Source organism: Papio anubis, chromosome 6 (assembly GCF_008728515.1).
Source record: "Papio anubis isolate 15944 chromosome 6, Panubis1.0, whole genome shotgun sequence".
Taxonomy (NCBI): domain Eukaryota; kingdom Metazoa; phylum Chordata; class Mammalia; order Primates; family Cercopithecidae; genus Papio; species Papio anubis.
Window position 1 is genome coordinate 156,865,236 of NC_044981.1, and position 72,089 is coordinate 156,937,324.

Below are 72,089 nucleotides of genomic sequence, written 5' to 3' on the forward strand. Positions count from 1 at the left end.
CAGCATAATGCCCTTGAGATCCATTCTACTTGTGTGTGCATTGTTTTTCTTGATAAGTAGTATTGCTTGTCATGGATATACAACACTGTGTTAAACCATTCACCTATAGAGGGACATTTTGGTTGTTTTTAACTATTACAAATAAAGCTGTTGTGAACAATTGTGTATAGGATTTTGTGTGGACATTTGTTTTCACTACTGGGATAAATGCTCAGGAGTGCAACTGGTGGGTCATATGATAAGTGCATATTTAGTTTTTTAATGAAACTACCGAATTATTTTCCAGAGTTAATAATTTATGTTTTAAAGTGACTTGAACATATGGCATGAACAAGCACATGAAAGCATAAAAATGCAAGAATTACAGGAAAATCTAAAATGTCTCCTTGCCCACTGCCCAGTCCCAGATGCCCTCTTCATAGGCCATCGGTGAGAGTTCATCCTCTTTCCCATACTGTTGTTCTAAAACCTGGATTTGCCCTTCATCTTGGAGGTCTTTCGATGGAGCATTTATAAGGCTTTTTCATTCCTCTTTAACTGAGGAGTGGATATAACCACTATGTAAGCATTCCTCATATTTATGAACTTTGGTTATTTCTAATTTTGCTGTCATCAATAAAGGATGCAATGAATATCTCTGACATGCCTCGGTATGTACTATTGTGTTTTTCTAAGATAGATAGGAGTAAAATTGTTGGGTCACAGACATGCCCATTTGTAATATTGATGGACACTGCCAAATTGCCTTCTTAAAGGAATGTATCAATCAATACTCCTACCAGCAATTAGGAAAGTTTACTTACACCCTTGTCCACACCCAATATTTTCAATTTTATTAATTTCAAAAATTAATCTGATGAATGAAAACTATTTCATTGTTATTTTAATTTGTATTTTTCTGATTAGCAATGAGGATACAGATCTTTTTCATAACTTAATTGGCCATTTTATGTTACCTGCTCTAAATATTTGTATTCTTGGATCTTTTTTTCCTTTACTGTCTTTTTCTTATTGATTTTTAGTAGCCCCTTATTTCTATTAGACAGAAGTCCTTCGGGTATTTTTTATATGCTGAAAATGTTTTTCCAAATCTGTCACTCATCTATTAAATTTGTTTTTGGTCTGTATGATGGTGCGTGTATGTTACTCATGTAGCTTCACTTAACTGTCTTATTTTGTGTAGCCAAATGGATCAATCTTTTTTTTTAAGTCTCCTGGATTTTGTTCTTACCTAAGAAGCCCTTCCTCATTATAAATTATGAAAACCTTCCCTTACATCTTTTCTAAAGTTGTTGGTCTGCAAATTACTGGAACTAGTGACCAATGGTTCAGCTAGCACATTAAATCTAGAATCTTGCATTAGGGAACTCATATTGAGAAATTTGACTTGCTCCAACGTTACATTCACCCTCCTGGGTCTAGCATCATTGCAATTTATTTCTAAATATCCCCCCTGACTTCTGCCAATGTAAGTTAAAAAATCTTGAAATTCTTTTCATATTTAAGCTATATCTTTCCTAGACTGGAGTCTTTTGACTTCTCTTGAGATGTACATGGGAATCTACTCTAGACATATCTAGGGGCAATAATGGGTGGAGGAGGTCTTAAGGAGTACTGGCATTCCCTCTTAAGGCAGCTACCTCAGATGAGATGATTACAAGTGTTCAAGCAAGGGAAGTTTATTTTTCTCAAAAAGGAAAAGAGAGGTTGCATCTTTTGGCAAAAGAGGTTCAGGGGATTTGGGGTGTATTAGTCTGTTCTCACACTGCTAAAAAGACGTGTCTGAGACTGGGTAATTTATAAAGGAAATAGGTTTAATATACTCACAGCTCTACATGGCTGGGGAGGCCTCATAATCATGGTGGAAGGAAAGGAAGAGCAAAGGCACATCTTACATGGCAGTAGGCAAGAGAGATTGTGCACAGGAACTCTCATTTATAAAGCCATCAGATTTCATGAGACTTACTCATTACCAAGAGAACAGTGTGGGGGAAACTGCTCCCATGATTCAATTATCTCCACCTGGCCCCACCCTTGACACATGGGGATTATTACAATTCGAGGTGAGATTTGGCAGGGTACACCAGGCCAAACCATGTGATTCCACCTTTGGTCCCTCCCAAATCTCATGTCCTCACATTTCAAAACCAATCATGCTTTCCCAATAGTCCCCCAAAGTCTTAACTCATTGCAGCATTAACTCAAAAGTCCACAATCCAAAGTCTCATCTGAGACAAGGCAAGTACCTTCCTTCTATGAGCCTGTAAAATCAAAAGCAAGTTAGTTACTTCCTAGATACAAGGGGGTACAGGCATTGAGTAAATACACCCATTCCAAATGAGATAAATTGGCCAAAACAAAGGGATACAGGCCCCATGCAAGTCCAAAATCCAATGCAGCAGTCAAGTCTTGAAGCACTGAAATAATTTCCTTTGACTCCATGTCACACTTTCAGGTCATGCTGATACAAGGGGTGGGCTCCCACGGCCTTGAGCAGCTCCACCCCTGTGGCTTTGCGGGTTACAGCTCCCCCCACTCACTGCTGCTTTCACAGTCTGGTGTTGAGTGTCTGCAGCTTTCCAGGCACACAGTGCAAGCTGTTGGTGGATCTACTATTCTGGAGTCTGGAAGACAGTGACCCTCTTCTCACAGCTCCACTAGGCAGTGCCCCCATGGGTACTCTGTGTGGTGGCTCCAACTCCACATTCCCTTCCGCACTGCCCTAGCACAGATTCTCCATGAGGGTTCATCCCTATAGCAACTTCTGCCTGGAAATTCAGGCATTTCCATACACCCTCTGAAATCTAGGTGGAGGTTCCCAAACCTCAATTCTTGACTTCTGGGCATCTGCAGGCTCAACACCAAATGGAAGCTGCCAAGGATTGGGGCTTGCACCCTCTGAAGCCACACCCTGAGTTGTATCTTGGCCTCTTTAACCACAGCTGGAGTGGCTGGCATGCAAGCCAAAAAGTCCCTAGGTTGCACAGAGTGGGGGGCCCTGGGGCTGACCCATGAAACCATTTTTTCCTCCTACTTCTCCAGGCATTTGATGGGAGGGGCTGCCACAAAGTTCTCTGACATGCCCTAGAGACATTGTCCCCATTGTCTTGGGGATTAACATTTGGCCCCTAGCTACTTATGCAAATTTCCCCAGTGGCTTGGATTTCTCCTCAGAAAGGAAGTTTTTCTTTTCTATTGCATCATCAGGCTGCAAATTTTCCTAACTTTTATGCTCTCCTTCCCTTTTAAACCTAAGTTCCAATTCCAAGCCACATCTTTGTGAATAAATAAAACTGAATGCTTTTAGCAGCACCCAAGTCACCTCTTGAATGCTTTGCTGCTTAGAAATTTCTTCCACCTGATGCCCTGAATCTTCTCTCTCAAGCTCAAAATTCCACAAATCTGTATGGCAGGGGCAAAATGCCATCAACCTCTTTGCTAAAGCATAACAAGGGTCACCTCTGCTCCAGTTCTCAACAAGTTCCTCATCTCCATCTGAGACCACCTAAGCCTGGACTTCATTGTCCATGTCACTATCAGCCATTCAATAAGTATCTAGGAAGTTCCAAACTGTCCCACATCTTCCTGTTTTCTTCTGAGCCCTCCAAACTGTTCCAACCTCTGCCTGTCACCTAGTTACAAAGTCACTTCCACATTTTCAGGTATCTCTACAGCAGCACACCACTACCTGGTGAGGACTAAACTCTAATTTTTATTTTATCTTGACCAAATTCCTATCTAAGGGGCCAGGGGAGTCATGCCCTACAAATTATAAATTTTCATCAGATAGGCTTTATTTAACCCTGTATATCATGACTTACTTTCCAACCTGACTCTGGCATAACATTACAAGACAAGGAAGAAAATAAAAATATTTTACCCCAAAGCATGTTTCTTTGCCATATTTTGAAATGGTCCTGTAAAGCTGTTCTTTGTGGGGAAAAATTTGCATCTGTAAAGAATCTATTGACATAGCTAGATCTTTGTCTTCCAGACTGTCCCAATCCTAAAGAGATTAACTAAGATCTGAATAGGAAACATTTGTCATCTGTTGTCTCTAAGGGCAGCCACTGTAAGACTTCAAAATAACTTTGGTCTCTACAATCTTTATTTATTTATTTATTTTATTATACTTTAAGTTCTAGGGTACATGTGCACAATGTGCAGGTTTGATACACAGGTACACAGTGCCATATTGGTTTGCTGCACCCATTAACTCATCATTTACATTGGGTATTTCTCCTAATGGCATCCCTCCCTCAGCCCCTCACCCCACAACAGGCCCCAGTGTATGATGTTTCCTCTCTGTGCCTAAGTGTTCTCATTGTTCAATTCCCACCTATGAGTGAGAACATGCAGTATTTGGTTTTCTGTCCTTGTGACAGTTTGCTCAGAATGATGGTTTCCAGCTTCTTCCATGTCCCTGCAAAGGACATGAACTCATCCGTTTTTATGGCTGCATAGTTTCCATGGTGTATATGTACCACATTTTCTTATTCCAGTCTATCATTGATGGACATTTGGGTTGGTTCCAAGTCTTTGCTATTGTGAATAGTGCTGCAATAAACATACATGTGCATGTGTCTTTACAGTAGCAGGATATATAATCCTTTGGGTATATACCCAGTAATGGGATCGCTGGGTCAAATGGTATTTCTAGTTCTAGATCATGGAGGAATCGCCACACTGTCTTCATAATGGTTGAACTAATTTACACTCCCACCAACAGCACCAACACTCCCACCAAAAGCATTCCTATTTCTCCACATCCTCTTCAGCATCTGTTGTTTCCTGACATTTTAATGATTGCCATTCTAATTTGTGTGAGATGGTATGTCACTGTGGTTTTGATTTGCATTTCTCTGATGACCAGTGTTGATAAGCATTTTTTCATTTGTCTGTTGGCTGCATAAATGTCTTTTTTGAGAATTGTCTGTCCATATCCTTTGCCCAATTTTTGATGGGGTTGTTTGTTTTTTTCTTATAAATTTGTTTGATTTCTTTGTAGATTCTGGATATTAGCCCTTTGTCAGATGGGTAGATTGCAAAAGTTTTCTCTCATTCTGTAGGTTTCCTGTTCACTCTGATGGTAGTTTCTTTTGCTGTGTGGAAGCTCTTTAATTAGATCCAATTTATCTATTTTGGCTTTTGTTGCTATTGCTTTTAGTGTTTTAGTCATGAAGTCCTTGCCCATGCCTATGTCCTGAATGGTATTGCCTAGATTTTCTTTTAGGGTTTTTATGGTTTCAGGTCTAACATTTAAGTCTTTAATCCACCTTGAATTAATTTTTGTGTGAGGTGTAAGGAAGGGATCCAATTTCAGCTTTCTACATATGGCTAGCCAGTTTTCCCAGCACCATTTATTAAATAGGAAATCCTTTCCCTATTTCTTGTTTTTGTCAGGTTTGTCAAAGATCACATGGTTGTAGATGTGTGGTGTTATTTCTGAGGCCTCTGTTCTGTTACATTGGTCTATGTATCTGTTTTGGTACCAGTACCATGCTGATTTGGTTACTGTAGCCTTGTAGCATAGTTTGAAGTCAGGTAGTGTGATGCCTCCAGCTTTGTTCTTTTTGCTTAGGATTGTTTTGGCAATGCGAGTGCTTTTTTGGTTCTATATGAACTTTAAAGTATTTTTTTCCAATTCTGTGAAGAAAGTCATCAGTAGCTTGATGGGGATGGCATTGAATCTATAAATTACCTTGGGCAGTATGGCCATTTTCACGATATTGATTCTTCTTATCCATGAGCTTGGAATGTTCTTCCATTTGTTTCTGTCCTCTTTTATTTTGTTGAGCAGTGGTTTGTAGTTCTCCTTGAAGAGGTCTTTCACATTGCTTGTAAGTTGGATTCCTAGGTATTTTATTCTCTTTGTAGCAATTGTGAATGGGAGTTCACTCATGATTTGGCTCTTTGTTTGTCTGTTAATGGTATATAGGAATGCTTGTGATTTTTGCTCATTGATTTTGTATCCTGAAACTTTGCTGAAGTTGCTTGTCAGCTTAAGGAGATTTTGGACTGAGACAATGGGGTTTCCTAAATATACAGTCATGTCATCTGCAAACAGGGACAATTTGACTTCCTCTTTTTCTAAGTGAATACACTTTCTTTCTTTCTCTTGCCTGATTGCCCCAGCCAGAACTTTCAACACTATGTTGAATGGGAGTGATGAGAGAGGGCATCCCTGTCTTGTGCCAGTTTTCAAAGAGAATGCTTCCAGTTTTTGCCCATTCAGTATGATATTGGCTGTGGGTTTGTGATAAGTAGCTCTTATTATTTTGAGATACATTCCATCGATACCTAGTTTATTGGGAGTTTTTAGCATGAAGGGCTGTTGAATTTTGTTAAAGGGCTTTTCTGCATCTATTGACATAATCATGTGGTTTTTGTCTTTGGTTCTGTTTATGTGATGAATCATGCTTATTGATTTGTGTATGTTGAACCAGTCTTGCATCCCAGGGATGAAGCTGACTTGATTGAGTTGGTAACATTTTTGATGTGCTGCTGGATTCGGTTTGCCAGTATTTTATTGAGGATTTTTACATCGATGTTCATCAGGGACACTGGTCTAAAATTCTCTTTTTTTTGTTGTGTCTCTGACAGGCTTTGGTATCAGGATGATGCTGGCCTCATAAAATGAGTTAGGGAGGATTCCCTCTTTTTCTATTGATCAGAATAGTTTCAGAAGGAATGGTACCAGCTCCTCTTTGTACCTCTGGTAGAATTCGGCTGTAAATCTGCCTGGTCCTGGACTTTTTTTTGGTTGATAGGCTATTAATTATTGCCTCCATTTCAGAGCCTGTTATTGGTCTATTCAGAGATTCCACTTCTTCCTGGTTTAGTCTTGGGAAGGTATATGTGTCCAGGAATTCATCCATTTCTTCTAGATTTTCTAGTGTATTTGCATAGAGGAGTTTATAGTATTCTCTGATGGTAGTTTGTATTTCTGTGGGATCGGTGGTGATATCCCCTTTATCATTTTTTATTGCATCTATTTGATTCTTCTCTCTTTTCTTCTTCATTAGTCTTGCTAGGAGTCTATCAATTTTGTTGATCTTTTCAAAAAACCAGCTCCGGGATCCATTGATTTTTTAAAGGATTTTTTTTGTGTCTTTATCTCCTTCAGTTCTGCTCTGATTTTAGTTATTTCTTGCCTTCTGCTAGCTTTTGAATTTGTTTGCTCTTGCTTCTCTCATTCTTTTAATTGTGACGTTAGGGTGTCAATTTTAGATCTTTCCAGCTTTCTCTCATGGGCATTTAGTGCTATAAATTTCCCTCTACACACTGCTTTAAATGTGTCCCAGAGATTCCGGTACATTGTGTCTTTGTTCTCATTGGTTTCAAAAAACATCTTTATTTCTGTCTTCATTTCGTTGTTTACCCAGTAGTCATTCAGGAGCAGGTTGTCCAGTTTCCATGTAGCTGTGTGGTTTTGAGTGAGTTTCTTAATCCTGAGTTCTAATTTGATTGCATTGTGGTCTAAGAGACAGTTTGTTGTGATTTCTGTTCTTTTACATTTGCTGAGGAGTGCTTTACTTCCAACTATGTGGTCAATTTTGGAATAAGTGCAATGTGGTGCTGAGAAGAATGTATATTCTGTTGATTTGGGGTGGAGAGTTCTGTAGATGTCTACTAGGTCCGCTTGGTGCAGAGCTGAATTCAAGTCCTGGATATCCTTGTTAAACTTCTGTCTCATTTATCTAACATTGACAGTGGGGTGTTAAAGTCTCTCATTATTATTGTGTGGGAGTCTAAGTCTCTTTATAGGTCTCTTAGGACTTGCTTTATGAATCTAGTTGCCCCTGTACTGGGTGTATATATATTTAGGATAGTCAGCTTTTTTTTTTTTTTGAATTGATCCCTTTACCATTATGTAATGGCCTTCTTTGTTTCTTTTGATCTTTGCTGGTTTAAGGTCTGTTTTATCAGAGACTAGAATTGCAACTCCTGCTTTTTTTTTTTTTTTTTTTTTTTTCTGTTTTCCATTTGCTTGGTAGATCTTCCTCCATCCTTTTATTTTGAGCCTATGTGAGTCTTTGCATGTGAAATGGGTCTCCTGAATACAGCACACAGATGGGTCTTGACTCTTTATCCAATTTGCCAGTCTGTGTCTTTTAATGGGGCATTTAGCCCATTTACATTTAAGGTTAATATTGTTATGTGTGAATTTGATCCTGTCGTTATGATGTTAGCTGATTATTTTGCCCGTTAATTCATGCAGTTTCTTCCTAGCATCAATGGTCTTTACAATTTGGCATGTTTTTGCAGTGGCTGGTACCAGTTTTTTCTTTCTATGTTTAGTGCTTCCTTCAGGAGCTCTTGTAAGGCAGGCCTGGTGGTGACAAAATCTCTCAGCATTTGCTTGTCTGTAAAGGATATTATTTCTCCTTCACTTATGAAGCTTAGTTTGGCTGGATATGAAATTTTGGGTTCAAAATTCTTTTCTTTAAGAATGTTGAATATTGGCCCCCACTCTCTTCTGGCTCATAGAGTTTCTGCCAAGAGATTTGCTGTTAGTCTGATGGGCTTCCCTTTGTGGGTAACCTGACCTTTCTCACTGGCTGCCCTTAACATTTTTTCCTTCATTTCAACCTTGATGAATCTGACAGTTATGTTTCTTGCGGTTGCTCTTCTCAAGGAGTATCTTTGTGGTGTTCTCTGTATTTCCTGAATTTGAATGTTGGCCTGTTTTGCTAGGTTGGGGAAGTTCTCCTGAATAATACCCTGAAGAGGATTTTTCAACTTGGTTTCATTCTCCCTGTCACGTTCAGGTACACCAATCAATCATAGAATTGGTCTTTTCACATAGCCCCATATTTCTTGGCGGCTTTGTTCATTTCTTTTTACTCTTTTTTCTCTAAACTTCTCTTCTTGCTTTATTTCATTAATTTGATATTCAGTCACTGATACCCTTTCTTCCACTTGATCAAATCAGCTACTGAAGCTTGTGTATGTGTCATGTAGTTCTTGTGCCATAGTTTTCAGCTCCATTAAGTCATTTAAGGTCTTCTCTACACTGTTTTTTCTAGTTAGCCATTTGTCTAATCTTTTTTCAAGGTTTTTAACTTCCTTGCAATGGGTTCAAACATCTTCCTTTAGCTCAGAGAAGTTTGTTACTACTGACCTTCTGAAGCCTACTTCTGTCAACTCGTTAAAGTCTTTCTCCATCCAGCTTTGTTCCATTGCTGATGAGGAGCTGTGATCCTTTGGAGGGAAGAAGTGCTCTGGCTTTTAAAATTTTTGGCTTTTCTGCTCTGGTTTTCCCCCATCTTTGTGGTTTTATCTACCTTTGGTCTTTGATGTTGGTGACCTACAGATGGGGTTTTGGTGTGGATGTCCTTTTTGTTGATGTTGGTGCTATTCCTTTGTTTGTTAGTTTTCCTTCTAACAGTCAGGTCCCTCAGCTGCAGGTCTGTTGGAGTTTGTTGGAGGTCCTCTCCAGACCCTGTTTGCCTGGGTATCACCAGCAGAGGCTGCAGAACAGTAAATACTGCTGCCTGATCCTTTCTCTGGAAGCTTTGTCCCAGAGGGGCACCCGCCTGTATGAGGTGTCAGTCAGCCTCTACTGGGAGGTGTCTCAGTAGAGACACCTTGAGAAGTCTTGAGGTGGCAGTCTGTCCATTCTCAGAGCTCAAAAACTGTGCTGGGAGAACCACTGCTCTCTTTAGAGCTGTCAGACAGGGACATTTATGTCCACAGAAGTTTCTGCTGCCTTTTGTTCAGCTATGCTCTGTCCCCAGAGGTGGAGTCTATAGAGGCAGCAAGCCTTGCATCACTGCAGTGGGCTCTGCTGCATTTGAGATTTCTGGCAGCTTTGTTTAGCTACTCAAGCCTTAGCAATGGTGGACACCCCTCCCCCTGCCGGGCTGCTGCCCTGTAGGTCGATCTCAGACTGCTACGCTAGCAGTGAGCAAGGCTCTGTGGGTATGGAACCCACCAAGCCAGGTGCAGGATATAATCTCCTGTTGCGCCATTTGCTAAGACTGTTGGAAAAGTGCAGTATTTTAGCAGGAATGTACCATTTTTCCAGGTACAGTCTGTCATGGCTTCCTTTGGCTAAGAAAGGGAAATCCCCCAACCTCTTGTGCTTCCTGGGTGAGGCAACACCCCACCCTGCTTCAGCTCACCCTCTGTGGGCTGCACCAACTGTCCAACAAGACCCAATGAGGTGAACCAGGTACCTCAGTTGGAAATACAGAAATCACCGTCTTCTGCATTGATCATGCTGGGAGCTGCAGACTGGGGCTGTTCCTATTTGGCCATTTTGGAACGGACCTCCACAATCTTTGTCTTAACCTAACATTCCCTTTCTATCAATTCCAGATCTTTAGACAAACTCAACCAATTGTCAACCAGAAAATATTTAACTTCACCTATAGTCTGGAAGCTGCTGCCATGCCCTCCTCAGTTTGAGTTGTCCTGCCTTTCTGGACCAATTCAATGTATTTCTTAAATGCATTTGATTGATGCCTCATGCTTCTCTAAAATGTATAAAACCAAGCTGTGCCCTGACCACCTTGGGCACATGTTCTCAGGACCTCCTGAGGGCTGTGTCACAAGCCATGGTCACTCACATTTGGCTCAGAATAAATCTCTTTAAATATTTTATAGAGTTCAACACTTTTATTTGACACTGGTACCAATTTATCATATTATTCTGTTCTCATGATACTAATAAAGACATACCCCAGAATGAGTAATTTATAAAGTTGTAAAAGGTTTGACTCACAGTTCCATGTGGCTGGGGAGGCCTCACAATTGTGGTGGAAGGCAAAGGAGGAGCAAAGGCACATCTTACACGACAGCAGGCAAGAGGAGTCCTGGCATGTGAAGGAGAATTCCCTGTTATGAAACTGTCAGATGTCATGAGACTTATTCACTATCACAAGAACAGCACAGGAAAAACCTGCCCCCATGATTCAATTACGTTGCATTCAGTACCTCCAATGACACATGGGAATTATTACAATTCAAGGTGAGGTTTGGGTGAGGACACAGAGCCAAACTATATCATGGGGGTTCAAGATCTTCAGATCACTCAGTGTCTCCATTCCAATTCTGAGATTCCCTCCTTCCTACCCATTTTGTAACTTTTGTTTAAGAGATCTGATGAGGGTATGAATTCAGCCTATGGGGCAATTCTACAGCCTATAATATCAACGTTTCTCTTCTTTCTTGCTCCTTCCTTCCCATCTCTGGCAGTGTGACCCACTGGTAGAGCCTTATAGGAAGCCAGGTGGTGAAGGCTCTGAGAAATGTCATTTTCAGGTTTCAACATTTGATGCCACAGAAGAGACTGTGGGAGGACAGGCATGCCTGCTTTCTCAGGAAGCTCCTGGAAGTTATGCTTCTTTAAAATGTGACAAAAATCAAGAAGGAGATGGCATCCAGGAGACAGGAGACAAAAGGAACACCCAGGAAGATGGGGAGAGAGAGCCCAGGGCAACAGTCCTGCTGCAGACCTAGAGATTCACCAGGCCACAGTGGAGCAGGATGGCTGGGGGCTCCAGGTGGGAGGTCTCTCAGAACAAAAGAAAAGAGAAACCAATGTGTGATGTATTTGAAAACATTGAGGGGAGAACTATTATTCTGTCAGAGAGCTTAGAGGAAAATTAATGATGAATATGTAGAAAACAAAGCAATAATAAAAAAAAAAAAACCAGTGTTCAGGAAAAGTGACATACTATAAAAGAAAGGAAGCATAATCATAGTACACTAAGTGACTCAGTGTTAATAGCCACAATGACATGAAAGTTCAGTATTTGATTTAATAAAAATGTGTGTTAAATAAAAGTTTAAAGGGAACAGAAAAGCTGTGTGTTGGGATGAAGGGAGAGATGAAGACAGCTACATTTTTATCTTTTATATTGAAAAGTAAATAGATAATATTTAAACCAAAAAATCAAGAAATGTCAAAATAAAGAAGTTATTTAGATGTATGGAGATGAATCTCAGGGGGAAAGTTCACCTAAAATAGTTGAAAATTTTCTCTAAGAAATTAGTAGAGGTGAAATAGGGTGAGGAAATTTTGTTTCTCATTATAAGCCTCATAATATTTAGCTTTTAAAATGTATTTATATTACTTTTATAAAATATTAACATATATTTTAATATCCACAAATTTTGAGACATTTTTACCAGACTAAAAAATTATCAATGGTTTTATAATGCTAACATTTTTATTGAACTCTTCTCAAGATCTTTTGTAGAAAATACACGTTCATGCTTACCCAGTCTAAATATGGAAGGACCTCATGATTACTTAAGTTGTATTCCTGATTCTTTTATTTGAGATTCACTTTAAGTCTAACCTAGATAATAATCAATGTATTTTCAAAAATATCTTCACCTATGTTATTGAAAGGCCTATCTAAAGTTCTTGACATACATTCTGGACAATTTTATATTGTTTTGGGTGTTTTATTTCTTTAAGAAAATAGATGCTCCTCTCCCAACTTTTCTGTTTTTCAGACTTTTTTCTACTTTGTTTCCCTGGCCCACAGTTCCCCTGTGTATTCTGGTTAGATGGCATTGTAGAGAAAATAATCAAATTTTAAAAACACAAAGATTGGAAAAAACCCTCCAGAAAACCAATGTCCAATGTCCTAGGAATGCTGAGAATAAAGTGAACTGGAAGAACTTGGCAGGATCTGTTCCCATAGATATTTTTCCACAGTGTACAATAGACTCCACTGGCTGTAGACATAGGTTGATAGGGCTCAGGGGTAAGTTTGGTTGAGTTGTACGGCTTTGTGATGAGTGCAGGAATTTCTGCTTTTGGTCTTGCTGCCATCAAAGCTAGGTCATGACAGGAGCAATTGTCTCTCTTCTTAGTTCAATGGAATGTCTAGTTTCTGAACTTGGAGGTAAATCATCTTTTCTTTATTTTTTCTTGGTCTGCAATAAGAAATAAAAATGGAGAGGGGAGAAAGAAATTATGAGGAGGCTGAAAACCAAAATAAAGTGGGTAATAAATAAGAGGAACAACAAATGATTATAAACTTTGTTCATGATTAGTCTTGCAATGTATTCTGAATGGTGGGTCTCACAAAGAAAATGGACAGAACTTGTTGATAACTCATGTTGACAGAGTTATTCCTAAAATTCTCTTATTGAATTGGTACTGGCCTAAATAAGTTCCTTTTTTATTTAGGGTGTTCACCTTTCTTTGTAATAGAGAATGTGGGTAAAGGCTAAACTTAATCTTATATCAGTTAATGATAAAGATTGCAAAATCTAGACATTGTTATCATTAGTTAAGCAAATAGAATTTGAAAAATTATTTTTTCAAAGTGTATTTACTTTTCAACAGCTTGATAAATGAAGAATGCAATCAAAACATTTGTTCAAATTGCAAGGTTTCTCAATCATCTTGTCTTCGTGAATGCCAGGACATTGCTGATATTCATCGTATAAATGCTGCTTTCTTCATTTTATTGTTACCAGCCATGCCTTTTGGACCTGTTTCTGTTTATAGCAATATTGAATCAGGTGTGGGCTGCTCCCAGCCACCCAGCATCTCACAGAATTTCCCCAACCTGGAGTTGGTTAGTTTTGTCTCAATTTCTGGACAAATCCAATCTGAGACGAGGGATGGCAGAAGCTTACCCAAATAACCCTATGGTTTTGGAATTCTCTAAAGCTCCAGATGGGGAGGTACACTCAAGTCAGTTGAGCTCCTCTGGTCTCTGTGCCAACAACAATAACAACAACTGCAGCAGCAGAAATAACAGTAGCAATAGAAGCAGCAGCAGGAACAACAAAAGCAACAACAGCAGCAATACTAGTAACAGCAGCAACAACAGTAATAACAGTAGTAACTGCAGTAACAACAGCAGAAACATCAGCAACAACAGCAGCAGTAACAACAACAAAAGCAACAGTAGCAACAATAGTAATAACAACAGCAACAGTAACAGTAGCAGCAACAGATATGGCAACAGTAATACCATCAGCAGCAACAGCTATAGCAACAATAGCAGCCTCAGTAGTAACAGCAATAGCAACAGTAACAACATGAGCAACAGCAGCAGCAACAATAGTATTAGCAATAGCAATAGCAACAGTAACAACAGGAGCAGCAGCAGCAATAACAGCAGCAGTAGCAACAATAACAAAAGCAACAGCAATAGTAACAACAAAAGCAACAATAGCAACAACAGCAGCAATAATTTTAGCAATAGTAGCAACGATAGCAACAGAATCAACAGCATCACAATTAAGAGCAACAACAGTAGCAACAATAGCCACAGAAATAGCAAGAGCAGCAGTAGCAACAACAGGAGTAGAAGCAATAACAGCAGCAGCAGCAACAACAGAAGTAGTAGTAGTAATAGCAGTAACAGCAGCAGCAGCAATCATTACCATAGTAGCAACAACAGTAGCAGCAGCACCAGCAGCAGTAGTAGCAGCAACAGCAATAGCAACAGTAGCAGCATCAGCAACAACAGCAGCAACAATAATAGCAGCAGCAGCAACAGCAACAGTCGCAGCAGCAGCAACAGCAACAATAACAAAAGCAACAATAGCAACAGTATCAGCAACAGCAATAGCAACAGAAGCATCACCAACAGCAATAGCATCACAGTTAACAACAGCAACAATAGCCATAGCAACAGCAACAGTAGCAGTAGCAACAGAAATAGCAGTAATAACAGCAGCAGCAGCAGCAGCAATAATTACAACAATAGCAGCAATAGCAGCAACAACAGCAGCAAGAGCAGCAACAACAATAAAAGCAACAATAACAACAGCAATAGCAGCAGCAATCATAACAGCAATAGCAGTAACAATAGCAGCAATGACAACATCAGCAACAATAGCAGCAACAACAGCATCAGCAATGGTAGCAGCAGTGACAGCAATAGCAACAGCATCATACTCAACAATGGCAATAACAACAGAAGCAGCAGCAACAACAAAAGCAACAGTAGCAACAATAGTAGCAGCAACCACAACAGTAACAACAGCAGCAACATCAGCAGTAGCAACGACAGCAGCTGCAGTGGCAATAGTGGCAACAACAGCAGCAGCAGCCATAGTAGTAGCAATGACACAGAATAATAAATGAATGAAGAATAATGAAATAAAGAAAAGAAAATAAATAGAATCAACAACAGTAAATAGAAATAGTAAATAATAGTAGTAGTAGTAAATAGCATATAAATTGTTAAATAAAAGACCATTAACTCAACAACAATAATAATAGAAAATAGGCAACAATAGCAGTGAGTATAGTGAACAACATAGCAGCAATAGAATAAACAAAGAATGGTAGAAAATAAATAATAATAAATGGAATAGTGAAGGAATGGAAGGAAGGAATGGAAAATAGAAGAAAAGAAAGAGGAATAAATAACACACAGGAATGAAATGGAACACAGCAAAGCATCAACAACAGGCAAGAGTTTTTGCAGCAACAACAGTAGCTTTAACAATAACAAAGCAAACAAATTTGTTAAGCAACAGTAGTGACAAAAACAACAGCAGCAATAGTCACAGCAGCAACAGTAACAGTAGCAGAATAACAGCCACAAATGACCCGAACAGAGCAATAACAGTAATTGTTAAGCAGGCAGTAGTAGCAACAACAGCAGCAGCGATAACAATGGAAGCATCAGTAACAACAATAGCATCACAATCAACAACAGCAAAAGCAGCAGCAACAATAGCCACAGCAACAGCAACAGAAGCAATAACAAAAGCAGCAACAACAGCAGTAGGAATACCAGCAGTAACAACAGCAGCAGTAACATCAGCAACAACAGCAGCAACAACAGTAGCAGCAGTAGCAACAGCAGCAATAATTATAACAGCAGCAGCAACAACAGTAGAAACAAGTACAATAGCAATAACAACAGTAATAGCAATAACAACAGTAATAGCAACAGCAAAAACAATAGCAGCAGTACCAATAACAACAGCAGCAACAACAGCAACAATAAAAATGGCAATAGCAGCAGCAACAACGGCAGCAGCAGCCGCAACAACATCAGTCACCAGTGAGTGACTACTAATTAAATACCAAGCACTGTGATGGGTGCTTCATTGCATTGTCCCATTCATGAGCCCAACCCTCTGATGGTGAGACAAGTTCATGGGCCACAAAATCTAGCTGCCAGGATTGAAAGTTCAGCTTTGTCACTTATTGGCTGTGTGGTTTTGAACAAGTCCTTTACTTTCTCCGGCCTGTTTTTATATTCCAGTTGTCAGTGGGGTTAATAATAACACCTATTTCATAGGGTTGCTGCAAGGATTCAATGAGGGAATACAGGCATACCTCAGAGATATTGGGGATTCAGTTCCAGACCACCACAATAAAGTAAATTTTACCATAAAGTGAGTAATACATTTTTGTTGGTTTTCCAGTTCATATAAAAGTTATGGTTACACTATACTGTAGTCTATTAAATGTGCAATATTATGTCTAAGAAAACAATGTAATTTAAAAATACTTTTTAAAAAAATGCTAACAATCATCTGAGCCTTCAATTAGTCGTAATCTTGCTGGTGGAGGCTCTTGCCTCTATGTTGATGGCTGCTGACAGATCAAGATAGTGGTTGCTGAAGGTTGAAGTGGCTGTTGAAACTTCTTAAAACAAGAATATGAAGTTTTCAATGTTGATAGACTCTTCCCTTCATGAAAGATTTCTCTATAGCATGCAATGCTGTTTCATAGTACTTTACCCACAGTAGAACTTCTTTAAAAATTGGAGTCAATCCTCTCAAACCCTGATGCTGCTTTGTCAACTAAGTTTATGTAATATTCTAAATTCTTTGTTGTCATTTCAACAATGTTCACAGGATCTCCACCAGCAGTAGATTCCATCTCAAGAAACCACTTTCTAAGCTCATCTCTAAAAAGCAACTCCTCATCTGTTCAAGTTTTATCATGAGGTTGAAGCAATTCAAGTCACATCTTCGGGCTCTACTTCTAATTCTAGTTCTCTTGCTATTTCTATCATATCTGCAGATACTTTTTATGCTGAATTCTTGACCTCTTCAAAGTTATCCATGAGGGTTGTAATCAACTTCTTCAAAACTCCCATTAGTGTTCATATTTTGACCTCCAATCATTCACAAATGTTCTTAGTGGCATCTACAATGGTGAAACTTTTCCAGAAGGTTTTCAAGGTACTTTGCCTAGAACAATTACAGGAATTACCATCTATGGTAGCTATAGCCTTATAAAGTATATTTCTTAAATAATAATACTTGAATGTCAAAACTACTCCTTGATCCATGGGCTGTAGAATGGATGCTGTGTTAGCAGGCATTAAAACAACATTAATCTTTAGGTACATCTCCATCAGAGCTCTTGGGTGACCAGGTGTATGTATTGTCAATGAGCAGTAATCTTTTGAAAGCAATCTTCTTTCCTAAGCAGTAGGTCTAAACAGCAGGCTTAAAATATTCAATAAACCATACTGTAAACAGGTATACTGTTATCTGTACACAGGCTTTGTTATTCCATGACCACACGCAGAGTAGATGTAGCATAATTCTTAGGGACTCTAGGGTTTTAATGGTAAATGAACATTGGCTTCACCTTCTAGTCACCAGCTGCAAGAGAGTCAACCTGTCCTTTGAGCTTTGAAACCAGGCATTGATTTTTTTTCCCTGTCACCTTGAAAGTACTAAATGGCATCTTCTTCCAATAGAAGGCTGTTGTGTCTATATTGAAAATCTGTTGTTTAGTGTGACCACCTTCATCAACGATCTTTGTTAAATCTGGAGAACTTGCTGCAGTTTCTACACCAGCACTTGCTGCTTCACCTTGCACTTTTATGTTACGGAGACGGCTTCTTTCCATAAGCCTTAAGAACCAACCTTACTAACTTCAAATTTTTCTTCTGCTGCTTCTTCACCTGTCTCAGCCTTCATATAATCAAAGAGAGTTAAGGCCTTGCTCTGGATTAGGCTTTGGCTTAAGGGAATGTTGTGACCGGTTTGATCTTCTATCCAGACCACTCAAGCTTTCTCCATATCAGCAATAAAGCTGTTTCATTTTCTCATTTGTGTGTTCACTGGAGTAGCATTTTTAAACTTCCTTCAAGAACTTTTCCTGTGCATTCTCGACTTGGCTAACTGGTGCAAGAGGCCTTGCTTTTAGCTTATGCTGGCTTTCAACATGACGTCCTCACTGAGCTCAATCATTTCTGCCTTTTGCTTTGAAGTTGAGACTTGCAACTGAATTTAACACCAAGAGGGCATTGTAGAGCTATTAATTGGCCTAATTTTTATATGGTTGTGTCTTAGGCAAGAGGAAGGCCCAAGGAAAGGAAGAGAGATGGGGGAACGGTCAGTGTGTGGAACAGTCAGAGCACACACATTTTATTAATTAAGCTTGCTGTTTTACACAGACATGGTTTGTGGTGCCCTAAAACAATTACAATAGTAGTACCAAAGATTACCGATCTCAGGTCACCATCACAGATATGATAATAATGGAAAAGTTTGAAATATTGTGAGAATTACCAACACATGCCACAGTGACATACAGTGAGCGCTTGCTGTTGGAAAAATGCTGCAAATAAACTTGCTTAATGTAGGGCTGCTGTATACCTTCAATCTGTTAAAAAATGCAATATCTGCAAAACGCAATAAAATGAAGTGCAATAAAAGAAGGTGCACGGGAAGGGCATGGAAAGCACGGGCAGAGCTCTTAGTAAATGTTAGCTATTGTTATCCTCATTTTACAGAAGGGAAACCAGCTTAAGAAGTGAGATAAGGGGCCAGGCGTGGTGCCTCACACTTGTAATCCCAGCAATTTGGGAGGCCAAGGTGGGTGGATAACTTGAGCTCTAGAGTTTGAGACCATCCTGGGCAACATGGTGAAACCTGTCTCTACTAAAAAAATACAAAAAAATTAGCTGGGCGTGGTGGCACATGCCTGTAGTCCCAGCTGCTTGGGAGGCTGAGGTGGGAGAATGACCTGGGCCCAGGAGGTTGAAGCTGCAGTGAGCTGAGATTGAGCCACTGTACTCCAGCCAAGGTAACCGGTGGGAGACTGTCTAAAGATAGAGAGATAAAAAAAGCGAGAAGTGAGATAAAGAATAGGGTAAAAGTCCATGCAGGCTACATTTGTAACTAGGACAGGTTTAGTGCCCTTAGGAACCAAATGACTTGGTTGGTGAGGAAGAGACTCTTGCCCGGCCCTGTTTCTGCTGGCTCTCAGTGCATGTGACACTGTTCTTGGGGTCAGTTTTCAGTGCCGGCTGTGGTCTGCCCTCCTGCTCCCAGACATCCTTGCCTCCTGCAGGCCACACCTCCCACCCCTCCCTCTGTAGGCGCACTGTTCTCTGGCTCTGTCTCAGCCCTCACCACTCCCACTCTTCTGCAATTCCCCAAGTCTTACACATATCTCTCAGTGCATGGTGAACTGGGTTATATAATACAGAAACAAGAACAGTATGAATCTTCATAGCAGTATCTGTAGATCATACAAATGGGAAGAATATAAAATAACAACAGGAATGATCTTTTGAAATATCTCTTTAGCCTGCTTTGAACCAGCCTGGTGAAAATGAACAACTCTGACAAGCATAGGAATGTGTGTGTCACTGAGTTACACTTCTCCATCTTACAACAACTCGGAATGTATTTTAAAATTTGATTTCCAATAAATAGTCTAGGCATATATTTTCCTGTTTTATAGAACAGCTACAAAAGCTTCTGTGAATAATAGCAGGGGCTTGTAGACATTAATTAATTAGTGTCAGGCAGTTTATTGACACTTGGTGAGTGTCAATTGGAAAGCACTGGGTGAGAGCACTTAGTAAATGTTAGCTATTGTTATCCTCATTTTACAGAAAGGAAAACAGGTTTAAGAAGCAAGATAAGGTATTGGGTATAAGTCCCCAGGTTATATTTGTAACTAGGACAAGTTTAGTGCCTTTAGGAACCATAACAACTTAATTAGGAACCAGGTGACACTTAATTAGTGTCAGGCACTTTACACATATTTTCTTCTTTAATCCAGTGAGTAGGTACTGTTGTCCCCATTTACAGATGAGGAAACTGAGGCTTTGAGGCATTCAGGCAATAAAGCCACACACATGGGAAATGTGATGGCAGGGCTTCAGGTTCCACAGGTCGTGCTCTTCACTACACATATTACTGCCTGCCTGGCACTGGCGCCGGCTAGGGAAAGAAACTTCAATTAGGGATGCTGTAGAAAGAACTTCAGCATTTATTCCACAAATAATTGGTAAGCTCCTGCTCTGTATATGCCAGCCACCGTGCTGGGTTCCAGCGATACCACAGGAAACAGGATTTAGACCGTCTTTGATGGGAGGTGCCCATGTGTGTGGGAAGCTGCATAGGGAGAGGGGTATGGGGTTGGAGACAGTTGGTTTAGATGAAAGGTCTCCAACTCAAATGTCTGCATGCACCAGGTAGATCATACAATGTACCAAAGACAATAGGAAACAGTGGGGACTGTGGCCTCCTGCACAGGGCAAACCCTTCAGAAAACCAAGCTATCATTCAGCTCCTACACATTGACAACAAGAGGAAATATCTTCTCAGTGTTACCAAATCTTCTGCTTTTTTAAAACAGATCCTGAAAATCCAGTTTATGTGGAATTTCCCACTTTAAAAAAAAAATACTGTGTAGGCCAAAGAAAGCACTGGAGAACTTGGTGGCCTGCAGGCTGTGAGTATGTGACCTCTGTGCAGATTCAAAAGCCTTTTCCAACTCTAAGACTCAAGTTCTAGGAAAAGCCTCAGACCAATGTGATTTACCAGCATTTTGTCCATTTGGTAAAATGAATAAAAATCAGTCGTTCGTGGTATCAGCAGGCCAAAAATGGAGTCAGAAGAAAATAAATAAAAATATCTAAACATACTGTATAAACAAATTTGTGGGGAGAGTGTCAGACAGGTTTGTCTTTCATTTTTTTAATGTACTGTTTGAATGGGTTCATATGGTCCAAAATTCAAAATTACCAAAGGTAAGCATTGCAGTCTCCCTTCTACCTGTATCCCACAGCCACTCAATTCCATAGACAACCAATGTTATGGTTCTTGTACATTTTTGAGACACAAGTATTTATATATATGTCTTTCCCTATTTTTACACAAATGATAGGCTATCTACTTTTCTATGTTTTGCTTTTTCCCCCATTAGCAATATGTCTTGGAGAACTTTCCTTGTCAGTGTACGTGAAGTGGCCTCATTCTTTTTAATGACTGAATAATTTTACAGAATGGCATATCATTTATTTAACTGGTGTTCTAATTCATGATCATTTAGGTTGTTTCCAAACTCTTGTTATAAAAAAATGCCTTAATGACTAGTCCTGTACACATGTCACTTTGTACATGTAAACTTCTAGCAGTGTAGAGTTACTAGCTTAAAGGATATACATGTTCGTAATTTTAATTTAATTAATTTTTTTTTTTTTTTAGACGGAGTTTTGCTTTGTCATCCAGGCTGGAGTGCAGTGGCGCTATCTCAGCTCACTACAACTTCTGCCTCCCGGGTTCAAGTGATTCTCCTGCCTCAGCCTCCCCAGTGGCTGGGATTACAGGTGTGTACCACCACACGCAGCTAAATTTTTTGTATTTTTTTAGTAGAGATGGAGTTTCACTGTGTTAGCCAGGATGATCTCAATCTCCTGACCTTGTGATCGGCCACCTCGGCCTCCCAAAGTGCTGAGATTAGAGGTGTGGGCCACCGTGCCTGGCCCATGTTTATAATTTTTATCCTACTATTACACTGTCCATTATAGAGGTATCTAACTCCTACCAGCAACACGGGAGACTGCGTTTCTCCCCATTCTTCCCCAACATAGTGTGTTACCAAGTAATTTTATTTTTGACAATCCAAGTAGTTATTAGCGCAGTGTTAATTTGAACTTTTCTTACTATGAAGGAGGTTGAGCATATTTTCACATATTTAAGAGCTGTTTTTATTTCCTTTTCATTGAATTATTTGCTCACATATGTTGCCTATTTTTTTTTTTCTATTGGGTGGTTGCTCTTACAGATTTGTTGGGAAAATTAGCCCAGTGTAGAGTAGTAAATATTTTCTTCAAGTTTATAATTTTATTTTTAGCCTATGGTAGTTGTTTAATGCAGAATCTTTTATTTTAATGAAAGCAAACATATTGACCTTCCTTCTATGGATTCTGAATTTTTTGGGTCATATTTAGAAAGACTTTCTCCACATGAAAGTTTAAAGAAATTCTCGTATAGTGTCTTTGTAATTTTACTGATTTTTTAAATGCTTGCAAGTCTTTGATTTAGTTTGAATTTATCTCAGTGTATGGTGTGAAGTATGAAGTCAATCTAATTCTTTCCAAACAGCTACAGGGTTGTCCTAAAACCTTCATGGAACCGTTCATTTTGAACTTTCAACTGCCTACCTCTGCATATTTTCGGCTTCCTCGATGGTCTCAGGCAAAGCCTTCCCTTTAGTTTCTGGTAGCAACAGCACCAGACCTCCAGCAACCAAGCCAACCACAGCTGAAAGCCAAACAGATGAAAATCACATTAAGAACTGAAAAACTCAAGGTCTATAATTAGCGTTTCCCTTATTTTTGTTTAAAACTTTTTTTGGTGTTTTTCTATACTTATTTACAGATTCCTTTGCCATCTCTGACTGCTGTATTTTCCATTATAAATATTATACCAGTTCCAAACTCCATTGAATTACTATTCCTAATAGGGAAATGAAATACTTAACATTTTGAGTCAAGGTTATTCTAGGGTAGAGGACATTGCCACCATATTAAGATACTTTGGAGTTAGAAAATAACTCTGCAAAAAATGAACTGTTTGAAAAGGAGGACCATAACGCTGCCAGTACAAATCACTTAGTAAGGAAAATAAGTCAGAAACTTGGGTCATTTCTAGCAAATAAAAGTAATGAATTAGTATTTATTACGATGTAAGAGCACTAAAAAGTATAGCCAGGATTTTAGTTTAAATTCAGGTGTTCATTAAATTCTCATTATTCCTTTTTTTGTCTCTAGCTATAATCTTTAATAATAAACCTTACATGTTTTTGTTTCTTTAGATTCCGATAAAAGTTTTGATCTTTTAAAGTTGTATTTCTATGTGTTTCACAATAATAGAATACAGAAAATAAGATGTGGATTCTTTACTAGTTTTGAGGTCTCAGGACACTGCATGCCAGTCTCCATTTTTACACCCTCAGAAAATGGCTGAAATAGAAGCTGCAGGGCACAGAACCCAAGCTCTGAGGGCCTGGGCTCCAGCTCTGGCCCCTTGCATACTGGTCTCACGGCCTTGGGAAGTTCTGTAATCTTCCTGGTGCTCCAGACATTCCTATATAAATTGGGATAACATACTGTCAAATCGAGTTTAGCCTATAGCTGCCTCCTCACATGTTTTAAGTTTGGCCTGAAGGTTTATCTGTACATTGTGAACTATAACCTAGATGGAATGGCAAGCACACTGTAGCCTACTCTTGTGCCAGTTAAAACCACCTTTGCAAAATTATGACTGAGACAGTGAAAGAGATCTAACTTAATCGACTTCCTCTTGCTTCTACCCTCCAAGCTGTCCTTGTCATTCTTGGGTATAGGCTGACCTAACTTTGGGAGAAACTTAGTTCGTAGATTAAAACAAAGATGACAACAGCCAAAGCAGAACTCTTTGTTGCCTAGGAACTAGGTTGCCTTTGTAGGACTAACATTAGCCACAAGATAAGAAATTATGGTTTAGGAGTCATGCAGCTGGAGCCTACAAGATTCTGACCCTTTCTAAACTGCTGCTAAAATCAGTGCTTGAGATATTTTGCAGACCCTGCACTTGATGGATCAGCTGGCACCACCCAAATTGATAAACTGGCTTATCTGATCTTGTGGCCCCCACCAAGAACTGACTCAGTGCAAGAAGACAGCTTTGACTCCCCGTGATTTCATCCCCTACCAATCAGTACCCCCGCCTCACTGGCTTCCCCCACCCACCAAGTTATCCTTAAAAACTTAGATCCCTGAATGCTCCGGAGACTGATTTGAGTAATAATGAAACTCCAGTCTCCCACACAGTCAGCTCTGTGTGAATTACTCATTCTCTATCGCAATTCCCCTCTCTTGAGAAATTGGCTCTGTCTAGGCACCAGGCAAGGTGAACCCCTTGGGCGGTTACAAAATCACCAAGTTTTAGCCAGTCAAATGTGGCCAACTGTTCAAACCAGGTTTGAATAAGGCAAACACCAAGCTGTAACCAATCCAGTTATTTCTGTACCTCACTTCCGATTTCTGTACATGGCTTTCCTTTTTCTGTCTATAAATCTTCTTTCACCATGTGGCTGTGTTGGAATCTCGGGAGGCTGCCTGATTCACGAATCATTCTTTGCTTAATTAAACTCTTATAAATTTAATTCAGCAGAAGTTTTTCTTTAACAATATCACCTCACAAATGTAAACCAAAAACAAAATTCGAAGATCCCCAACTGATTGAAATGAACTGAAAAACTTCAAGATTTTTCACTCCCACCCCTTCCCATTCAAGCCCTGATGGAAAGGGGTGGGGGTCAGACATGTCTCATTATACCCTCTCCCTTTTGGAGTTCAAGCACAAGTCACCAGTGTTAACATTAAAACACATCTTAAGACTGACATAACAGACTCTTTGTAGCAATAAGATAGCAAATTCCAACCTGACCACAGAATAATATCACATGACAGACAAAAAAAAAAAAAATTAAAATATTTTACCCCAAAATATATTTCTTTGACCTAGTTTGAAATGGCCTGGCAAAGCCATCTTTTGTGGAGAGAATTCGCATCTGTAAAGAATCTCTATTAACATAACTAGATCTTTCCCTTTCCAGACCCTCCCAATCCTGAAGAGATTAACTAAGAGACTAGCACCTTTTAAAGGTCTGAATAAGAAACACTTGCCATTGATTGTCTCTAAAGGCAGCACCTATGAGACTTCATCTACATAATAAGAGCCTTGGTTTCCATAACCACTTATCTTAACTCAGGCACTCTTTTCTATGGATTCTGGATCTTTAGATAATAATTTAACTCTTTCAAGCAATTGCCAATCAGAAAATCTTTGAATCCACCTATGACCCGGAAGTCCCTGCTTTGAGTTGTCTTGCTTTTCTGGACCAAATCAATGGATACCTCACATGTATTGATGGATGTCTTTTGTCTGCTTAATACGTATAAAACCAAGCTGTAATCCAACTACCTTGGACACATGTTCCCAGGACCTCTTGAGACTGTGCCTCAGGCAAGTCACTCAAATTTGGTCAGAATATGGTCATTCATATTTGGCTCAGAATAAACTCTTTAAATATTTTACAGAATTTAGCCTTTTTCCTCGACATGTCAGAGGCATTTGAAACACAACAACTTTATCTTGAATAGGGACTGGGTAAAATAAGGCTGAGACTTACAGGGCTGCATTCCCAGACAGGCATTCTAAGTTACAGGATGAGTTAGGAGATCGGCACAAGATACAGCTCACAAAGACCTTGCTGATCAAACAGGCTGCAGTAAAGCCGTCTACAACCCACCAAAACCAAGATGGCAATGGGAGTGACCTCTGGTCGTCTTCACTGCTACACTCCCACCAGTGCCATGACAGTTTACAAATGCCATGGCAACATCAGGAAGTTACCCAATATGGTCAAAAAAGGGGAAACTCATTAATAACCCACCTTTTGTTTAGCATACAATCAAGAAATAACCATAAAAATGGGCAACTAGGAGCCCTCAGGGCTGCTCTGCCTGTGGAGTAGCCATTCTTTATTCCTTGACTTCTTTAATAAAGTTGCTTTCACACTACTCTATGAACTTGCCCTGAATTCCTTCCTGTGTGAGATCCAAGAACCTTCTCTTGGGGTCTGGATCAGGACCCCTTTCCAATAACATCCTTCTGGTGAACCCTGAAGGGGGGATACTGAGGAGCCCTCCCCCCACCAGCCCGAAGGAAACAGATTGCAGCACTGATTAATCAACTTTGGGTAAGTGCTGGCATACCTGGGTAAAGGACGTGATTGAATTAGAGGCCCAATTTAGGGGAATTAGAGTCTCTTCTAAGACAGAGAGGGTTAAAAGTCCCTCTTAATAAAAGGCAAAGACACTTGACTGAACTTGGGTTTGAGGCCTAGCTTAGGAAGGTTAGAGTCCCTCCTAAGATTGAGGGGGGTAGAAGTCCCTCTCAGTAAAGTCCCTCTCAGCTAAGAATGAGTTTGGCACTATGGAATGTTAACTGCTATTTTCTTTGAATTAATTTCCCTTGCACTCTGCTGATGTCTGTGGGTGACAGGATTAGGCATATAAAGCATCTTGGAACATGGATAGTTATTGTCAGGCCTCTGAGCCCAAACTAAGCCATCATATCCCCTGTGACCTGCACATATACATCCAGATGGCCTAAAGCAACTGAAGAATCACAAAAGAAGTGAAAATGGCCTGTCCCTGCCTTAACTGATGACATTACCTTGTGAAATTCCTTCTTCTGGCTCATCCTGGCTCACAACCTCCCCCACTGAGCACCTTGTGTCCCCCACCCCTGCCCGCCAGAGAACAACCCCCTTTGACTGTAATTTTCCTTTACCTACCCAAATCCTATAAAACAGCCCCACCCCTATCTCCCTTCACTGACTCTTTTCATACTCAGCCCACCTGCACCCCGGTGAAATAAACAGCCTTGTTGCTCACATAAAGCCTGTTTGGTGGTCTCTTCACATGGACGCGAGTGAAATTTGGTGCCGTGACTCAGATCGGGGACCTCTCTTGGGAGATCAATCCCCTGTCTTCCTGCTCTTTGCTCCATGAGAAAGATTCACCTATGACCTCTGGCCCTCAGACTAACCAACCCAAGGAACATCTCACCAATTTTAAATCCGGTAAGTGGCCTCTTTTTACTCTCTTCTCTGACCTCTCTCACTATCCCTCAACATCTTTCTCCTTTCAATCTTGGTGCCATCTTTCAATCTCTCCCTTCTCTTAATTTCAGTTCCTTTCCCTTTTCTGGTAGAGACAAAGGAGACGCGTTTTATCCGTGGACCCAAAACTCCAGCACTGGTCACGGACTTGGGAAGACAGTGTTCCTTTCATGTTTAATCACGCGGGGATGCCTGCCGAATTATTCACCCACATTTTAGAGGTGTCTGATCACCACAGGGACACCTGCCTTGGTCATTCACCCACATTCCCTTGGTGGCAAGTCAATTGCAGGGATGCCTGCTTTGGCTGCTCACCCACATTGCAGGCCAGGGCTGCTCACCCAACCCCTTCTCTCCGTGTCCCCACCTCTTCTCCACTTTCCTGGGGGGCAAGCACCTCCCATCCCTTCTCTCCATGTCTCTACCCCTTTTCCACTTTCCTGGGGGGCAAGCATCCCCCACCCCTTCTCTCTGTGTATCTACTCTCTCTTTTCTCTGGGCTTGCCTCCTTCACTATGGGCAACCTTCCACCCTCCATTCCTCCCTCTTCTCCCTTAGCCTGCGTTCTCAAAAATTTAAAACCTCTTCAACTCTCACCTGATCTAAAATCTAAGCGTCTTGTTTTCTTCTGCAACACCGCTTGGCCCCAATACAAACTTGACAGTGGTTCCAAATAGCCAGAAAACAGCACTTTCGATTTTTCCATCCTACAACATCTAGATAATTCTTGTCATAAAACGGGCAAACGGTCTGAGGTGCCTCATGTCCAGGCAGTCTTTTACAAATCGGTCTCTCCCTAGTCTCTGTTCCCAATGCAACTCGTCCCAAACCTTGCTTCTTTCCCTCCCGCCTGTCCCCTCAGTCCCAACCCCAAGCGTTGCTGAGTCTTTCCTATCTTCCTTTTCTACAGACCCATCTGACCTCTCCCCTTCTCCCCAGGCTGCTCCTCGCCAGGCCGAGCTAGGTCCCAATTCTTCCTCAGCCTCCGCTCCCCAACCGTATAATCTTTTTATCACCTCCCCTCCTCACACCAGGTCCAGCTTACAGTTTCATTCCGCGACTGGCCCTCCCCCACCTGCCCAGCAATTTCCTCTTAAAAAGGTGGCTGGAGCTACAGGCATAATCAAGGTTAACGCTCCTTTTTCTTTGTCCAACCTCTCCCAAATCAGTTAGCATTTAGGCTCTTTTTCATCAAATATAAAAACTCAGCCTAGTCCGTGGCTCATTTGGCAGCAACCCTTAGAATTTTTACAGCCCTAGACCCTGAAGGGTCAGAAGGCTGTCTTATTCTAAATATGCATTTTATCACCCAGTCAGCTCCTGACATTAGAATAAAGCTCCAAAAATTAAATCCCAGCCCTCAAACCCCACAACAAGACTTAATTAACCTCACCTTCAAGGTGTACAATAGTAGAGTAGAGGCAGCCAAGCAGCAATGTATTTCTGCGTTGCAATTCCTCGCCTCCACTGTGAGACAAACCCCAGCCACATCTCCAGCACACAGGAACTCCAAACACCTGAACTGCAGCTGCCAGGGGTTCCTGGAGAACCTCCTCCCCTAGGAGCTTGCTACAAGTGCTGGAAATCTGGCCACTGGGCCAAGGAATGCCCACAGCCAGGGATTTCTCCTAAGCCATGTCCCATCTGTGCAGGACCCCACTGGAAATTGGACTGTCCAACTCGCCGGCAGCCACTCCTAGAGCCCCTAAAGCTCTAGCCCAAGGCTGTCTGGCTGACTCCTTCCCAGATCCGCTTGGCTTAGCAGCTGAAGACTGATGCTGCCCGGTTGCCTTGGAAGCCCCCTGGACCATCACGGATGCTGAGCTTTGGGTAATTCTTACAGTGGAGGGTAAGTCTGTTTCCTTCTTAATCAATACAGAGGCTACCCACTCCACATTACCTTCTTTCCAAGGCCTGTTTCTCTTGCCTCCATAATTGTTGTGGATATTGACGCCAAGCTTCAAAACCCCTTAAAACTCCCCCACTCTGGTGCCAACTTGGACAACATTCTTTTAAGCACTGTTTTATAGTTATCCCCACCTGCCCAGTTCCCTTGTTAGGCAAAGACATTTTAACCAAATTATCTGCTTCCCTGACTATTCCTGGACTACAGCCACATCTCACTGCCACCCTTCTTCCCAACCCAAAGCCTCCTTTGCGTCTTCCTCCTGTATCCCCTGACCTTAACCCACAAATATGGGACACCTCTACTCCCTCCCTGGCAACCAATCACATGCCCATTACCATCCCTTTAAAACCTAATCACCCTTACCCCGTTCAACGCCAATATCCCATCCCACAGCACACTTTAAAAGGATTAAAGGCTGTTATCACTCACCTGCTACAGCATGGGCTTCTAAAACCTATAAACTCTGTTTACAATTCCCCCATTTTACCTGTCCTAAAACTGGACAAGCCTTACAGGTTAGTTCAGGATCTGCGCCTTATCAACCAAATTGTTTTGTCTATCCATCCCGTGGTGCCAAACCCATATCCTCTCCTATCCTCAATACTTCCCTCCACAACTCATTATTTTATTCTAGATAAACCTAGCTGACCCTATAAATCCTAAATCCTTTCCCCACTCTCCTTTTAATTCCTTAAAAAATAGCCCTAAAAGCTGCTCCCATGTAGGCTCTAACTCATCACTCCCTTCTCATTACATACAGCTGAAGTGCAGGGCTGTGCAGTCAGAATTCTTACACAAGGACCGGGACCATGCCCTGTAGCCTTTTTATCCAAACAACTTGACCTTACTGTTTTAGCCTAGCCCTCATTTCTGCGTGCAGTGGCTGCCACTGCGTTAATACTTTTAGAGGACCTCAAAATCACAAACTATGCTCAACTCTCTACAGTTCTCAAAACTTCCAAAATCTATTTTCTTCCTCCCACCTGGCTCCTCCAGCTATACTCACTCTTAGTTGAGTCTCCCACAATCACCATTGTTCCTGGCCCGGACTTCAATCTGACCTCCCACATTATTTCAGATACCACACCTGACCTCCATGACTGTATCTCTCTAATCCACCTGACATTCATCCCATGTCCCCATATTTCCTTCTTTCGTGTTCCTCACGCTGATCACATTTGGTTTACTGATGGCAGTTCCACCAGGCCTAATCGCCACTCACCAGCAAAGGCAGGCTATGCTATAGTATCTTCCATATCTATCATTGAGGCTACTGCTCTGCCCCACTCCACTACCTCTCAACAAGCTGAACTCATTGCCTTAACTCAGGCCCTCATTCTTGCAAAGGGACTATGCATCAATATTTATACTGACTCTAAATATGCCTTCTATATGCTGCACCACCATGCTGTTATATGGGCAGAAGGAAATTTCCTCACTATGCAAGGGTCCTCCATCATTAAGCCTCTTTTAAAAAAAATGCTTCTCAAAGCCGCTTTACTTCCAAAGGAAGCTGGAGTCATTCACTGCAAAGGCCATCAAAAGGTATCAGATCCCATTGTTCAGGACAATGCTTATGCTGATAAGGTAGCTTAAAAAAGCAGCTAGCGTTCCAACTTCTATCCCTCACAGCAGTTTTTCTCCTTCTTATCTGGCTACTCCCACCTACTCCCCCACTGAAACTTCCACCTATCAATCTCTTCCCACACTAGGCAAATGGTTCTTGGATCAAGGATCTCCTTCCAGCCTCACAGGCCCATTCTATTCTGTCATCATTTCATAGCCTCTTCCATGTAGGTTACAAACCGCTAGCCCATCTCTTAGAACCTCTCATTTCCTTTCTATCATGGAAATCTATCCTCAAAGAAATCACTTCTCAGTGTTCCATCTGCTATTCTACTACTCCTCAGGAATTTCTCAGGCCCTCTCCCTTCCCTACATATCAAGCTCAGGGATTTGCCCCTGCTCAGGACTGGCAAATTAGCTTTACTCACATGCCCTTAGGAAGCTAAAATACCTCTTGGCCTGGGTAGACACTGCAGTCATTTCTTCCCTTCTGTCAGACATAATTCCTCGTTTTGGCCATCCCACCTCTATACAGTCCGATAATGGACCGGCCTTTATTAGTCAAATTACCCAAGCAGTTTCTCAGGCTCTTGGTATTCAGTGGAACCTTCATACCACTCACCGTCCTCAATCTTCAGGAAAAGTAGAACTGGCTAATGGTCTTTTAAAAACACACCTCACCAAGCTCAGCCTCCAACTTAATAAAAGGACTCTGTCAAGAATAGAGTCCAAAAACTCACCAACCAAACAAGTAATTACACAGAACCCCCTTGGACACTCTCTAATTGTACATCCTGGGTCCTCCCAGTTCTTAGTCCTTTAATACCTATTTTTTTCCTTCTTTTATTCAGACCTTGTGTCTTCCATTTAGTTTCTCAATTCATACAAAACCACATCCAGGCCATCACCAATCATTCTATATGACAAATGCTCCTTCTAACAACCTTACCACAAAATCTTCCTTCAGCTGAATCTCTCCCACTCTAGGTTCCCACGCCACCCCTAATCCTGCTCAAAGCAGCCCCGAGAAATATTGGTCATTATCTCTCCATGCCACCCCCCAAAATTTTCACCACCCTGACATTTTACCACTATTTCATTTTTTTCTTATTTTTCTTATTAATATAGGAAGACAGGAATGTCAGGCCTCTGAGCCCAAGCTAAGCCATCATGTCCCCTGTGACCTGCACATGCACATCCAGATGGCCTGAAGTAACTGAAGAATCACCAAAGAAGTGAAAATGGCCTGTTCCTGCCTTAACTGATGACATTGCCTTGTGAAATTCCTTCTCCTGGCTCATCCTGGCTCAAAAGCTCCCCCACTGAGCACCTTGTGACCCTCGCCCCTGCCTGCCAGAGAACAACCCCCTTTGAATGTAATTTTCCTTTACCTACCCAAATACAATAAAATGGCCCCACCCCTATCTCCCTTCACTGACTCTCTTTTTTGACTCAGCCCGCCTGCACCCAGGTGAAATCAACAGCCTTGTTGCTCTCACAAAGTCTGTTTGGTGGTTCCTTCACACAGATGCAAGTGAGTTATTTCTTCCTAAGAGGGACACTTGAGAGCTGATAGGACTGCTGGAAAAGATCCCTTAGCTACTGACAAGTGGTCACCTAAACAATGTTGACCCACAGGGTGGGTCTTTCTCTGGCCTCCCTGAGCACCTCTCCTTCCCCACCCTGCCGCAGGAGGAGCTGCCCCTGCCACCCCACCAGGCAATGCTTTTCTCCCTTTCTCTCCTTTCTCTTCTATTTTTTCTGTTACTCAGGGCAACTGTCTGCTCTTTCATCTTGCCCAGAGACCACATGTTGAAAAATGTCCTTGGGAGCTTGAACTTGTAATCACGAGGCAGTTCATTCTCTTGGTTTCCACCATCCAACAGATAGGAATTTGGGGGTTCATGTCATACTTATCCCTAAAAATTATCTTGAGCAGTTAAAAGGCTTTGCAAGCTCAGAATTGGCTGCTTTGAAGTCCTTCTGGGAAGAACAATGGAAACCAACCAATGCTGTAGCTCAATAGCTAAGGCTTCACTCTTTTACAATGGTGGCCCAGGGTTCAATACTGATTTAGGGAATGAATCCTTTCTGGTTTAAAATCTGTTTAACCTTTACCACTGGTTAATTCTCTTCCTCTCCACAAACCATCTTGAAATTTCCTTTCTCTGAGAACAAAACTATTGGCTGTTTGACATGGCTAAAGTTGGGTAATAAGAGATTTAAAAGGATTTGAGTGCTATGGTTAAAAGTCAGTTTATTCAAGCGCTAATAGCCTGGAACTCCTTGGGAAAAACAGAGGAGACGTCATAGACCCCCTTTTGAAAAAACCTTTGTTTTCCTCATAAAACCCCAGGAATTAAAGTGGATAGACCCCTCTCAAAATCTAAGGCTCTGTTCTGTTTTTCATTGCATTATCTGATGTTTTTGACTTGGAGGGTATCAGAAATTACTACACATTATGAGAGAGCTTTGATGTGTGACTAGGTAGGAAATATAGTTTTGGGGATAGCTAATGGCAGTTATGGGGAGATCTTCAGCTCTTTGCAAGTTTAGATCAGAAAAGCATGCTCTTGGCCACCTAGAAGTTATGAAAATGCCCCCATTCCTCACTGAGAGATAAGATTCCCATGACAAATGGGCAGATTTCCTCTTTTTGGGATACAGGATATGGTATAAAAATGAGACCGTTAATTTTGGGAAACCTGTTTCAGCTGTGGCTGCTTAATAGGCCCTGAAGCTGCACACTTTGAAGAGAAACTTAAAGTAGCAAATGAAAAATCTTACAAGTACTGACTCTTCTGTCTGTGAATTTATATATGTTGTGTGTATGATAGGAAAGAGCTTTGATTAATAGGTTTAAAAATAATAAGAGCTTAAGTCAAATATTTTTGGCAGAAAAGTAAAAAGTATAATGCTTTTTAGTTCATGTGACAAGTAATCTTTGGAAAATAAAAACAGTTGCACATGCTAGGGGTGTAAAAAAAGTGAAACGTATTTTTGGTAAAGGATTATAAGAAGTCATGGAAATATGGCTTTTTCTGCCTAGATTAAAGTGTTAAAGGATTGTTTAAAGTTAAATAAGATAAAGCTGAAGGTTTGAACAAGTAGTGGAAGATTTGTGAAAAATTAGTCATGTAAAAGAAATTCTGTGTGTGAATATATTGGCTAAAGTTAAAGGGGTATCATTCAATTTTTCCATAAATTGAATATTAGAATAAAAGCACAGTAGGTTTTTCTTAGAGCACACATCTGCTCTTTAATAAAAAATTTATAAAGAGTTATAAAAGGTTTATGAGGAACCTACCTTATGGTCTAACATTAAAATTGGGTAGATATGTCTACTAAGGTTTAACATTAATAGTACACTAATGTGAAAGTGAAATTTGACTTATGTAGTATAAAAGTCATACAGGAAGCATTGTCAAATATAAAATGGTGTTTGGCTATCTTTGGGTTCTATTTGTATAAATATATTAATGGTATGTGTTCCAAAATTATGTGAAACTCCTATAATTCTGATAGGACTTAGTGTACATCATCAGCAATAATTGTAATTGCTATGTTAAATTAATGTGTGCCACAGAAGTAACATATTTCTTTGTCAATTGTGTTTTTGACTGTGGCTGCCCTAAGACTTTGCCACCTTTTGATCCTCTTCAAAAGGTGGTTTTATAATCAACTATAGGGCTTTAACATGTATTCTTGAATGCAGGTTTCTGATAACTTTGGAGACTGTGACATTAGAATAGAAGAAAATACTTTCAGGACTCTCACAGAGAGGTGAAATGTTAATGTATATCAAACGAACCAGGAGTTAACCGTATGGACTGAACTAATAAAAGACTCAAGTAATCTTTTCTAACTTTTTGCTTGAAACGTTGCTGATCCTTTGTTTTGTGTTTCAGAGTCAAGGAAACTTTTCTTTTGAGCTATTAATATTTACAACTTGTAACATTTAAGTCAAGTATATTCCTGTGAAAAACTTTGGAGCACATTTGTTTCTCTCTACCTGATTTCTCCAGAATTTGAAAATTATTTGTGTGTACTCTTAACTTATGGCAATATAGTTATTTGCATAAGTGCAATAAGAATCTGTTTTCTTTTGCAACAGGACACAGTTGGAGAAAGTGGTTATTTTTACCAAGGCTTTGACTGGAATGTTGTGCTTTCTTTTAAGAAATCAAACTCAACTTGTAGAGCCAATAAAAGCTCCTTGAGAAAACTGACATCATACCTTGTCTACATAGTCCCTGTACAGGGTTCCCGACCCACGGTAAGTAAAAAATGTCACTTTCTGACAGACCCGGGAGCCTGAGTTATCTGGGGACTTCAAGAGGAGAGAAATTTACTCAACTTATTGGTATTAGAGGGTACAAACCCATGGCTGGGTTTGGCTTTGAAAAAAAAAAGTCTTATCTGTGATTCCTTTTACAGAACAAAGTTTTCTCAAAGCCAATTTTAAAAGCCCATGTGAAAAATAATTTTTTTTGTTACATTTTATACAAATAATCAGGCCAAGTACAATAAAGCAAATCAGTCTTACCATGATTTGTCTGTAGTAAAAATGGGAAACTGGAGAGAGAAATATTATGTTTCAAGAACAATGGTATACCTGTTCTTATATTCTAGTCTCATAAGCTGTTTTAAGCTTTTTATTCCTGCCGGTTAGACTGACCCTGCACATTCCAACCAATGATTCCTGCAGCTCAGAAGAAACAAGACGGCTGGCTAATATAAAAATCTGGATCAGTGTTCTAATTCTGGGCACATTGGAATCAGGTACTGACCCCATATCAGCATGGTTTCAACAATTGCCAGGTTCATGGAAAGCCTTCTAGTTTAGTGTGCTTGGGATAATTTTGCTTATTTTTCTTTACTGTTGTGGAATATATTGCCATCGTACTCTTTGTGTAGGAATATACAAAGGATTGTGCAGGATAAGCTTACCAAATATTTTCTTAAATTAAACTCTTATGAATCTTTCAGATATCACTTTTTGTCACAACTCAAAGTCATGAATGGCTCTCACCATACTGATGCTTTCTGACTGAACTCCTCTCTACCCTGAATACAAGAGACCCTAATAGTTAATCAGAAATATCATCACCCTTAATCAGCATGAAAAAGTTACAGAAGATGGATCTTCATCTCTCTGCAACCATTAAGATTAAGAGTTCTCTTACAAAAGGGAGGGGGCGAATCTCAGAGGTGTTTGAACCAGAGCAACTTTATCTTGAAGAGGGACTGGGTAAAATAAGGCTGAGACTTACAGGGCTGCATTCCCAGACAGTTAGGCATTCTAAGTCACACAATGAGATAGGAAGTTGGCACAAGATACAGGTCATAGAGACCTTGCTGATCAAACAGGCTGCAATAAAAAAGCGGCTACAATCCGCCAAAACCAAGATAGCAATGTGAGCAACCTCTGGTTGTCCTCACTGCTACACTCCCACCAGAGCCATGACAGTTTACAAATGCCATGGCAACATCAGGAAGTTACCCTACATGATCTAAAAAGGAGAAACTCATGAATAATCTACCCTTTGTTTAGCATATAATCAAGAAATAACCATAAAAATGGGCAACAAGTAGCCCTCAGGGCTGCCCTGCCTGCGGAGTAGCCATTCTTTATTCCTTTACTTTCTTAATAAACTTGCTTTCATTTCACTCTATGGATTGACCTCAAATTGTTTCTTGTGCAAGATCAAAGAACCCCCTCTTGGGGTCTGGGTCAGGACCCCTTTCCGGTAACAAAGTAACCATCTACTATCCAGAAATGTCCTCCTGACCCATTGGTCACCCACTGTCCACCTAAGGGAGTGGCCAAGATTGAGTGGTCTCTAACTTCCTCCATGGCAGGAAGGAGGACAGAGGGTGTGATGTGCACCTCCTCACAATGACAAGAGGGTTCTGAGGACAGGTTCCTTAACCAGTGTTGAGGGAGAAAGAAATAGGGGTCACATAAGTCTCAGGAGAAGCACCAGCTACTCTGTGGCCAAGTTATCTCAGGATAAACAGCTTGTGCTCTGTCAACTTTGGCCATCTTATTGTTGTTAAACTGGATCATGGAGGAATTCATTGGATCTGTTTTGCGGGTAAGTTCTATCAGTGGTTTGGAACTTTTGCTGGCAGATCTAGAGCAGTGGAAAAATTTCCCCCTCATGAATTCTGTGAGAAGAAGGGGAAGAAAAGCAATGAGCAAGGTAGCTGTGTGGGGGCATTGTGCAGCCTTAGTGAAGTAGTGGGAGCTTCCCCTGATAAGTGAAATGAGTGACTGAGGAAAATGTACCAATCAGTCGAGGTTTATTAAGTCAGCTTTAGGGCATGTCCCTGAAAACCATGAGCCACAGACACATCTGTAGCTATTTTTACAAAGAGGCTTTCAGGAAGTTGGTATTTATACATTTCCTTAAAGTAGGGAGGCAGGTAGGGAGAGGGGCAGGTAGGCCGTAAAGGAATGGTTCCATTCTTGTGAGACTTTAGTGCCCAGTTAAGTTGACTTTCACATATGATAAGGTGAATGTTTGAAGAGAAAATGAGAGTAAAAAAAGAATCAATTATGCAGGCCTCTCTGGGTAGGTGGAGGAATGATTGATCTTGTCTTTATCTTGTACATTGGGAGATAAGCTTGGAATCAACATTATCAATGTGGAATCAGCAGACTTCAATTTTAGAAGCTAAGCTTAAATTATAGACCTAAAATTCTTGTCTATGGGAAACCAGCAAAGAATTTACTTATGAATGATCTGCCGGGGTGATCCTTTGTAGATAACTGAGGCATGATGTATAATGCTGTAACAGCTATTCATCTGGAAGAGGGTGTTGCATGACTCAGCCTCCAGGCTTAGTCTTCCCTTTTGCATAAGGATTTTGGGGGTCCTGAGAGTTTTAAATTTCCTTTCCCTTTACACCCTCGTGTGCATCTGAGAGTGAAATCTCTTCTTCTCTTCCCCTAAATTGAGTGCTATATGCCCATGGGAAAAAGCATCACATATTCAAATTAAAAGCAGCTCGGAATGGGTGTCAAAGGAGACTGAAATGGGTGCATTGAGGTGTTCCAGTCAACCAGAGAAGGCTCAGTGCTGGTGTGTTCCTGCTGGCAGTAGCAGAAGGGAAGTGCTGTGTGACACTTCTGAAATCTAATCACTCCAGGTGCATCGACAGACGTGCTCCATTATGCTGGTGCATTTTCTTAATGTGGGTCTTTATTTCCTCTGGGTTTTGAAATTGCCTTTTGCAAAATTTTAACCCCTTTATCTGAAGTAAGAAGTAAAAGGGCTTTGTGTTTTATCGCCTCTGGTGCATGGAGGAATTAACTCTTTGACAGAGACCTCAGGAAGGGTGGAAATCAGCAGAGAGAGAGTTAGGGGCCTGCTGCTGGGAAACTTTCTTCCTTTTCATTCATCTCTTCAATGTTCTGCCTCTATGGCTGGAGTCCCAAACTTGAGTATTAGTAATGACTGATAATATTACAAATACTGAACTAGTATTACGGATTAGTATTACTAATATTAATAATATTACTAATTACTAGGCATGTCTGGGAAGAATGCAAGCCACAGATACATCATTACTACTATGAGTAGTAATTAGTAGTTACTAATAGGCATGACACCTGTTTTGAATGAGGTATAAGAAGTGAAGGTCTCTAGAAAAGTAAGTTTTCATTTAAAGGCATTTATGAAGATTTCTTACCAAAAACCATCAGTGGGAGCTCAAGCCAGATGTTAGTGAGCCGGTAGACCAGGAATGGCGTGATGATGCCACCAATGTCACACATTGAGGAACAGACGTGGACGCCAAGATTCCTAGAATGCAGGAAACTGATTTAACTTGTTAACTTATCACAGTGCAGTAGTTATCTCCCACCCAACCCTGAGTAAACACTTCCTCAAATCATTAAAATGTTCGAGAGCTATAGTGTACACTGCTCAGGTGACGGGTGTGCACCAAAATCTCAGAAATCACCACTGAAGAACTTATTCATATAACCATTTACCACCTGTTTCCCAAAAACCTATTGAAATAAAAAAACAAAACAAAAATAAAATTTTCAAGAGTTTAAAAAAAATTCATGTTATTTTCAATGCATATTGTGTGTGTGTGTGTGTGTGTGTATATATATACACACACATAATTCCATTCATATTCTGTCATTCTTGTTTTGTATAAACTTTCAGATTTTTTTAATGGTGGGAGGAGCAATTGTTTCTTTTTACTTCCATCACCTAGCTTCCCTAAGCTGTTTCTATGGATCTGTTTGTGCTGTTCCACATCAATCTCCTCTGTAGCCACTGGGCAATCCCTGTCTTGCAATTCAATTTTTCTGTTCTCACCATGGCCTCTGTATTTTACCCCAGCCTGTAACTGTGAGAGGTGAACTGCTGGGCCTGGCTGGACCTTTACATGTTCTCACCTTCCCTTACACTGTGTTTTGAAGGTAAGATGTCCTTTGTCTGCACTTGTGGTGGTTCCAGCCAATGAACAAATGTCCCACCCACCCTCTTCATTCTAAGGAAAATGCACTCACCTAATGAATGTGGGGTACAGTTCAGCATTGACCAGGCAGACTATCTCATAGGCCATTGTGATCCCCATTCTTCCCAAGCATGAGACAATAATTCTTAGCCATTGTAGATCTAAGAGGGAAAAGCACAGTACTTATCCATATACAGATGATTCTTCATTTTCAGACAATGTTCCAGAGTGGGACTGTAAGGAGAAATTCCCCATCCCAGAATGGGACAAGAAAAAAAGAATGACTTCTTCTATAGGCTCATGTTAATGTCAGCAGATTCTCACATTTGTCCATCTTAACCTCAGACACAATGCTAATTCTCTCTTTTTTTAAAAGGATATATATATTTTTTTAGAGCAGTTTTAGGTTCATAGCAAAAGGGAGAGGAAGGTACAGAGATTTCCCACATAACCTCTGCCCCCACACACGCATTCCCCCCGTCGCCGCCCATCATCGACATTTTCCACAGAGTGGTATGTTTGTTACTTGATGAACCTTCAGTGGCAGTGATAATCACCCCAAATCCATAGTTGGCATTAGGGTTCACTCTTGGTGGTACATTTCCTGTGGGTTTGGACAAATGCATAATGACCTATATCCACTATTTTAGTGTTATATGGAATAATTTCACTGCCCTAAAAATCCTCTGTGTTCTCTTAACTTTAGACCTCAGTTACTAATGACAATGGAGTTATACCAGTTTCCAAAGCTGGGCCAACTTTATAGAAGTCAAAGAAAGAGCAAAATATGGGCACATTTAAACAACTGCTAATAACAAAAGGATTCAAACGAAGCTCCATATTGCTAAAAGGATTCTCTTATACAGGTGTTTGTTCCCCTTCATTGAGAAAGCATTTTAAAAAGAAAAAAAGGAACTGAATAGTTGTTTATGGATGGCATTTACTTACATTTTTCTCATTTATTCTGCAGGTTGATGCAGGGAGGTCAAGAGAGTCCCCTAATTAACACCCAGGAAGTGCTGGAGTAAGACCTTGACCTGGGCCTGCTTTCCCAAGGCTTATGCTCTCTGCTCCAGGTCATCTTGATGGCCTGCAGCATGGGGCTCTAGAGTCTCTCTTGTTACATCACATCAAGGAACGATTGGGTGCAATTTTTCCTAAAGGGAGGCTGGCCATGTGAATTTACTCGGAAGGGTCCCAGATACTACCCTCCAATTTGTCTTTCCAAATTGATTTGGATGACAAATTACATAGTTTTCCTATCAGTGGGCCGTGACACTCCCTTTCTCCAGGGTCTTGGAGATAATACTCCAACTTGGTCTGAAACTTACCACCAGGGATAAAACCTGAGGCCAGACAGGCTGCCCCTGCAACTATATTTGATGCAGCCCAAGGGTAACGGCGGCCTATGCGGTCGATGGTGAGGATGACCATGAAGGCAGCTGGGAATTCAACCAGGGCAGAGTAGAAGAATTCCAGGTAGATATTGTCCCCTGCAAGGCCCATGTGCATGATGAGGCCCTGGTAGAGTACAGAGCTCGTGAACCTGAGCAAAGAGGAGAATTCAGGTCAAGTCAAGCACCAAACACTGGGCACTAAGAAAGACAGGCTTCTGGAAAAATAATGTGGATTGTAGGTCACCTTTCCCTGTGATCATCTCCTTGCTAGTCCCCCATCCCACTGCTTTTATAATCTCTGATCCACTTCAGTGGCTGGCTGTGGCTGGGTGGTTTCCAAGAACCAAGAGAAGGAAAGAAATTAGAATAGTTAGAAATAATTAGAAATTACAATAATGTTTCCTGGACAAACTGAAAACCAAGAAGAATGTCTTAATGGAATGATTTATTTTATCTTTTATTTTATTTATTTATTTTTGACAGAGTCACTCTGTTGCCGAGGCTGGAACGCAATGGTAAGATCTCGGCTCACTAAAAACTCTACCTTTCAGATTCAAGTTATTCGCCTGCCTCAGCCTCTCTAGTAGTTGGGATTACAGACGTGGACCACCTGCTAATTTTTGTATTTTTAGCAGACATGGGGTTTCGCCATGTTAGCCAGGCTGGTCTTGAACTCCTGACTTCATGTGATCTGCCGGCCTCGGCCTCCCAAAGTGCTGGGATTACAGGTGTGAGCCACTGGGCCTGGCCAATGGAATGATTTATTTAGTAAAACTATATCAAGTTATTAGTAGTTGTGAATTATTTCTCTCTTTGGGGTACTCTAGTGCAGTTGGGATCAAAAGAACTGACTACTTAATTCAAATTTTAGGAAACCAGAAGACCAAGTGAGTACAGCTTCCCTTCTTGGTGACTTCTCTACTGGCCTGATACGAACAACATTTGGACAATGTTTCTAGTTTATTAACTAAAAATGGTCTTTATATATAATGGAAAATATGAGGATAATCAACAAAAGTCACGATTACTCAGAAGAGGAAAGAAGGACAATGAGGCCGAATTTCAAAGCTGCCTCTCCTGTGCACTATTGTAAAGGTTGCTAAATTAATTCCTGATGAGCTTTGCTTTTGTCAGTGATTGTAAATCTCCATTTGCCTGGGAGATCCAATGTGCCCTGAAAAGATGCATTCCCCACTAGAGAAAGCATGGCTCGAAGCTCTGAGAGCAACCTGTAGATAGCAAACACAGTAAAGATCAAGTCACTGGGCTGTGAAGCCACTGGAATTACTCTTGGGAATGATTCTTGTTCAGAAATTCATTTTTTCTCCAGGTAGAAAAGAAAAAAGGAAAGAAAAGGCAATCCCACCCACACTTTTTTTTTTTTTTGCCAGCTCTGTGCTACAATAGAGATCTACATTCATCACCAATTAAGTTATACCAATAGTTCTCTATTTGGGCTATGCATTAGAATCACCTGGAGTATTAAAAAACTGGTTCCCAAGCCCTACCCTAGAACAATTAAATCGGCATTTCCGGGGGTTTTAGCTTTGGTACTTTGTAAGCTCCCAGATGATTCCAGTGTGAAGCCGAGGTTGCCATTGCTTTGATCTGTGCTTGGGGACTACGCCGATCTTAATATTTGCCCGAGAAAAACACGGTCAGGAAAACCTACCAGACACAAGCCACATTTCTGCCCGCCGTCGGCGTTAATACTGGGATGAAGTCATGTTTTCTTTCCTTTCTTAATATGAATGATTGTGATTAAAAGAATTTGGAGGCATTTCAAAGTGAAAAATATTCCTTACCAGTTGTACATCAATATCAAAGTATGTTTCCTTATCTGAGGAGTTCTGACCAAGTCAAGAAATGAAGGGTTCAGTTTCTTGCCAGTTTCCTCTTCAGGTCTCAGGCGCTAAGAAAAGGAATAGAAAGGATGGCTTTGTATATTTAATGCTAGTGTCCCTGGGTCATATAGGGAATAACAGTAATTCCTTACCCATCCTGAGCACCCATCTCATGCCCAGCACTAGAGCAAGCACTCTCCATACTGTGTCTCATTTCATCTTTCTTTTTTTTTTTTTTTGAGACAGAGCCTCTTGCCCGGGCTGGAGTGCAGTGGCGCAATCTCCGCTCACTGCAACCTCCCCCTCCTGGGTTCAAGCAATCCTCTCCCTCAGCCTCCCGAGTAGCTGGGATTCCACGAATGCGCCACAACGCCCAGCTATTTTTTTTTTTCCTGAGACAGTCTTGCTCTATTGCCCAGGCTGGAGTGCAGTGGCGTGATCTTGGCTCACTGCAACCTCTGCCTCCTGGGTTCAAGCAATTCTTCTGCCTCACCCTCTTGAGTAGCTGGGATTACAGGCACCCGCCACCAAGCCCAGCTCATTTTTGTATTTTTAGTAGAGACAGGGTTTCACCATGTTGGCCAGGCTGGTCTCGAACTCCTGACATAGTGATCCGCCTGCCTCGGCCCCTCAAAGTGCTGGGATTGCAGGCATGAGCCACTGCACCCGACCAATTTTTGTACGTTTAGTAGAGATGGGGTTTCGCCATGTTGGCCAGGTTGGTCTTGAGCTCCCAACCTCAGGTGATCTACTTGTCTCCACCTCCCAAAGTGATGGCATTACAGGCGTGAGCCATCATACCTGGCCTATTTTCTAATAAACTTAATTTTCTCTTTTCTACCCCTGTGGAATGAAAAGGTTTGAGGTCAACGTGGTGAGATCTACTAAAGGCAAACAATAAACACAGGTAGCGAACACCTCTGTAACTGGATTCTGTTTAAGAAGGCAGGGGATTGCTTAAAAGCTTTGGAGCCTGGTGTGATGGCTCATGCCTGTAATCCCAGCATTTTGGGAGGCCGAGGTGGGTGGATCACCTGAGGTCAGGAGTTTGAGACCAGTCTAGCCAGCATGGCGAAACTCTGTCTCTACCAAAAATACAAAAATTAGCTTGGCGTGGTGGCGCTCATCTGTAATTCTGGGTACTAGGGAGGCTAAGGCAGAAGAATCACTTGAACCTGGGAAGTGGAGGTTGCAGTGAGCCGAGATTGCGTCACAGCGCTCCAGCCTGGGCAACAAAGCAAGACCCCATCTCAAAAAAAAAAAAAAAAAGCTTTTTGGACAATTTCTATCCAAAGTGTTTAAAATTCTAAGAAATCATGTGTGTTTAAAGAACTGCTTTACTGATCTAAGAATCTGACCTGAGGATGGTGAATATGCAGATGAGGGGGGTGCTGGGCACCTGGGCATAGGAGACTGGTGAAGGTGTAAGTTGCACAAGACAGAAACTCCTCAGCTGACCTTTAAATGATTTCTGCTTCTGTTTTAGTTTGATGTTTTCCATCTGTTTGAAATATTCTCCCACGGAACCACACATCCTAGTACATAAAATTCTCTGTTGCATTCCGCTACAGGTAAGCCAAAGTGCAAGGGGGTGGGCGCTTCCATGGTTCCCTGCTGAGATCACTGGCATGCATGAATCTTACCAGAGCCTCCCTTTTCTCCGTCCCCTGATTTGATACCTAAGGCCCTAGCTCACCTGAAGGGAGGCAGGTAGAGATTTTCCATTTTTCTTTGCGATGTGCTTAAAGATTCTCATGGCTTCAGCATTCTTATTCTGGGAGATCAGCCACCTGGGAGACTCAGGTATGCACCTAGGGTACAAGGTGAGCAGAGGGCAAATCTTACTGAATCCTCCTTACCCCATCCCCCATTTTTTAATAATCAGATTTCTCTGAGGATGTTAATACAGTTGGATCTCCAAAGAAAATAATACTCGTGTAGGGGGATATGTGATTCTTTCCTCCCTCAAGTGCTAAATTCCTCCTCAGGGATTTCTAAGCAGAAACACAGGAAGCAAGCTGCAAAGCAGGGTGCAGCTGAACATCCAGCTCCTGTTGCAAGGAGGAGAGGCAGGTCCCTCACGGTGGTCCTGGGCTTTGCAAAGGCCTGAGAACTGGCAGAGGGGTCAAGGACTAGATGCTGGAGTATGCAAACCATTGTGGGGATGGGGAGCAACTATGTATATGTATTATCCTCAATTTCCCAAAGGAATGAGATAAGCATTTGAGGTCAGATGGTGAGATAACTGAAAAGCCAGACTTCATAGTTTGAGCTTGATGTAGCAGGGCTCGGGGAGCTCTTGCAGTTTTTTGAGCAAGACTAGAATCATTGACCCTGTGTCTGGAGGGAACTCTGAGCAGCTGAGTTCAGGGTGAATGAGTTCAGGGTGGAGGTTCAGGGGGAGGAGAAACTGGAGAAAGGAGGTGATAGGGCCGCTGTTGTGGCAGTTATGGTGTAAACGTAGGAAGGCCCCAGTTGGAATCACCACTCTGGGAGAGAAGCTGCTCTGAGAGGCAGGGCTTAAAAGGAATTTGGAATGGATGTTTTTGTGGAAGTGTAATGGAGAGAGCAGGAAGCGTCACTCTCAGGGTGTAATGGACTGAATGTCTCTGTCCACCCTGAAGTTCATGCACTAATGCCCTCACCCACAGTGTGCAATTTGGAGTTGGGCCTTTGGGAGGTAATTAAGTTAAGCTGAGGTCTGGAGAGTGGGGCCCCCAGATGTCCTTATAAGAAGAGGAAGAAAGACTAGAGTGTTATTTTTTCTCCACCATGTGGGGGCCCACAAGTGGGATGTCTGCAAGCCAGGAAGTGGGCTCCCATTAGGAACAAATCTGCCAGCACCTGGATCTTAGACTTCCCAGCCTCCAGAACTATGGGAAATATGTTTTTAAATACCCGGTCCATGGCATTTTGTCACTGCAGTCTGAGCTGGTAAGACAGAGAGTTTTATTGGCTTTTGGATAAGAAACAGGCTTCCTGGAAAGAGTTGAGATGTTTAATTCTCAGACAAGACAGCCATGGGAAGAACAAGTAGGTAAATCCAGGAGGAACTACATAAATGGGTTGTGGCATGGGAGAGAGATTTGGTCTGATAATCCAGTATCTCCTTTGCTTTATTTCACATACTCTCACGTTAGGGGTTTCTAATAGTTTCTGGTATTTCCCATGTGTTTCCCTTGGGCAGAGATGACAAATATATTTTACTTGCCTTGGTAACTCTGATTGATTGGTATGGTCTGTCTGGAGTGTCGTGTTGGCCTTATCTGGGATGAAGAACACTGTGATTCACTGGGGATGTCTGCCTTGAGCATGAGTATTGGGAAATGGTGACACAAGTGCCATGCTCTGCTTTCTCCACCCTAAAGTTTCCTCTGAGGAGGGAGAGAATCGTACTAGTGACATTTTCAGTCTCTTCAAAGGGCCTACTGCCCAAATTGTACCACAGCTGCCAGAAGCTAATTTAAACACCAGATAAATCATGTGGAAATGTAAGATCCAGGTCATAAAAACTTTAAGCCCAAAGAGAAAGGACATTTGATTTACAGAGGGAGAGACAGGTGAAGCTGATGATTTTTATTCCTGAAACATGGAATTGGGCTCTTTGTGAAATGGGTCTGGAGAGTGAAAGCAATCTCAGAATCAGAAAGACAGTGTGCATTAAGGAAGGTAAACTTTTTAACAAAATAAAATACTTTGATTTCTTTCCTTTTTATTCCAAATGGACTTACCAGTAATAGAGCAAGAAGCAGAAGTTGGGCAGAGTAACTGTGAACTGCAACCACCTCCAGTGAGGAAGTGCGTAAGCCACACCAGCTAGTATCAGGAGCCCAACTGTAAAGGCAGCTTGGTAAAAAATCCCCACTGTTCTCCGATAGCTCCGCCCAACAAATTCTGTAACTGCAGAGATAATTCAAATGGTTAGTGTAATTCAATACAATAATGAGTTGGCTGTCCAGCTATCAGGAAACTAGAAAGCCAACCTCAAAAATATAGACAAATTCGAGAATATTCTATACAACTCTCTGAATATTTGTAAGTGTTTTTTGGTTTTTATTTTGTTATAACTATTGCTATTTTACTAATTAATAAATCTAACAGTCCCATTGGAGATGGGATGAAAGGCCTGCCAACATAAGCAAATACATTTGATTTATAATTTCCATGATGCAATTGTATTTCAGATACATGCAAGATTTTGACCTAGAGTAGTAACTCAAGACCTGAACAAATAAATCAAACATTAAATTTAGACTGTTGATGATTTTTATTTAAATGAACACCTGAGTATAACTTGTTCTCTTTCATGGGTTTAACATTTATCTTGCAAGTCCTATTTGTTTATTTGCATAAATGGCTTGGTACCTTAGCAGAGGGCTGGAATCAGCTAGTGCTGGGTTGCAGGAACTGGTTTTACATGCTAGGGAATTTTACAAGCTGGTGGTTCAACCCATTGGTATCAGCCATAGTGAGAATATTACTATAAAGATGCTATGCTGTTAGAAGTCAAATATTCTCTTATAGTATATGGAGCTTAACTGTAACTCTGGCTACTAAGGAATAGGATATAAGTTATATTCCTGGTCCTAAAAATGGCTGGCTGAGTAACCCGGGTTGACTACAGTACTTGTGTTTTCAGTTTCCTTGTGTGTAAGTTGAGGATAATTGTAGTTTACTAGAATAGATTTTTGCAAAGTATTAAAGTCCTTTATAAATTGACTACGTCTCTCATCATTGAACCTTATTTATGAATAGGTCTGGTAGGATGGATTTTCTTTCTACCCGATACTCCAGGGTACAGAAAACAAGAATTCCAAAAAAGTTATATAAGAATCTGGGTGTCGTTATGTTTACCCTTATTTCGCCCTTCATTTTTCTCTTTATAAGGAAGAATGCTGAATGAGTTGATATGCTTTTAGAAATTCTTTTGATATAGAAATAAAAAAAACTCTCACTATTGTCTTGAAGCTGTGTCCCTTTTTCTGCATGCCACCCCCCCATCTGACTCTATTTTGGCAGCGAGGTGGCTTTGTTCTCACAGCTGCAAGCACAAACATTCTTACTCAAGATGAAGCCTATTAACCAGCTTGCTTTGCTGACCAGTCCTTGGATTAAGCGAAAAATTAACATCCATGTATAGGTTGGAGAAATGGCCATGAGAACTCCAGATGCAGCATTTATGAGGATTGTAGTTAGGAGGCAGAGCTTACGGCCAAACCTGCAGGAAGAAAAACAAAGAGAGGGAATCAAATTAATTTTGATTTGCGAAGATTCCATGAAAATGCATGGAAGTTATGGAAATCTAGACAAAATCAGAAGTTAATTTTGTAAATTCAGGAGGCACAGACTGATAGCCACAAAGGGAATCTGTGACTCCAGGTTCATGTAGCACTTTTCATCAGCACACTATGTGTAAGTTTTCAGCAGGATAAGCCCCATTCACCCCAGGTTCAAGTACTTTCTCAGTCCCACACTGTGGCAGGTATTCAGGGAAAGAGTAATTCTTCCAGGCCATCCCGTGCTGAATATCCTATGGTCCTATCTAGGTCTTACATCGTCATGTGAGCTGCGGCCTTTGCACTAACAGTTTCAACCAATTATCCACCCAAGAATGTTTTCGCTTTGAAAACAAAATTCAGTGTTCAGTATTTACCCCCTTTCTTTTTCAACACTGCTTTCAGGCTTTGTGAAAATTGTCTTTGGTGCCACACATGTTACTATCCTATGACAGCCTCTGTTTGGAGCACGCTGGGAAGACGGGTTCCACACATCAGATTTGGGAGACTTAGGTTTCTTCAGTTTAGGGATTTGGGAAGTTGTCCCAGTACATAGAATAGAGGAAAACAATTGGCAACCTGGGTTTAATCATGACCTTCCTACTTACTACGATGTTGGGCAACCTATTCAACCATATTCAATGTCTTCATCTGGAAAAGACCCATCTGACACAGCTGAAAAGAGGATTAAGTGAGGTATTACAGGTAGGGAGCTTGGCACATAGCCTGCCTCTGACCCCTTCCTTCCTTTCTTCCTTCTGTTTGCAAAGCTGGCTCAGTTCAGAGAGTTGACTTGGGGCCCAGTAGTGTTATTTTCACAATGTCCTAGTTTTCTTATAAAAGACACCCTAATCCACTTAGTGGATATTTAAAAAAATTCTTCATAGAAAACAATGTTTATTTAATCTTTGTTTTTCCACTTCAATTGGAAGGACAGCTTTTTGTTATTAGGATTGCTCATTTTAATGGTGGATAAACATTGTTTAATGGATGCCTTTATTATTATGCAACTATATTCTAGTGAAGGTGTCAAATACTAACCATTTCAAAATAATCCACATTATTAATAATTATTTTGGAATAGTAACATTTTAAATATGAAATTTAAAGGTTAAGCAGTCACATTGGTAATTAGTGTTAACTAGTAAGTTTCATAAGTCTTAAAACTCTGTCTTGACCATGGAATTTCATTTAAAAAAAATTTTATTTTTAGTTCTGGGGTACATGTGCAGGATGTGCAGGTTTGTTACATAGGTAAATGTGTGCCATGGTGGTTTGGTGTGCCTATCAACCCATGACCTAGGTAACCATGTAATTTCTTAATTCTCAGTCAATGGTTCCCCACTGTAAATATACAATCTCTTGGCCTCTAATTCAAAGCCTTCCAAAGTCACATCTCAACTTAATTTTTTAGCTTTTCTTTCCACATTCTTCTACCCAAACCCCTTCCTTTACCCTCAAAGAGTATATAATCTATAAACATTGACTCAAATGGTACTTCTTCAACTTCCGAAACTGCTTTAGGCACACAATAGAATACCACAGTAGTGCTCCATGTAGATGGACAAAATCTTTTAGGTGATGAGAGGGAATATTCATCATTTGAAACTCAGAGCAAGAAAATCATATCCGTGATGTGGAAGAACTTCACTGGGGACATGTTCCACATAGGGAGGCAATGCTACTTAAAACAATAGTAAGGCATGGCTAGAATAAATTTGGGGGATCTGGGATAGAGGTTTGAGATTCCTCCTACCCTTCAGCAGGGCTATTTAAATGGTTAAATGAAAAACAATCAGATGAAACAGGAGAGGAAGGGTGGACTCCCCATACTGCCGGCTTGGTAAGTCTTTTAGCTACTTGCTACTCAGAACGTGGCTGAGGACTATTAGCATGGGCTTGGGAACAGCATCACCTGGGAGCTGGTTAGAAATACAGAATTTCAGGCCCACCCAGATCTGCTGGATCAGAATCTGAATTTTAGCAAGATCCCCAGGAGATTTATATGCACCTTAACATTTGGGAAGCAGTGCATTAATTTCATGGAGCCTCAGTTTCTTCACCCATTGTAAATTATGGATCATGAAATCTACTTTAAAAGGCTCTTGCGATCCTAAATGAAATATAACAAATGAGGATGCCCAATAAAGTGACTGGCACACAGTAATCAGTGGTGAACTTGTTTTGGAAGATCACATATAGTTGGCTAAGTTTGACTGCAACCCACTGGGACTTTAATTCTGCTTTTGATGCAGGACAGGCAGCCACCAAAATTGGGGCTTAGCCCGGGAGGGTTCTTGGCTTTGCCCAGGAAAGAATTAAAGGGCAAGCTGGTGTTGTTAAATGGCAATTTTTATTGAAGCTGCAGTGTATAGCAGCAGCACCTCTGCTCCTTGTGGAGCAGGAATATTCCATAGGCAGTGTGCCTAGAATAGCAACTCAGAGGAGGCTGTTCTGTACTCATATTTATTTTTAATGATATGCAAATTAATTTACATTATAAATTTTAATTATAGTTTAAATTATAAATTTAGTTATATGCAATCCACTTTTAATTATATGCAAATTAAGGGATGGCTTATACAGAAATTTCTAGGAAAAGGGTGGTAACTTCTGGGTGGTAGAGTCATTGCCATTAAAAGGGGGTGGTGATTGCCATGTTGCCATGACAATAGTAAACTGACATGGTGCCCTGGTGGGCATGTCTTATGCAAAACTGCTCCTGCCTGGGATCTGTTTCAGCTAGTCCTCAATTTGGTCCAGTGTCCAAGCTGTGCCTCCAGAGTCTCTCCTCCTAGCTCACTTTGATCTAGTTCCATCACAACATATAAAAGTAAGGTGCTGGCTCTTGAGAGCTAATGATCAGACTTCTGGAAAATTTGCAAGCTAATTGTTAGCATAACCATTATTAAAAATTAAATTATATACATTTATAATTAAATTGTATTGAAAACAAGTGTAATATGCAAAACATCACTTTCCAATGATTTTACTATATTTGGCCATCTATGCTTGTGAGGTTATTTACATCTACTGTATCTGCATGGTGGAAATACTGTGTAATGGTGCACACTTCTAGCCAACTCTGTCTCCCATGATGTCATTTTTGTAGGCTTAAGTGAACCACAGTGGGTATATTTACACCAGAGAAATCAATAAGCACTACAAACTGGGACTTTCTCTCCCAGACGACCGTTGTTAAGCATTTACAAGCATGCCACACTAAATACAGCACTTATGGCCAGGCGCAGTGGCTCATGCCTCTAATCCCAGCACTTTGGGAGGCCGAGGTGGGCAGATCACCTAAGGTCAGGAGTTCGAGATCAACCTGGCCAACATGGTGAAACCCTGTCTCTACTACAAAAATTAGCTGGGCGTGGTGGTAGGCACCTGCAATCCCAGCTACTCGGGAGCCTGAGGCAGGAGAATTGCTTGAACCCAGGAGGCAGAGGTTGCAGTGAGCCGAGATTGCACCACTGCACTCCAGCCTGGGTGACAGAGCAAGACTCTGTCTCAAAAAATAAAAATAAAAAATAAAAAAAATAGCACTTATAATTATTGCTCATGAGAATAAAAACTACATGGAATTGGTGAGGAATTGCTTTTCTGTCTCAGGTGATACTCAAAATCATGGATTAGGAAGTTACGGGTATATTCTCAGGTCCACTCTTAGTCTTACTTACAATCTTTTCATAATGCCTTACTGGTTTTTTTTTAATTATTCATGGAAGACAATGCGTTTTAATGTTGGTTTAATCTGTGAATACACTGGGGATCCATGATATTCTTGTCCCATTGGATAAAATCTGAAAATTGTAGGCATTAACTATACAAAAACCAAATAGCTTTCTCATTGCTTAAGGCTAGGCTTCTCACTCTGCAGGCAGGTACAGAACAGAAGAAGGCCAATGACCAGCCAAGCTTCAGGCGGTGTAAGAAAAAGAAGTCAAGGCATGGAGACGGCCTCTGGGGGAAGAATAACGAGTACTTACCTTGACAGAGGAGATTTCAACAATAGGTACAAAATAATGAGATCATCTAAGAAGGTGGATAATTGACCAGGGCTTATAACTCAGGAATGCACGGTCAGTAGGGATTTATCACCAATCTCCTACTTGTTGAGTGGAACACGAATAATTAACTAATTTCTTAACCCACTGAGCAAGGGTTAAAGATTGAGTCACCTGTTTACTCACAGCCTGCCAGGGAATGAGTGTTAGCACCTCTACCTGATGGTGGAGGAGGGAGTGCAGAGAGTGAATGCCTGCAGGGCCAGAGCTGCCCAGGGGTGCGATGGACTCCGGACCTCCCCTTGTTAATGTGTCTCTTCTGACTTAATGGGTCATCTTTAAAGAATCATCCTCAATTCTGCGGCAATAAAAATAAAAACAAATGACCTTCCCTTTCACCTTGCAAGCCTCTCACAGAAAGCCCCAGGAAGAGCCTTGCCAGGGCAGCTGAGAAGACAATTAATAACCATGGGTGATGGATGAGGTGCACGTGGCCCACGCCTCCACTTTTATCCCTCTTCTCTTCTGCTGCCAGGTAGGCCCTTGGCCCCTGTGAAGTGCATGTGCCTTGGGGGTGTGATATATTAAGCCATCATCATTAATCTTTAACACATTTGCAAGTTTTAATTCAGCCTAACAATATAATACAATCAGAGAAAATGTTCTACTTGCATTTAACATTATACTCAGATTTGGATTATATCATAGATGTAGTTGGGGGTGGCATGGAAGGGCAACAAGCATAAAATACATTTACTTTACCATTTATTTCAGTTATATATTTATATTTTACATGTAAATTCATAATTATGTATTTATATCTAGATATAATTAGATGTTTGTGTATTATATATAATAATATATATGTATCACTATCTCACTAGGTGATTGCTGATTAAGAGGAATACTATCACTCACAATATTGAACAGTGCCTGGCCCCGGAAAACACTCAATAAACAATGTTATGAATATTAAATAATTAGCCCTGATGGCCAAGTTATCTAAAGTGCTTATCAACTGTGAAGCAAACTTTTTGGTTCCTTTTCCTTTTGAGGACTTCTAAAAATGTCTCATTGGTCATCAAGAGAGCAAAGCTGCGTGTTGTAAGAAACTTGCAGGACAGTGAGTGTGGGATTCCAAAATGCTGGATAAGTAAGAGCTACAGCAATAGCTTGATTCGTACAAACACTGACTTGCTGAAGACACAGACTCATCAGAGAGGCCTCTTGTCATCTCTCCAGGGACAATGACATTGCAGAGGTGGACATTTACCCCTCTTGTTGTAGACAGACCCTGTTTCCCTTTCTTTAAGTTATAGGTTCCACACATATAGTCACATGTGGCCCCAGGAACCCAATTCAGGACTCTTGCAATCCCACGGGTATTAGGGAGATTCTACATCAGGCCTGGTGCTGGGGGCTCCCAGCATATGTGAGACAAGCAGAGGATAGGATTGAGCTCAGAGGTCCTGAAGGCTGATGGCTAGGTGGATGGTGATGAGGCCAAAAAATGAATTGGGAATTACAAAAGGGATGAGATCATCTGTTACTCTCCCTTCGGACTTTAAGCTTCTGCATAGCCCACATGCAAGACTTGCTGTGTAATGTTGAAACATCTGTCTATGACCCCGGATAATTTGAAAATAAAGACATTGGTCATGGTTATCCAAGCGGCAGAAGAAATTTAAGATTGTAAAAACACCAGCAGGAAGGCCAGGAGACTGTGGTCTGTGTGCCTGGGAAAGGATGGGATGCAAGCAGGGGCAGGGGCATACGAATGTTCTCCAAACCTTTGGGATTGTTTAAATTTCACCACGGGTGATTCAACCTACCTGTCTGCTATGTAGCCGATGCTCATAGAACCGATAAAGAATCCTACATTCACTGATGACTGGAATAGGTCCAACATCCAGGAGTTGGCACATACCAGGTTAAACTGCCAGCAGGGGAGATGTGTTCCAGCAGGGGAGATGTGTTCCAGCAGGGGAGATGTGTTCCAAGTTGGGAGAGAAAGGAAATGAAATCCCATTAGGATTCTGTTGTACATAACTCAGCTAGGGTACTCATTAAATATTCCTTGAATTGAACTGTGTAATTAAGTGGCAATAAGCCACTGTTTCTTGATCATGTCAATTTTCTTCTTCTTCTTCGCTCTCTCTCTTTTTTTTTTTTTTTTTTTTTTTGTGAGACAGGGTCTTGCTCTGTCATCCATGCTGGAGTACAGTGGTGATCATGGCTCACTGCAGCTTCGACCTCCTGGGCTCAAGTTATCCTCACACCTCAGCCTCCCAGAATGCTGGCATTATAGGCGTGAGACACTGTGCCCAGCCTCAATTTTCTTTACACGACAAAAAGGCTTGCTCTTCCATCTGGCAATTTGTCATTAAGCTAAAACTATAGCATTGGCTAAATCAGCTGAAATTGGGTAATGACTCTACTTATAGACAAATTTATTTTTTTCTTTCTGATTTCAATGCACATGCAGATAGGTGTGTGGACGTGATACAATGCAGGTACCAGAAGGTCGGGCCATTTAGCATCTCCCTGCTGTCTGTTTAGTACAAGGGGATTAGGAGTGACTGCTGAAGGCTGCTGCATTTGCTCTTATTTGGAATAAGAGGAGGTTGGGTGGAGCAGGTGCTGGACCAAGTCAGGAGACCCATCTTCTAGGGCTAACTCTGCTAAATCACTCACTGTGTGGCCTGGGGTAAAAACTTTTCTCTGCTTGGGGCCTCAGTTTCCTCATCTCTGTAGGAAGGAATGAGATTGGCCATGCGAGAGAGCCTCGGCGAGTTATGTGGTGTGAAGCCCATGAGCGGCCACATTTCCTGTAACTATTCGACCACCTTAGACCCTTCAAATTAGACTCTACCTACCTATCTGTTCATACGGAATATCTTCCCATCACCCAAGCAGTCATTTTAAATTAAACTAGGCAACTGGCTCTCTCAGTATTTTCGGGATAACCTAATTTCCCTATTTTGCTTTGCTTTCAATAAAAGCAAGCTCCATTTTTTTGGTCTTTTTTTCTATTATATTTATTGGAATGAGGCTTCACAAATAGCTTTTGATGTCATCTGCAGTTTTTAACAAATTAATAGTGCCACAGCATGATCTCCAGCCCTAAATGATTTTATATGAACACTCTGAGGAAATTAAAGAGAAAAAATAGGCATCGAGAGAAAAGCACATCCCATCACACAGTCAGGCACAGTTCAGCTGAGTTCCACAGGCTTTCAGGTGTGTGTGGGCATCTGTGTGATGGAAGAATAGAGGGGGAGGTAAGGCCTCCAGAAAAAGAGGAGAATCCACAAGATTCCCTATCTTGGCAACATTTCCAGGGGTCCTAATACGCTTTTGCCTGTTTCTTACTGCAGGAACATGCACAAACTAGAATCATTATTGTCAGCATCTGAGGACATTTTAACTATCCAGTTATTCTCCAGACAAATTAGAAGCTGCATGTTTTCATTTGGAAACTAGAATTTTGTAAGATACATGGAAGCCAAAGAGCATGTCCAGGCAGGGTGTGTAAGAGCCGGGCCTTCCGCTGGTTGCTTCCTTGAGAACAGCTCCACCATTTGCTTCCCCATCTGAGCCCTGAGCTCACTTTCTTACCTCGGTGACGATGGAGGAGCCAGGCGTCTCGTACAACCAGCCGTCCCGGCAGGGGCCCAGTGGCAGGCGGCTCCTGTTGGTGTCCAGGCTGGCCAGGGGGTCCACGCAGCTGAGGGTGCTCTGGTTCCAGTCCACCTCGTAGCGCCTGCACTGTCTTGCAGAGGCCTCGCCCCCAGGTCCTGGGCCGGGCACCGTGTAGTTCAGCTCCTCTGCAGGACTCCAGCCGCAGCGCAGACTCAACTCGGCCACTCCGGGGCTCCGGCAGTGGTGGTCAGGGGTGAAGCCCAGGAAGACGATGCCCACGTAGATGGGCGTGAAGGCAACTGAGAGCAGAGATAAGAGGAAAAACATTTGCTTCTGGAAAAAGTGGAACTCCCCTCCATGCTCCAGGGCATCGTCCACGGTGGCGGTCATGATCCTGCAGGCAGGCAGACCTGAGGCTGCCCGACCTGCTTGGAGCGAGGCTGAGAGCGGCTGCAGCCAGCTCAGCACAAACCCTGGCCAGAAGTCAAAGAGGGGAGTTTACCTCTGCAAGTGACCAGCCTTCAGGGCAGGCCTTTCCTTGGTCCAGCTGACTTCAAAGGTGCACCCCTCCAGCGAGGGTGCATGTCCTTCTGCACTTCCCAAATGCCCTGAGTTCACTCCCAGGATGCCTGTCGTGTTTATTGTTAACAGATTCTCCACAGGCTTGTCGGTGCTCCACTCCAGCAGCACAAACAACCCGTCCTCTGTGTCCCACCACAGGGAATCTGAGTGCTGGCCCATATCACAGCCCAGTCATCTTCCCGTAGTGCCCCGAGCAGCCAGGAACTTAATATACTCCTATCTCACGTGGACCACCAGCTTTTCTTCAAGGGGCTATGGAGAAAACACACGTGTTTGGCCACAAGGCCCAGGGTGATGTGAATCAGGATCTGGGTCAGAACCCTGGTCCAGATTCGAAGTGGGTTGCAGGCCTGACTGCTGGGCTCATTCTCCAACCTACAACAAGAGCCGTTGGGGTGCGTGCCGGGGCTGCTTGTTTTGATGTCGTCCAGATTTTATAACTCTGCTTTTTAAAAGTGTTTGCTCCAATCTGGTATTCCTGCATTTCAGCCCTGAAGTGTCCTTCCCCTCAACCCATCTGGAAGGAAAGAGTAAAGTGTTCACATTGCAGACAGGTCAAGTGTAAATGCAGGCAGGTGCGTCCAAGCCACTGTCTTTTTGTCCTGGATTTTTCTGTTGGGGTCTGTTGGGGCTTAGAAATCCATGCCCCGAGATGAAGGTCTCAGAAGCAAAGTCTCTCTCTCTGACCTTCTCCTGCCTTCCTGTCTCTTCTGTCACCCATCATTCTTCCCCAGGGCAAGCCACGGAAGGGAGAATCCTTCTTCCCCAAAGCAGCACATAGAAGCCAGACTCTTTTTTTCCCAAAGGCAGCCAGAAAGCCTAGAAATCTGACTGTAACTTCCCTGCTGCCTTTCTGTGTAACAGTGGGCCGTAAAGAAATCCAGACTCACATTCCAGAGGGGTCCTGTCCCCGCTGCCTGGAGGAAGGAGTACTGCACAGAGAGGCCAAGACGGATCTGAACAGAGAGGCCTTGCTGGATTTTCCCCTCAGCCTGAGAACATGAGCTGCTGCCCTTTTTGTCCAAGCACAGTTCTATACTGCTGTCCACAGTTTTCCCTGTATCTTTGGGTCTTCATTCGGAAGGCACCTGTGTCATGTAAAACTGTGATCAAATAAATGTGTCATGCTTTTCTCTTGTCAACCTGTCTTTTGTTATAGGGGTGTTGGCCGTGAGCCTTAGGATAAGGAAGAAAGGGATCACCCCTTTTTGCTCTCACAGGTCAGGGGCATCTCTTTAGGATGGTGTTGCTACATCTAAATGCAAGGCACACAGGAAATTTGTCTTTCCTGGTGGACAAAAGGATCCTTAATACATCGTTTTCCTGCCAAGTAGAGAAGGTGGCCTGCTGACATATCTGTAAACTAAATACCAGAAAGTTAACCCAATTTTCCTTCTTCTCCTTCTTTTTTTCTGTTGAATCGTCAGTGGGTGTAACAGCATAGTCTAAAAGGAGCGACCCACGGGGTCTTTATCCTTGCTGCAGCTGCAGGCTTCTTATTTCCTTAAAAAAGCAAAAAGCAGGGCGCCGGCAAGGACATCCATTGACCTCCACTGCGGCTGTGTTGGGCACACAGAGGCACTCTGCTTCATGGTGCCCTGGGCTGCTGCCAGCCCCGTTTGCTCTGAGCTGAATGAAGGGGGCTCAGATCTGTTTAGGGACTTCCCGTTCGCAGCCAGCATCATGAGTGCATGAGCCGGAAGCCAAGGCTGCTCTGTCTGCACCTGTTCCCGGTCAAAGAGCTGAAGGATGGCAAGTTAAAGAGTTAAAAAGTGACAGAGGTTGTCAAACTTTACTCCACTTCAGGGACCCACAGATGCTTCTGACTGCCTCTTACAAGAAATTTACAGACACGTGCACTTGAGTTTGACTCGCTTGACATGTCAAGACATCAGATCTTCACGTCATGAGCAAGGGGCACCAGGTAAGGGCCAGAAGAGCTTTGCTGGTCAATGGGAAAGAACGTTGAAATTCACTACAAATTACTTAGAGGGAACAATCAGATAAGGAGAAGTCCAGACCTCAGGTCGCTTACAGCAATGCATTTACACAGTCATTCAACATTGCTCTATGGATGCATGAGTCACAGCACAGCTGCCAAAAAATCAATCCCATTAGATGACAGACCCTACGGAGAAGCCACATGGGCAGTGAGCAACTCAGGGAAAGAAACCACAGAGAGGAGGGGTAGACGTCCTACAGTTTGAGTCCGGGTATCTTGGGAAATTGTCACTTATTTTATGGGGGTGCTTACATATTCAGAAGCATGGCTGGAGTATAATCTGATCATTTAATCCATATAACCTGGTAATATATTGTAATTTATGTCAGAAGTATTTCTCAACCTCTTATCAGGTTTCTCTGCAATGTAAATAAATATTGCCCCAGTGTACAACCTTCTCTGCAGCACTGAAGAAGGCCAGTTGTGCCTGGACTAACTTTCTCGGCCCCCTGCACAAGAAGACAAGGGGGCAGTTAGGGTTGGAAGTTAGAATGGACGAATCCTACCTACCCCATGGCAAGCCAGGCATCAGGTTCTTAAAGGATGACAGGGCAGAAGCAGTGAGACCCATCAGCAATGGAACGTAGGCTTTTGGGTCATTTGTTAAGCAGGATGATTTTAGCAATCAATATCTTCTATTGAGGTCAATGCAACCTGCTTGGTTAAGGTGATGTCTACCTGAGACAGAAATGATTGAAATTGATTGTCTCACAGTGATGGATGCTGTCTGTCCTCTATGCAGCTGAGATGGAAAAGCAGTGGGACAGAGGGGAGGGTCAGCAGAGCAGCAGAGCCCAGATTGTAGCCCGGCCTGGCCCTAATGTATCCATGTCACATGGGCAAGTTCTAATACCTCTTGTAACAGGGCCATTATCCCTTAGTCAGAGAGCTGAGGGATGAGATCACATAGGACTATTACCGAGCACAGTGGCTTCAATAGTTGGAAGTTATTCATGGAGACACTGTCACCCTCTCTATTTCTCCCTTGTTTTCTTCCTCCATGCACCCCATCTATCCACCGCATGCCTTGGTCTCCTTCCTCAACTCCCTGCTGCCCACTTGCATCACAACAGGGTGAGCTGGGTGTAGGGCTCCTGGCCAGGCACAGTGGCAGGTGATTTGTGTTGACCCAGACTTCTGGATCGCAGAGCCTCCCAGAGGGAAGGCAGCTTAGAGGACAGCAGGCAACGCCATCTGACACTTCAATTCCTCAACACCTGTCCCAAGTAGTTACACGGAAAAGCTTTCAGTATTGGCTGAACCCAGGCTGTTGTTGGACTTTACAGATTGCTGGGAAGATCTTCCTCATAGCACACAGGATTCATCTTCCAGAACTTTCCACACATGTGGACACTATTCTCTCTTTTGGGGTCGGGTAGATTAAGTTAAAACCTTCCTACAGAGAATTTCAGATATTTGAAGCTTCTGTTTACCTCCAACTCTTGTCTTTTCAGAGTAAATGTCCCCAGCTCCCCACATAGTGAATGTGCTCTTCTCACCACCACCAGGGACAGCCCTGAGCTCTGTTTCAGTTTATCTCTTGCCTCCAGGAGAGGAGTCTGGGGCCTGGCATATCCCCCGGGTGCACTGTAGAGCCAGCAGTTATCTCCTCATGCAGGGCTGGGGCTAACATCCCTCAGTGAGTTCAGTGTGCAGAAGGCAACTCTAAACCATTTCTATTGTCATCCTGCTGAGTGAGGCTTCCAGGAGCGCTGACTAGAACTCTCCTTGGGCTTTCTTCATCAGTGTAGTTCTGATTTTATTCATTTATCTTTATTGGTTCTATTTTCCCCACAAAATGATAGCTCTGTGCTGACATCCTTTGAGGCAGGAAATTGGAATTAGCCTGGTGATGAGAGGAGGAGGCATCTGTTGGGAGAGGAGGGGGCATGAGGGTGGCTAACTCGCCCCTCCTGTGGTTCCCTCTCCACTTTCCTCTTACTCCCAGCCTTCACACCAAGCCTGTAGCTCTAGAAATCACAAAAGGACCGGACTCTGTTCTTCAAAAGGCAGAGCATGAGTCTAACACAAAACCCACAGAGATGACCCAGCGAACTTCACGGGTGTAATTTTGAAGAGCTCTAGGGAACCATTTTGTAAAAGACCCAGACAGTTAAGTACTAAGTTTTCTTCTTCTCAGATATTCATTTTTAAAGGCTGTATTATTACTGTATGTAAAATTAAGTGCAAAGTATTTGGTTTGGCCCTGGACTTCCAAGTTAGTGAATGGGGTTTAGGACATGCCACCCCAAAATTCAGAACCTTGGTATTTGAGAAAAGAGGCAGAGACAGAAAGATCTCTCACCTTCCCTGTTCTTCTATCCTGAAGCAGGTCAGAATAGGACCTCTGTTTGAGACACACCCTCCTGATACCTGGAGGAAAGAAACACCCTTATCTCTGAAGACACAAGGACACAGAGAAGTGTCTGAACAAGCACACCTTGCTAAGTTTCTCTCGGTTTATTGCCATTAGATCATAGCCTATTTGTGCAATCACAGTTCCCCACACGGTCCACTCTTCACCCACCTAAGCTTAAAAATATTCAGATTTCCCTGTTTCTTTGGGCCTTCTCTTCTGAAGGCTCCAGCATCTTGTAAAATATGGGTAAATGTGTATGATTTTCTTTTGTTAATCTGTCTCGTGTTAGTAGGGGCCACAGCTGTGCACCTAGCCATGGGCAAGGACAAGCTGTTTTCTCCTTCCTCTTCCATGAGGTTCAGCCTGCAGCTGGGATGTGCTGCAGGACCAGGGCCAGGTGTGGGGCTCATGCCTGTCATCCCAGTGCTTTGGGAGGCCACGGAGGGAGGATCGCTTGAGCCCAGTAGTTCAAGACAAACCTGGGCAACATAGTAAGACCCTATTCATTAAAAAAATAAAAATAATAAAAATTAATAAAAACATGCCATAGGACCTCACTGCTCAGAGCTCTTGGGTCTCGCAACTCTGGACCTTCACATGGTTTTGTTTGCCAAAGCAAAGTCCTTATGAATATCCAAATACAGTTCGAGTTTTCTTGAGCATTTATCCTCTCCAGAAACCCAGGAGTGTGTCAACTTCTTCGTTGCCTTGCTTTCTTCAAAGAGAGAGTGAATCCAGTGGAGACAGAAAGGACATCCTTTACGTATCCCACAGAGGCCTCGTGGAGAACGATAAGAGACGAATCATTAAAACGTTCATTGCCGTAATTCTCTGCTTTCATTTTTTAAAAGTTTGGTTTAGCAACCACTTTCCTCCTTGACCAGGTGATTATTTCCTAAGACTGTTTATCCAGAGCATTAAGGAAAACAGAGCATACCAGCCTCCCACCACAGATGAGAAGGGGATTCAATACAGGTGCGTGTGCTAGAGTTAAGGGAACATATTATGTTAATATGAATTAATTCCAAACTGACTGTAAAAAATAGGTGTCTGAAGCAGGTCTTTTTTTTTTTTTTTTTTTTGAGACGGAGTCCGGCTCTGTCGCCAGGCTGGAGTGCAGCGGCCGGATCTCAGCTCACTGCAAGCTCCGCCTCCCGGGTTCACGCCATTCTCCTGCCTCAGCCTCCCGAGTAGCTGGGACTACAGGCGCCCGCCACCTCGCCCGGCTAGTTATTTTTGTATTTTTTTTTTAGTAGAGACGGGGTTTCACCGTGTTAGCCAGGGTGGTCTCGATCTCTTGACCACGTGATCCGCCCGTCTCGGTCTCCCAAAGTGCTGGGATTACAGGCTTGAGCCACCGCGCCCGGCCAGCAGGTCTTTTAATTCAAAGTAAAGCTGTGTCTCACCACTGGAAGTGTAGGTGTTGTAATCTGGCTAGAGAGGAAAGTCCACTACATTTTAATTTTATTATGACTTCATTCAGCCTGGAACAGGGTGAAGTGGATAAAAGAGAGAGTTGTCTTCTTAGAAAAATTGCTGATTTCAGATCAGAAGAAGGAACTCAACACCAAGAGCCTGGGACATTCTGTTGGGCAAAAACAACAACAACAACACAAACAAACAAGAAAGCTGAGACTATTGGCTATGTTGACAGGAACAAGGGGCCATCTGAAAATGCTCCCATTGGCCTAAAGTGGGGGAATTTGTACATTAAAAAATAATAATAATAACTGTAACAGGCTGGGCGTGGTGGCTCACACCTGTAATCCCAGCACTTTGGGAGGCTGAGGTAGATTGCTTGAGGCCAGGAGTTCGAGACCAGCCTGGCCAACATGCTGAAACCGCGTCTCTACTGAAAAATAAATACAAAAATTAGCTAGGCGTGGTGGCACATGCCTGTAGTCCCAGTTACTTGGGAGGCTGAGGCAGGAGAATCGCTTGAACCCAGGAGATGGAGGTTGCAGTGAACCAAGATTGTTCCACTGCACTCTAACCTGTGTGACAGAGTGAGACTGTCAAAAACAAAACAAAACAAAACAAAAAAACAAAAACAAACAAACAACAGAAAAAATTAAGTGCAACGGATTGAAATACATGAAGTATATTTTTAAAATCTATGAGTATGAGTTTATAATGATGTTTTTAAAATCCCATGAAATAATGAGCCTCAGCACCGATCTGCAATAGATATTAAGTTTATTAAATGAAATACTGATGAGAAATTTCATATTGGAGGGGTCAGGCTGACACCGTCACTAAAAGTGGAAAAGCTTGACTTTATGGGCTGCATGTTGTAACGCAATCAGTTACAACACACAGCACACAACTGAAAACATAAACCTGAATGCACTCAAGCCTCTAAATCTGTCAGTTTACAGCATGTGTGGGGAATAAAGTAGCAAGTTAAACGACAATAGAAGGAAGCCATCGGACAAACGCAGGATTCAGGACATTCTACCAATGACCTGGGTTCTCCAAGGAATCCATGAGACTTAGGAGATGTAAAACCAGACCCAATGAGTGGACTGTGTTTGGAAATAACTGAAGAAAGGATCTTTCAAACCATTTGAATGTGGACTGGATAATAAATGATATTAGATAATTAGTTGTAATTTTATTAGGTCTGGTCATTGTGGCCATGCTTTAAAAAAAGAGGCCTAATTAATTAGAACACATCATTCTGAAGTATTTACGGGTGACATGGCACATTGCCTTCTATTTTATTTAAAATTGCTTTTTAATAATAAAGGTGAATGTAGATGGAGAAAACAAGAGTGGAAAAATTGAAGCTATAAAAATGTAGTCACTGCGACAAAGGACGTTACCCATGAACCACCTCGGGCCTTCTGATGCTTGTGCCTCTGGTAGCATCCTCAGTCAGCTAGCTTTCAATGGCTTTCTTACTTTATTAGTTTCAAAAGACCTTCCTAAATCCATCCACTCATTCTTTTAGTTTTTTACTGCCTCATTTTTTCTATTGTACAAGTTGGTGTCAACGAAGTGGGATTTGCTAGAATGACCCTGGCTCTGGGAAACATGTGGTTTGGGAAGAAAAAGGATAAAATGGTGGGGGTGAGGAACATTTGATTCCTGGGTGGCCACGTGGTCGGCCATGTATGGAGCCACAGATGTGCTGTGCTTAGTTACTAAAAGTGAAAGTTATCAGTGGTGCTGAGAGATGGCTCCAACTCCCAGGGAGCTGGTTCACTGGAAGCATAAGGAAATGCAAACTAGGGTGAAATGTGCAATTCCTTGGTTGTTGTTACATGTAACAGCTAAAATGAAACTAAAAGGCGGTGCTGGCTCAGACCTTGATGCTAGACCAAGCTCAGATTTCAGTGGGTCTGAGCTTCAGCCACTGGCCTGAAAGCCACCCTCAAGGGAAAAATTATGCAGGAACAACAGAAAGTATCTCTAAGGTCTCTGGTCACCAGAAGGTAGTCCACCTGGGGAGAGGGCCAAACCAGAAGACTATTGAAACCAAAGGTGTAGTGTGAAGGAACTGTTCATTTTGTAGATCAGTATCATCAGCTTCCTGAGGAGTCTTTAGTGAAAATGGATTATGATAGCAATGAATTTAGGAAGAGTGTCTTTGGTTTTGAATGCTGCAGAGTGGAAGAGTGTGTTTGGGTTGATGCAGTGCCCACAGCTCGCTATGGAACAATCACAGGTGACTCTAAGTGATCAGGCACACAGAAGGTTATTCTCAAGGGAACAGCCAGCCTGGTGGACTGGTTACAGTCACTCTAAGGTTTGTTTATCCTGAGAAGAGGGACTGTTGACTCCTCCTATGACTGAAGTGGAGCACCCCAGATGAAGCGGCTGACATGCTTTGCACGCAAGCCATGTGGGATGTGGGACTGTCTTTTTGATGACTGTGATATTCACCTGCTACGCATGCCTGTTACCCATGTAAAGCAATATATATATTGTTTTTTGAGATGGAGTCTCACTCTGTCGCCCAGTCTGGAATACAGTGGCATGCTCTTGGCTCACTGCAACCTCCGCCTCCCGGGTTCAAGCAATTCTCATGCCTCAGCCTCCTGACCAGTTGGGATTACAGGCACCTGCCACCACGCCCAACTAATTTTTGTATTTTTAGTAGAGACAGGGTTTCACCATGCTGGCCAGGCTGGTCTTGAACTCCTGACCTCAGGTGAACCACCCGCCTCGGCCTCCCAGAGTGCTGGGATTACAGGTGTGAGCCACTGCGCCCTGCCGTAAAGCAGTGTTCATTGGACATGCTAAATGGGAACCAGTGAGACCGTCTGAGCCCACAGGGGAGAGTTAAAGCTGGAGTGTTGGTAGGGCCAGGTTCTCTCTGCATTAGGTCTGTGTGGTGCGTGCACAGGAGCTTACATCAAAGGCTGTGGGCACCTCCCAACGACACTAGGGGGACTCTGGACTGGAGAATTCTCGTTGAAGGGGCATTTACTAACTTGGTCTCAGACATTAGTGGAAGCTACTCTTATGACTGAAGGACACAAAATGATCTTAAAACATGAAATACCCCTGCTGTCTTGGGTGATGTCAGAGAAATGCTCTAATAGGAATGGCAGTGCCCAAAAGAGTCCTGTAATAAAATGGAAGTGGTTTATACAGGATCATGCTGCCTAGGGAAAAAAAGGAGGAGATATGAGCAGGGAGCCCATTTTCCTCCAGGACTGAATCCAGAGCTATGTGAGGAGCTTCTGGATTCTATTGTCACTTGAACAGAGCCCTGTCAACCTCTCTCAACTGACCGACCCAGAGTGACTTGGTTTGTGGGTGGCAGTTCCAAGATGAACAGATACAGTCCTGTTGGAAGGGCTACTTTGATCAAAGCAGGTTAAAACAAATCAACTTGGTGGGCTTAAAAGCATGCTGTTACCTAACAGTGATGGAAGAATTGAAGGGTTGCAGAAGCTTCTGTGTTTGGGTTTTTATTGACTCTCGGGCAGTGACCAGTGGCCTGGCCATACACTCAGCAAGAGGGCCATGGAAACCTGGCTATTAAAAGGATTCCTCCATGGAGCACAGCCCTGTGGAAATCTGAGGGTGCATTAAAGTAAAACAAGTCAATGCTCATCGAAACTCCTTTCCAGATTCCAAAGGTGACTAGAGTCAACAAGCAGTTATCCCCGTGTCCTCCCCTGAAGTGGCCATCTGGGTTCCTGAGATAAGCGGGTAGCTATAGCAAAGAAGAGATGGACTGAATCTAGACATGTTCTGTACAGAGACTGACTCTGGTCTGGGCTTTGCTTACCCGGTGGAAGATGTAAATGCTCACCGTGCCGTTCAAAAGCCAGAACAGAAGATATTGCACCAATTTGGATGGCCCAGTCACATTTCTTTAGACCAAGGAACACACTGTACAGCCTGTAATGTCCAACAATGGGCAAAGCTAGCCTCCTCAGAGTAATAGTTTGATAGAAAAGTAGAACAGGCAATTAAAACATTGGTTTTCCTAAACAGGGGGAGATGGAGACACAACGAGCTGGCTTGCACATCTTCACAAGTGTAGTGCACACTCAGCATGAGTGGGGCTAAAGGCGTGTTCCCCTAACACTTTCCTCCGTTTCCTGGTGGATCTGGGGGAGAGGGGTGGGAGAGTGCTGGTATGACTGTGCAGTTCTTGCCAGGGGAGAAGTACACAGGTATAATGACTGTAATTGTTTTCCTTCTCTCTCCACATCACTTTAACTCTTTTTCCCCTACGTGATGCAGGGGTCATAGGCCCAGGGCTGCAATTATAAGTGCTAACAGCGGGGATGATTCCTAAGCAGGAAATTGTTACCATGTTTTTAAAACTTGTGTCAGAATTCCCAAGGGCCCAATGGGGATGGGTTGTGCCTTCACCCCATCCAGCAAAATAGGGGTTAACACGGAATGAAGCTATCTTATTTTGTGGTGAATATAGCCCACTGCTTTGTACCCTGTCTGAACAGAGTGGACCCGGGGGGAGGCACTTGCTAGACCAGTAATGCTCCCAGCAATTAGACCAGAACAGTGGCTTATCCAAGTGTCCCTTCCAAGGATGGAAATGTTTGGGTCTAAACAAAGAGAAGGAGAAATCATAACTGATGGAAAAGGAGTGAATAGAAGGCTCCTGCAATGAAGGAAGTCTCATATAATATTAACACTTTAACACTTTGAAAATAGTTCAGAGCAAGAGATATCATTGCCTCTTAGCTCAGTTATCCCAGATGCCTGGAAGCGTAAAGCTATGTGTTTGCTGAGGCCACTCCTGCTTTTGAGGCCCTACAGGACAGGGTAGAAGCCTGCAAATCTGAGTAGCACCACCCTGGGAGACATTTCCATAAGATATGATGAAGAACTGGACTGACTCTTAATGAATGAATGGGATTCTAGTCATGTGACGGTATCTTTCGAGTTGTATATCATTTTGCTGTAAGAGATCTGTGGCCAGAGACAGGGGGTGGCCTGTGATATTGAACTATAATAAGAAATAGCTTTTGGTCTCTGCCCCGAGTTCCTGGCACAGACCTCCTAAAACCCTTGTAATTTCCCCAGCAATAGGGGTGCTAGGAGCATCTTTTGTTCTGATGTTTGGTCTTTGACTCTGGTTCCTGACACAAAACTCCTAACCCCTGGAATTTCCTGAGTGACAGGAGCGTCTTTTGTTCTAATGGAGCCACTCCTGGTGGGTTCCTGCATGGGGGCTGGTCGCCAGAAAGACGAAGCCATCTTCTCTGGGAAGTTAATAATCAATGACATGTGTGTGATGAAGCTGCCATAAAAATCCCTGAACTGCAGGATGTGGAGAGCTTCTGGGTTGGTGGACATGGGGGAGTGCCTGAGGGAGGGAACCTCTGTGCCCCTTCCCCATGCCCTGCCCTGTGCATCTCTCCATCTGGTGCTCATCTGTACCCTTTACAATATCCTTGGTATTAGTAGTAAACTGGTAAACGTAAGTAAACTGTTCCTAGGAATTCCATGAGATGCTTTTGCAAATGAATCAAACCCGAGGCGGGAGTCGTGGGAACTCCTGATTCATGGCTGATCTGTTGGAAGTGGGACTGGGCCCTTAACCTGTGAACTCCCAGTAGATACTGTCAGAATTGATGTGTGGGGAAAAACCCGGACATCTGGTCACAGAAGTGTTCTGTGCTGTCCTGAGAGTATAGGAGGGGAAATCAGTTTACTTTTTTTCCCTGCCGGGTAACAGAGCCTCTTCTGTTTGCTCCTGGGAGAACCTGAGATTCTCTCCTTTTAAGTCTGATGGACACAAAGGACTTCATCTACCTGGGTCCTTCCTTCTATACAGGATCTTCTGTTTGAAGGCTTTTAAGCACAATCACCATGGAAAAAAAGGACAGAAGGTTAATGTCGGGTTGCCCCAAAATATATGTTGAAGTCCTAACACCCAGCACTTCAGATGCAACCCTGTTTGGAGACAGGGCTGCTACAGATGTAATTACTTGAGGTCCTGCTGGGGTAGGTGGCCACTGGTCCGATGTGCCTGGCGTCCTTACAACAAGAGGAGAAGAGACATATGCACATGGCTGTGGAGATGCAGGCAGAGGCTGGAGCACTGCAGCCTTGAGCTAGGGAACACCAGGGATCCACAGCCACCCCAGGAGCTGGGAGAGGCGAGGAAGCATTCTCTCCTACAGATTTCAGAGGCGGTATGGCCCTGCTGACACCTTGGTATTGGACTTCTGGCCTCTAGAACCATGGGAGAATACATTTCTGTTGGCTTCAGCCACCCAGTTTGCAGTCCTTTGTCACAGCAGCCCTAGAAGCCAACACAATTACGGCAGGGGTTCCAGAATCTAGTAGTAATTCTGTGTTGTGCTTCACAGCAAGGCAGGGACCATCTTTGCTGATCAGCTTCTCGCTGAAACCTCCGGGCCCTCATAGTCTCACTCCTGTATTCCTAGTGACAAAGCCTGCTATAGTCTGAATGCTGGTGCCCCCCACCAGATTCGTATGTTGGAAACGGGTGCCCAATGTGACAGTATTAAGAGGTGGGGCTTCTGGGAAGTGATTAAGTCATAAGGACCCTTCCCTCGTGAATGGAATTAATGCCCTTATAAAGAGACTTGAGTGGGTTTCCTTGCCCCTACTGCCATATGAGGAAGCAGGAACAGGACACCATCTGTGAAACCCTCACAGGACCCTTAATCTGCTGGCACCTTGACCTTGGACTTTGGAGCCTTCTGAACTGTGAGCAACACATTTCTGTCGTTTATGAATTGCCCAGTTTAAGGTATTTTGTTACAGCAGCTCAAACGGATTAAGACAGAGCCCAACCAAACACCCTCTCCTTGGCTTGCTCCACTCCTTCCTTTTGTTGCCTCTCACCTCAGTAAGGAACGGGAAGGGAGAGATGAGGGATAAACAAGCACGGTGACAGATTGGTCCTAGACCGACACGGGTGATGTATGCATCAGAGATTTCCTGGGCCTTGCTCTGACTTTGGTCTTCCAGCGGTGTGCAGACCTGCTCTGCCCCACTCTGCTCCACTGGCCTCAGTCTTCCTCTTTCATCATTGTTCACCTCACTCCCTTCTTCCCTTGTTCCCAAACCTATCCTGATGAGAAGTTTGAATTTTGTTTTAAGGAAAGACCTTCTAATGCAGTGTGGAGTGAGGGCCATTCCCACGTATATACATACTCCATACTCATTTGAAGTGATTTTGCGAATTACAAAACCGCAGTAATTTTCAGGAGTAGTGGCATGTCTCAGTAGGAAATGTGGAATGGAATCACAGAAAGCTTGAGAATAAGAAAAATAAAAAGATAAGATGTGCTGACATTTGTGAAAGCCCTAAAATAATTTGGTGTCCATAGCGGGAACCTCATCATACTCATTTACACAGTATGGAAGGCTATTTGACAAAAAAATCAAAGGAGGTATAGGAATAGTAACTCATTATAAATTGGGGACAATAAAGCCAAATTCCACTGGATTTTAAAGTTATGCAGATGACTCTCTAAGCCCTAAATTAGGGATATGAATGTCCACAGGCAGCTTTGGGGCTGAAAGGGGTTCAGTAAGCATCTTGCTGTATAATGGAGCATGTCCTGACCCAGAAAAGAATCTGCACTTTGTCCCAGATGGGCTATAACTTGCTCTGTGACTACCATCACATGTGTTCTGGCAGAGACTCCTAGGCAGGAAGAGGAGTGGGGAAGCTATGAGAGCAGAAAAGGGAAGGTGTCAGGTGTGTGCTGACTGCAGGCTGCTGGCCAGGGAAGCTGGAAGGAAGTGGGCTCTTCAGAGGTGGTGCATCCATCCTCTGTAGTTGGTGAGGGCACTTAGTTCACTCTCTCCAGTCCGGGCTGATTGCAGAGTTCTAACTTTATATGTGGTCTGGCCATTGTCCATGTGTATATTCAGTCTCTCCCAAGCTAGTCATCTGGTAAGTGACCAGCAAGCTTTAGTTACTCAATACAAAGAAACCAAACCAGCATTAGATGGGGAGGAGAGTTCTATCTAGAGATGTAACACTGTGATGGTGGAAGCAGTCCCAAAGAATGATAGCCTGTGATACCATGCTTGGGGGTGTGGTCTTCCGGTCTCATCAGAAAAAAGTACAGAGCTCAGAGCAGAGAGAATCACATGGAAGTAACTCTCTCCTAGACTCTCCTAGATGTTAGGTCTCTGAGATCATAGTAATGCAGTCAGCAATGAAACTTACCTGGTTAATTAGAGAAACCCAGCTCCATTGGTGTAAGAGAGAAATCTGGTAAGCCTTCTTATGGAAAATTCTTTACCTATTTTCCCTTCAAATATTGTTTCTGCTCCCTTCTCTCAACTTCCTCTCAACTGGAATCTTTCCATAAATAAGTTGGAGCTTTTCATTCTTTTCTCCATTTCTTTTCACTTTTTGTCTCTATTGTCTATCTGTTCAGTTCTCTGGGTCAAAGTCTATTTTGTGTTCTCAGATGTGGTTTCGGCTCACTAGTTTTCCTTTCTATTGTGTGTGGCTTGCAGTCTAACTTGTCTGTGGCATTTGACTTTAATGGCTGAATTTGTACTTATGGTGTTTTTTCAATCTCCTTGTTCTTTTTAAAAGTAATTTTGTATTCTTATATTACCCATTAAATACTTTCTTTATATATTCAAACTTTGAAAACAGATCCTCTTAAATATTTTTCACATTCCCTTATTTTTGTGTTCCTGGGAGTGAGCTACCCCCAACTCTTAGCTTTATTTGGGGAACTCGGTTTCAGCTTCTCATCACATACAGGCTTGAGGCCACAATTCTGTTTCTCCTTGAGTACTAAACTCCAGTGTCAAGGGATTCACTGCACCCCATGGGCTCAAATCATGTTGAAACTCAAAAGCCACCTCTCTGCTTTCAGTTTCCTTTTATGACTTTATGACTGTAGCACCTTTCTTACTTTTGAGCTCTCTTTCCCACAATGGTTCTATTCAGCATTTCTCTGTGGGAGGAGCAGCAAGGTCTGCTCAGTCTCACATGTTAACCAGTGTCAATGAATATTTGTAATGCACCTACTGTATGCCCACTTGGGCTAGGCACTGATGATACAGAAGTAAACAAGGCATGGGCTTTTACCTCAAGAAACTTATTGTCCAAAGGACCAGACAGACAAATGAACCAATATTTATAATAAAATACAAGATGTGCGATGGTACAAGTATTGCAGGTTTTATGGAAGTCCCAAGGAGGGGCATCTGACTCAGGCTTAAGGGGAAGTAAGGGGAAGTCAGCAAAGAAAATGCATGTTCTTCTAAACAAAGATCTTATTGGAACAAATGAATGAGAAAGGGCATTTTTTGTGGGGAAAGCATTTTGGCTTTATTTTCTTTTTAAATCTTTGTGTAGGCCCCAAACCCACAGTTGCACACAGACATCCTTGTCTCCCTACTTCTCATAGGATGGGACTTTTGTTACCTATGTGTTTCTTTTCAGCATCAAAGATATTATCTGATGAATCATTCATTCAGCAAACATCATGCAAACAGTTATTAGGTTGGCTTCCCAAAAGGCTAATTTTACTACTGGGATATAGGTTATACCCTGGAAGACTTTGAATCATTGCCAACTGCCATTGTAAATATTTATTAGAAGTTTGTTCCCAGTATCTTAGGAAGCTTTATTCTGTTGTTTTTGTTTTCCTTTATACATTAACATGGATAAAGAAATATCCATATTATGTGCCATGCACATATTTTTGGCAAGGTATAAAAATTAGGCTGGGCACGGTAGGTCATGCCTGAGCAACATGGTGAGACCCTGTCTCTACAAAAATAAAAAAAAATTAGCTTGGCATGGTGGCTCACATCTGTAGTCCCAACTATTTGGGAGGCTGAGGTGGGAGGATTGCTTGACCCCAGGAGGTCGAGGCTGCAGTCAGCTCTTGACTGCACCATTACACTCCAGCCTGGGTGACAAAGTGAGATCTTGTCTCAAAAAATAAAATAAAATAACAAAATAAAATAAAAATTGTTTTTTAATATATATTAGGATAAAGGATCTGGAATGGAAGAAATATATTGAACTATTTGTAGGACCATAAGATGTTTAAGCTGGATGTTACCTTGTTGAAAATGAGGTAAATCTAAGTGAAACCAGGGTTTCTTACCCTCAGTATGATTGAAATTTTGAGTCAGATAATTCTTTGTTGTTGAGGGGCTTTTCTGTGCATTGTAGGATGTTGAGCAGCGTCTCTGGTCTCTATTGACTAGGTGCCCATAGTCATGACTTGCTGCATGTTCCCAGATGAGAACTGCTGGTCCAGGTTCCTTATTATAGAGCTAAGAAATGAAGGTTCAGAAAGGGAGGGTGATATGGCTTAGACAGCCAGTGAGAATCAGAATTTGGACCAGCACCTCTGGGTTCCTGACTTTATAAGGCTCTTCTCACAAAAATGAACTGCAACAAAACCTGCTGGCTAATATTAGCCTCTCAATCCCATTTGCATCAGAGCCCTGGGCTCAGACCCTCAGAATAATGTAGCTTCTATTGAAGAACTCAAATTTGGCAAGCTTGTCCTGTTTGAGTTGTCTCCAATTCACTTAAGAACCAGGATTTTTGTGAAATTTCAATGACAGTCATTGAGTTGATTCTGAGTGACCAAAATGTTCCTTCCAAACTCACACTTTCTTTTTGAACAAGTGTCTGTTTCTCTTTCCGTCTGCTTGTGAAAAAACAAATCCTTTGAGTC

At 42.2% G+C, this 72,089-nt stretch overlaps 1 protein-coding gene across 1 annotated transcript; it reads right to left on the reverse strand.

The window, feature by feature from the left end:
• Positions 1 to 12,157: 12,157 nt before the first annotated feature.
• On the reverse strand, positions 12,158 to 55,537 carry SLC22A2 (solute carrier family 22 member 2). Its single transcript, XM_003898361.4, has 11 exons — positions 54,983 to 55,537; positions 53,197 to 53,300; positions 47,142 to 47,296; positions 45,810 to 45,978; positions 43,775 to 43,889; positions 42,040 to 42,146; positions 40,169 to 40,383; positions 38,890 to 38,998; positions 38,055 to 38,167; positions 22,371 to 22,470; positions 12,158 to 12,897 (listed from the first exon to the last, which is right to left on the reverse strand). Exons 1-11 carry the CDS (start codon positions 55,394 to 55,396, stop codon positions 12,831 to 12,833), a joined length of 1,668 nt encoding a protein of 555 aa, XP_003898410.2. The 5' UTR covers positions 55,397 to 55,537; the 3' UTR covers positions 12,158 to 12,830.
• Positions 55,538 to 72,089: the final 16,552 nt, after the last annotated feature.

Excerpts from the sequence above, each read along its gene's own strand:
- SLC22A2 (XM_003898361.4), bottom strand. The coding sequence starts at position 55,396 with ATGACCGCCACCGTGGACGATGCCCTGGAGCATGGAGGGGAGTTCCAC. Across the intron at positions 53,301-54,982 it reads GCTCCTCCATCGTCACCGAG|TTTAACCTGGTATGTGCCAA; the intron begins GTAAGAAAGTGA and ends CCCTGCTGGCAG. Across the intron at positions 40,384-42,039 it reads TTGATATTGATGTACAACTG|GTTCACGAGCTCTGTACTCT; the intron begins GTAAGGAATATT and ends CTCTTTGCTCAG.